The sequence below is a fragment of the Neolamprologus multifasciatus genome, chromosome 19 (assembly GCF_963576455.1).
Source record: "Neolamprologus multifasciatus chromosome 19, fNeoMul1.2, whole genome shotgun sequence".
NCBI classification, from domain to species: Eukaryota; Metazoa; Chordata; class Actinopteri; order Cichliformes; family Cichlidae; genus Neolamprologus; species Neolamprologus multifasciatus.
In genome coordinates, this window is record NC_140457.1 from 14,341,934 (window position 1) to 14,414,022 (window position 72,089).

At 40.0% G+C, this 72,089-nt stretch overlaps 1 protein-coding gene across 1 annotated transcript; it reads right to left on the reverse strand.

The window, feature by feature from the left end:
- Positions 1–3,341: 3,341 nt before the first annotated feature.
- Positions 3,342–58,568, reverse strand: dph6 (diphthamine biosynthesis 6). Its single transcript, XM_085143431.1, has 15 exons — positions 58,409–58,568; positions 57,975–58,066; positions 55,869–56,053; positions 43,732–43,805; positions 42,706–42,824; positions 35,070–35,131; positions 34,508–34,602; positions 34,319–34,412; positions 32,344–32,494; positions 31,839–31,964; positions 28,853–28,982; positions 28,552–28,726; positions 12,520–12,768; positions 7,619–8,006; positions 3,342–3,820 (listed from the first exon to the last, which is right to left on the reverse strand). The coding sequence occupies exons 1-15, from the start codon at positions 58,429–58,431 to the stop codon at positions 3,708–3,710; spliced, it is 2,076 nt and encodes a 691-aa protein (XP_084999557.1). The 5' UTR covers positions 58,432–58,568; the 3' UTR covers positions 3,342–3,707.
- Positions 58,569–72,089: the final 13,521 nt, after the last annotated feature.

The window sequence follows — 72,089 nt, forward strand, 5'->3', positions numbered from 1 at the left end:
ACTCCATATAGACGTCTGAAGCCCCAAAGACAAAAGCATTTACTTATTTATTTTTTAGCGTCTTAGCCTTCCTGCTAAAGATCTGAAAAGCGCAAGGACGCATGTTCACTCCTTAAAACATACCGTAGGAAACAAAGATTTTTCGTTCCTATCAGTCAGTCCGACTGGAGGATAACTCGTGGCTTGAGTGTTGTCAGTAATAATAATAATAATAATAATAATAATAATAATAATAATAATAATAATAATAATAATAATAATAATAATTTATTCTTTCTGGTTGTTTGGTATGTGTCAGCTGCTTTATTTTATTTGGCCATGGCTAAAGTTTGTTTAGTTATTAATACTTTTTCAGCCTAATTATGGCCTCCCTTACTTGAACTGGAATCTCTCTGGGTCTCATATTTAAAATTACAGTGGTAATTATGAAATACAAAGTCAATATTTATATTATAACTGCTTGATTTACCATGGAATAACAAGGGGACAGGCCTTGCCTAGCCATGAAACTACTTGTCAGTTAATTGTCCAATTATTTCTGAGCCACTAAAATCAATTTCTTAAATTCCTAAATAGTTAATATAATCTTTGCAAACAAACAAATCTTGAATTAAAGCTGGAATCCTGTGCTTCAGTGACATATTCTTCAATTTAAAATCCACTGTGGTGGTGTACAACTATGAAAACAGTGTCTCAAACAAATTATGGATCTAACATTCATCTTCAGTCTTCTAGTATTTTGTTTATCTAACAAAGAACTGATAAATATGACATATTTAAGACACGAATGAATATAATCAACAGGCATAGCCTTACTGACAGGCGTAACTAGATTGTTATTAACTGCATCCTGTTCAGGTGTTACAGCTTTGGTATGTTGTTTGATATTTTCAGGCTGGCTCATTATTACAATGACCAGAGTGAACCAGTTGTAAGCGCATTACTTTCACAAGTGCTTTTTCTGCTATTGTATATTGAAATACCTGTCGACTGGGCATGAGCGTAAATAAATTTCTGCAGAAGCTGGTGCACGAACAAAGAATATATAGGAAAATGTTCAATATTAACAAATTTACCTTCTTTTTTCAGAACATACAGTCAAATACTTTTTAAATAACATACAATCCCTTCATTGATTTTAGTCAATGAAAACACAAAAGTATGGAAAGAGCGATACTTCCGTACTGTTTAGATATGGATTCAGCATTTCAGTACCTTCATATGATGTGAATGTGAGGGGAAAGACAGAAATATTTCAGTGACCTTGCAAATAAGATGTAAATGTAAACAAATTCTGTCTGTATTCCTGCTTGGCTAAATTCACACATGATTTCACTGAGGATATAATAGGAAACGAGTGAAACTGGTTGCTCTTACTCGTTTAAATTGCAGTTTAAACGCTGACCACATGAGGGCAGCAAACACCACTTAATAACAAGTCTCAGCTTCCCAGTTCAGGAGCATGAGGAAAGTTTCATGAAGTCAGAGCTGTGACCATAAAGACATTCTTTCACAATGCGTCAGGGGACGAAAACAATGCATTACGAAAGGAAAAGGATTCAAACATGAAAACAAACAAAACCACAGTCACTGAGGCAAGCAGACCACAATACGAGGAGGAGGCGTCTCATGCAGAGAGGCCGCTCCCGAGCTGGGCTCTGTAGCCCACTGCTATGGGGAAAGAGAGTCAAACACATCAGCGGGGTTTGCCTAGAGGAAGAAACACACAGTTAAAATCCATGTGCAAGGCCACAATGACAAGGGCCCGAGGCTGGTACACTGCGCACAAAGGACAATATTAGCCACAACAGCCAGTTTGTTTGTAGAGTGGTTGCAGGTCAGCTTGGTAGAAAATGTACATTTGACAAAACACTCTTGAAAAATAAATGTCACCCTGTCTGTATTCATTTTGTGAGGCACCACAGTGGTAAGGACACAAAGAAGTGCGTCTGCCATAGGCCATCGCATTGGCTTGTGATGATATACTTGCCGCTTCGTCTGTGTCTCTGTGAGAACATTCCCACTGAAAGACGAAATGTAATGCTTGGCGCGTGATTGACAAGTTGTAGCAATGCAAAGAATTTCAGTGGCTCTGCTCCTCTGTATTTACTGAGAAGCTGACTCTTGAATTTTAACAGTTTGTTTCATGGGAATTCCTTGTACTGCTGCTGTTTCACAATCAAAAAGAGGATTCAAAGTACAATAAATTACATTTTTCAATATCCTCTGTAAAGCAATAAACAGAAAACTGCTGAGCATGCAAGTTTGTTTAGCACAGATTTGGTAGCATGTTGCTTGGAATTCACATATTTAAAAAAAGGAAAATGACATAGGAAAGACTGTTTTATTCAGATTTTTATATTTAAAGATTTATGGACAACATTAAAATACAGTCAAAAATTTATGGATGACATTTACGGCTATTTACTTGACTCACAAAAATCAGCGTACAAAAAAAACAACATTGATACACATTTGACAGGTAAAAAAATTCCCTGACGTTGGGCCCTTTAAAAACCAGGTGAAAGTTAAACGCTCTGTATTTATGGGGGATTGGCTCACTCGCTCTCATGAATAATTGCTTGTTTGTGTTTTTTCAACCTTCAATAAAATTCTTCAGGCTCTATTGGCCACCTCTGTTGTTCAATTTTTGATAACAACAATCAAAACAGCGCCGTGGCGGGTTGGGTGAAGATCGATAAGCCCACTCAACTCCACCGCCATCACATGTGCGATGAAGAGAATAGCTGGAGTGAAGATGTATTCCAACTCAAATTATCAATACAGTTCATGATCTTTGAGAAAAGAAAAGCTCCAGGAGCAATGGTTAATAGTGTTATTTTCTTTGCGCATTGTCACACTGTGTCCACTGGCAACCCCCTTGCACCCCAAATACACACACTTTTACGTTCACAGGACACACACATGCCCTGCAGCTGTGTGTGGTAGCGTCTTTCTCCTATTAACCAGGCAGCCTTAGAATCAATAGAAAACATAAAGAGGCCTAATCTTTTCAGGTGCTTGGTGCTGATTGCCTATTACACAATAATAACACACCTTGAATCTCACAGAGCACGAGAGACAGAGAAAAACTCTCACCTCATTCTAATGCACTTAAAACAGCCACAAGCCAGTCGCACAGTAAATCTATAGGTTTGCAGTGGAGCAGATGGTTTCAGCTGTGGCCTTTATGAGGGGTGTTAGCTAGCGTGCTTAAAGAAATTCTACCAGAAGCAATGACATATCAGAGGATACAGTTTATCTCTACATGGAATGAGACACTACCAGTGTCTCCTTTTGCAAACTCCAGTCTCTTGTTGTTTGGCTTTAGGTTGTGGAAGTTCCATAAGCTTTGTCTCAGAGGTAGAATAACAGCTGTTGCAGTCTATGTCTCCAGTGGAGGACAAAGGGGATTACCGGCCTTCATTCTGGGGTCTAAAGTGGACTAAACACATCCTCAAGACCACACTGTTAAAACCACTTGCAGGTGCATACGGCTTTGCTTTTCAACAACGAGCTGTAAAACAAAAACAAAAAAAACAGTCAAACATTAATGAGCAGTTACGCCGTTTTTCTTTTTCCACATTCACTGATGTCCTGTTGTAAGTCATTAGGTGTTAGTCTGTCAGTGTCTTCCTCCAGAAAAGCTCCACTAAATTCCAGAGCTGTGTATGGCTTCAGTCTGGCTGTTGACTCTGGCTGAGATTCTATAAACTGAGCCAGCAGGACAGGTGGAAGATCTGGGAGTCAGGCAAGTCCAGGACTGGAACCAGTGCTATGGATGGACTGGACTCTGAGCTTCTTAAAGTTTCCTCAAGTCCTGAAAAGTAGATTTTGGGAGATGGGTAAAAGGGTGAGGACAAGAAAAGCATTAGTTTCATTAGAACTTTCACAGCAGTTGAACATTATGTTCTCATATAGATGTCCCACTGGGGGTGTCCCAAGACAGAGGCTACATTTACCCTTCGACCAGGGAACACGGCCCATTTACAAATTATTGGCATTCTTAAATACTTGGCAGATTGCAGCTGCCCACCCCCACTTCATTCATCTTCCTGCAGTGCAAACATATGGTCAAGCAAGGACTGATCTCTAGGCTACCCCTCCCACATTTTGAGACACATATGACCAAACACATACACAGACACATGCAGCCTACAGGGGGCTAAAGGAGTCTCAATTTGCCCTTTTGGACAATTCAGCAGCTTGTTGGGGGTATCTAGTGGACTGCATCCTTTACTCTTGTTGAGTGGGGATATTAGGAAACTGTGTTGGGGCTGTCACTCAGCTTCGCTGGAGCTGAGACATGTTGTTAGAGCATGTGTATGTGCGCGCGCGTTTGTGTGTGGCTACAGATGAACAGTGGACATGTGAGAATTCTTTGAGTGTCTCAGAGGCTGTTCTTGATGACAGCCTGTCTATGTAGCAGTAGCCAGCTGGGATTTTGGTCCTTCCCTCATCTGCTCTGTGCACTAATTGATCACAAGTGTTCCTGTCTCATGGTTGACTGTCCTGCCTTATTTCTTCTGATTTAGCAGCACGTCGGATGAGTCTTGGGTGTGGTCACTACAATCCAGCAAGGTCGTAGAATTAAACATCTGGGAAACACGCAGTCGTAAGTGTAGCATCACAGACCTCACTTATGTTACATTAGCAATTATATTTGGCAAAAATAAATTCCTGATAATTTACCTTCAATCTGAGTGGTCAAAAACAAACTAGTGCTCTTTTAATAACATCTACTAGTACTATATAGTACTCTGTGACATCTGTATGAACTTCTAAAAAGAGAAATCAGGACACAGAGGTTACAAGAGTAGTTCTGCACTATTTAATAATCCCCATTCTCTTTCATTTGAAACACACACAGCATGTCAGACATCCTTACAAAGAGCCCACACACCCTAATTAGCTAATATGCACTACAGCTTAAAATGCCCCCACTGAACATAGGCCTTTTGTGTGGGGGGCATTAAAAGCCTAAATATGTGTTATCAGAGCATGTGGCACACCCTGGGAAGCGGGATCCTCTAGAGATGGCAAGCTGACAATTGAATGAGCTATGGCGATCACAGACAGGGGATGGTTTTATTAAGAGAAGAAACATACCCTTCATCACACCTTGTGCGCTAAGCCTGTTTTATGTCAGGATGTTTTAATCTTTGTACCAATGGATAGGAAATAATTGTGCTCTCTCTTTGAGAGTCACTTTCAGTGTCTGTGTGCACAGACATGCATGGATGGAAGGCAGGAGGGGGGTGAAGGTGACATGAATGACCACGCAATTTTTGTGGGGATTTTTTTTTTTGGTCTTTTTAGATAAAAAGTGAGCAAAGAGAGAGTGCCTCTTTCCCCCTGTCCCTATAAATGCTTCTGTAAAATTCACACAAAGTCCGATGAGTACTTCCCATCATATACCCAATCCCCTTCCCCTGGTCTCTTAGCCCCCCGCCCCCCTTTTGGGGGCTACATGGGGAGCCTCATTGTGAGGCTCAGTGGACAGAAGCTGTAAGATTCAAAAAGCCATCAAATTAGCATAAGATGAGACTAAACCATCTACCCAAGAGGACCAGTCATTATTCTGCTTCACGGCAAACACACAGGGAGCTGAAAAGGCTGTTTTCAAAACCAAAACATTACTAATGCCCACAACACCCTTTTATGCTAAACATTAACAGCCATTTTGTTTGAAGTGATTAATACATAAATATTGTAAGCCTAAGTGAATAGAAGGAGGGGTGTCAGTGAAGGCTGTGGTGGGGAGGAAAGAAAAGGGGTCTTCCTGTGTGGAATGGATAATGCCTGCTGGGGTTGTGGGGCTTTTAAGCCGTGGCTAAGGCCCAGAGCCAGTGGTTTTTAGTTGTGCTACACTGACTTCCAAACTGGTCAAATTAACCGGTAAACGAGGTGGTAATTAGCAAGTGTTGGCTCATGAAAATTGTTTATTTAGTCCGAAGAGAATAAAGAGAGAAGCCGAGGAACCGGAGGAGCACAAGGCTTGCACACCTCTCTTTAGCAATCTTTCTATGCTAACGCCAAACCACATGACTTCTTGTAATGTGAAAGTTTTCTTGTAAAAATGAACCCACAGAGAATTACTATGCCCAGCTGTAGCTCTTGTCAGTTCTGCTGAGGCTTATATTGTTAAATTACCTACATTTTATTTTATTCAATTTCTGTTACTCATTATGCAAAATAACGGATTTCTTTCAAATTATATATATTTTTCTTTTATTGTAAAATAAGACTATTTAGGTCCATCAAAAAAATGATTTATTTTCTTGAGTTGTGAGGTTCTATCTTTGAAGGAACCTTTCTATCGTAAGTAACAAGTTGAGACAAGATGTTTAAAGGTTTCATTCGAACCATATGTCATGTCTATCAACTGTGAATCCTAACGCAACCAAAGAAAGGAGGGGGTGTGCAGTCACATTTTGCTCTAGTGGTGTCTGTCTGCCCGCTGTCAGCGGCAGTTGCAGCACTGTGACTGCTTGCGCCAGAGGTGTTACTTTTCCTCCTTTGACTTTTTGGATTCATCACCCAATGAGCACAGGCTGTGACCCATAAAAAAGCCCACGGGTAAGCTTCCAGGGCTTAGTTGTGCATGTGCTGTACGGGAGCAAATTCTACCTCAATGATGAGTCAGTAAATGGTTTGAGGAAAGCAGTGTGTACGGTCCATAATCAAAGAAACAAACATGTCAAGGGTAAATATCTAGGTTGAGCTTGCTCCAGTTCACAAATGACCCGGTAACACGGCTAACAGTTTCTATTAAAACAACAAAATCTGGAAAAACAAGCTTTTCCTTTTGTTGTGGATGACACAAGAAACAAATGGAAAGACTTGTATATCATGAAACAATGTTCAGTAGCAATTATATAATTAGGTAAAAAAACAAACAGCACTGTTTGGCTGGCACACATATATCAAGACGTATTCTCAACAGAGCAACCTTTTTCTCATTCATGTCTGGCAACTGTAATTTCACATCCTCAAAGTGATGAGTTATGTCAAAGCTAAAAATGACAGTAAGATGGCTGGTTTGGCACAAACTCAAAAATGTTAATTAACTGCTTCAGAGATGACTTGACAACTGAGCCTATGTGATCGATGTGCTCATCGCCCTTTTTCCCTCCGAGAGAACATCTCTCAGGATAAAACAAATACCGCACCACGTTTGTCTTGACAAGAACCTAGAATCCTGGGACGACGATATGGCGGCGTATGAAAGTGTAATGATGACAAAAGACTGCCAGCTGCTTGGGTTACTGTACACAGTGCAGACACAACAAATGAGTTATAATAATTAAACACAGGAAGGAGTTGAGATCCTCAGGAGAGACTGTTTCCTTCAATACTTTATGTTGACTTAACCAGTGTCAGCTCAAACTTTCTTTGAAACAAGAGCGCAGAGAGAGAGAGAGAGACAGCGAGTCACTTTGTTTTCATTAATACAGTGATGTGCAGCTTAACTCAGAAGAGCAGTATATCTCACACGTGTTCCTTCTAACAAAGCAGCCTATTTAGGATAAATCCTCTTAATGGGCGCAAATATTGGATCACTTTAAATGCACATATGTGTGTGTGTGTAGTGTTACAAGTGAAGCCCGTGACATACCTTTAACAATCTGCTGTGCCAGTGAGTGGCTGCACTTGAAGAACACCCTAGCACACTGTGCCACCAGCTTAGCATCCATCTTCTTCGTGGCTTTCCTGAATGCAGTGCCAACTTCTTCTGTTACATGCTTTACATCGGTGGCCTCCAAGTTATCACCATGGACAGCCAGAGAAAGTGAAAGCGAAGCACTATGGCTGTCAGCAGACAGTAGAGTGTAACACTCTATAGATCCACAGGCTAGCTTTGTAGTCACGTGACAGGAAGTCCTTTGGGTGGGATCGTCACGAACTGCAGTTGCATGAAGCTCAACGGCTGCACCCTTGGGCAAGGCAGGTACCACAACGACCAATAACGCCACACGTCTGATCGCAGAGTCCCACAACAAGTCCTGCAATGTAGACAGATGGTACTGAAATGAATTGGGTGGCAAATTATATACTATGTTGTGTTACGCACTACAATCAAATGTATGGCCCTCCTGCTGAGTTTCATGCTGCGTCTTCGGAACAAAAACACTACTCCATCAGCATTATCCCAAATGCTACCACACGGCAGTAGGACAGGCTTTTTACTTGAAAGACTGACAGACTATCAATTAATGTGAGACTGGGAGGTGACTCTTGGTAATGATAGTGTACAAACAATTCAGAAAGAATCCATCGTGCTTGCAGCCACCATGAATAAAACACATAAATGCATTCATTTGAGCTTCATGCACTGACATGGCAGGTCCTATCAAAATGACTTCTCACCTTTCTAAGAAGATCATCCACAACATGTGACGGCAGTTTCACCGCACGCATTTAGAGAGAAATGGCCTCGAATTTAACTACAGAGCCAAAATTTCTCCTTTTTTTCCTCCTCTGGACTGAGGGCCATTAGCACTAACAAAATGTCTTGGAGCAGTGCTACAATGTGGCCCTCTAATAATACTTGGCTGTGGCTTCATCTGCTAATGGGAGAGAAATGAGTGTTTTATATAACCGTCATTTCAGTCAGAGTCGATAGGGCAAAAACACTTAACCCCCCCCCTTTCAATTTGCTGGATCAATTTTCATCCACTTACACCCCACTTCGTAAGTGCAGAATAATAACAGGTTACTTACATTTTATTTTGATATTCACTCACAAAAAGAAGAAATCATTGACAAGCCACATGGCGGCCTCTTTGTCCCTTCAGCAGACAAACCTGTCATGACCCAAACCGCCAGATTCACTGAAGCAGCACTTACCTTCAGATTAAACTTCAGCAAATGCTTAATTGTGTATCAACAGCTAACCTCTTGACTTGGAGAGTTAGAAAAAGAAGAAAAAAAACATGAAAAATGCAGGTGTCCACAATGAGTGTGTGTAAAGAGGTTAGGTTAAGATTTCGTTACTCTTTACTGATTTTGAAGAGCGCTAGCTTGCAGTGATCAACAATAACAATCTCAGAAGGAGAAGCAGAACAATTCCCATGTGATCTCAAGCCTCTTAGCATGTCAGACAAAGTGACAGCACACATACGTGTCCTATGCTTTGATAAATGTTATATTAGCACTTCTGGCTCAGGCTAGGTATTCTCCTAGAGGGAACTGGTTCTCCACTTGTCAATAGTGATTGAACATAGGACTCAGAGCTGAAACTGAAGAGAAGAATGACAGGACAGAGGGGTCTTGCTCAGCCAGGCTTAAAGGCCACCCTGCGGGGCCTTGAATGCTAAGATGCTATACCCCACCGACTGTCTACAAGGAGATCGGAGGGACTTCAGCGCAGTGCTGTAGCCTCTGGCAGGACATTATTGTCGCAGCAGAGTTGCTGACTTTCTGTTAGAGCTGTCTGTTAATGTTACATCTACTTCATTTTGCCTTTTTGTAATCGATGTACCACAATGTTATAATTCATGGGATGTTTATTCAGCGGTTCTCTAAATGTGTCTAAATCGCAAAATTGTGTATGTTTCTGCATTTGTGTATGATCTGTGGATGCAGAGCATGCTTCTCTTGCATTGGACTGAGAGGGGAAGAACTCACGTCTACCTGGGGAGAGGTTATTAATTACATTAAACTAATAAAAAAATCTAATTTGATATATGGTGGAGCTGAGTGCTGGAGAGGCAAGTGGGGCAGGCTGACAGGTGGCTGCGTGTAGATGGTTCAATTCTGCTATACGCAAGCCACTTAGCACGCTCATTACTTCATGCCAATTCATTTCCAGGGCAGGCAAACACTCCCCCTGTGCTCTCTCTGTAGGCAGCAGGTAAAAGCATATAGTCTGAATCTGCTGCGCTCAGCTCTCCACACTGATGGGCTGTGACCTGCTTCTCCTTATGTTTGTTTTCTTTCTCCCCACTTTCCTCCCTCTAACTCACGTCCATGCGCCTGGAGCGTGTGCAGGGTTGAAGGGCCAAGAGGCGTGAAAGCCGAACGGTAAACACGGTAATAAGGAAGTGGTGTAAAGGCGGGGAACAGCAGGGAGCTGATGGGACTTGCTCTGCTTAGCCAGTTCCCCTACATTTCCTGCCCAGCAGGATGCCTTCAGCATGTGGTTCTATGCCTCAGCACTTACTGTAGTGCTGTCAGTCTGCTATAATATCCCTTCCCATTCACTCCCTCATTCACTCTTCTTTTCTCAAGATTCCACTCTGAAGCTCATCAGACTGTTTTTGTAAATGAAACACACAGGGCCATGTCAGTGAGGCGAAAAGTGGAAGAATATGAGGGTATTTCAAAATCACAGCAGAGGCCACAGTTCCTTAAATCTCCCGTAGTAACCATGTTTACTGTGGTGTACAAAAAAGAAACTTTGTACACTGCAAATTCAGTGTTTTATTTCCAAATTTCAAAACGAAACATTTCTTTAAGAACGTCTCGTCTTTTGCAAAATAACTCGACGTTTGTGCATGTGCAAATAAAGTTCCATTTAAACCTTAATAGACAAAAAGAGAGAGAAAAAAACAACAATTGAAAGCTGCCATGCTTTCAGAAGCTATTGCTGCTAAACAAAGGGATGTCTGTTTAACATTTATTGACTTATCACATCAACATCTCCCTGTTCATCAACCCTTCTGCACACACATGCACACAGACAAACAGGCTCTTTGTGGTTTAATGCACCGTAAATACAATTTCACACTTGTAGCGACTCCAGTATGCTCCCAATTAACCCTGCAAGCTTCTTCATCCACCTGATTAGAGAAATTATCAACGCACAACAACAACATGGCCCTTTAGCTTCACAAACACACTCGGCACTGGTGTTTCTTAATATTATAAAATTGCACTTCACAGGTCTGCTGGGTCTTTATATCTTTGCATATAAAAGAATAAGACCACATAATCCAACACATGTTTTTCTAACTATTTTTAAGTGTAATATCTTAACATTCAGTATACAGTTTTTAACCTCACACAGCATGTTGTTATTATTTTTTTCCTAATGAGATGCATATATTTACATATCATCTGTATCTTTTTCCCCTAAAACTATTTTGAGCTTTGTTTTGAAAAGGCTTTATAAATTTGGTTTAATAAGTCACTAACTTATCGCTAACTTATAGTTACTCATAACTGAAGCACTTGTCTTTGTTCTTTTATGTGTGTTCCCTGTATTTCTTCTGCTGTGTGTTATAAATCTACAGCACAGAGAGCAAAGTGTCAAAAGCTAGACCAAAGACAAAAGGTGATAGAGCACATTTAGGCTAGTAACCCAGCACCCTGCTTATAGGTGAGGCACCCTGATCTGTCAAATACTGTTGTTTAATTTGGAGTCAGTTGAAATTAAATGTGGTCTCCTGGTAGTAATCCCAGGTCAGTTGAATGAATATTTTCATTGTTCTGACACATTGCTTGGAAGGAGACCAGATGGATGGAGTTGTACATCTTCAGTGACATCTGATATGAACCTAGTCCGGTTGCCCCCCAAAGCTTTGTCCTCAGTTAGCCCTGTTGTTATGTGAATGACTCACTCGGTACGTCAAATTTCCACTACACTGTCAATGCTTTTAAAATTTCTATTCCAATGTGAGTTACAAGGACAAGCAGAACAACACTAACCTAATCACTATACTAGACTTATCTATATGACATGTTTATATTTTAGAATTCAGAAATTTCTAGTTTTATATATACGACTGCAGGATTTAAATAATTATTTGGAATTTTATATTCTGGTATACTACTAAATACTGTTAACTGACATGATGTTGACATTCTCTATCCACTCTTTAACGCTGTTCGCCACTCCACCAAGCCACATGTTGGAGGTGGGCTCCTGCATTTCTCCCTAAGGCCCTATTCCCATGGCTAGAGAGATTACTGTGGGAGGAGAAGGGCTGCCAAGGGAGACTGGAGCCCCTATTAGATGTATGGAGCGGCGTTGTAAGCCTTGGCGGTAGAATGAAGGGAAGGATGGAGGGAGGTGGCAGGAAAGAGGGGTAAGGAGGGAGATAAGCTGCTCTGAGAGTTGAACGGAGCTCCAAAATGGTGTGTGGGGGCAAAGGATTAGGGAGGCTCTGAGGAAGACATCTGCTTCTGTGCCAAGCTCCACATTATCAAAGACACCAGCGTTTCCCACATCATCAACTTTTCATGAGTGCACTCACTGGTAAATATCAGTAGCAGCGGCTTGGGTCTCAAGGGGGCAAAGAGGGGTGAGAAATCTTGCCTTATTTCACAACTATAAACCACAATTCTGAAAGGCCTCTCTGAAAAACTTGGATACCAAATCAAGTTTCTCTTCTTTTACTTATTCATTGATGCATGGATCCCACTGTCTTGTAATCCATTAAACATGTGTTCATCTTATGTGGGTGTAACATTTTATAAGTATGATCAATATTTCCTCTGCATCCATGATAAAACAGTCAGACATTGCTCCGGCATAAATTTTACAAATAAAAATCTCACTCCAGAGTGACTGACCTTCTCTCCTTCTGTGGCTCTCAGCATGCTCTCCCAGACGGCACGGATGATCTGAATGTCTTGGTGCCTTGTAGTGTAGCAATGGGCCTGGACAACATGAGCCAGAGTCAAGCTGCCAATCACAGCTTCCAGAACCTTCTTCATATGGCTGAAGGACAAGCGAGCCTGGGTGTAGGTGGCAGCTTTTACCAACTCCACTTTACAGGGTACCAAAGCAATTTGGCCAGAACAGAACACCACGTCATTGATCTGGAGAAGAAATATGAGGAAACATGTTACAATGGTATGATAAAAACCCAGACTAAGCATTAACAACCCACTATGTTAGCTGGGCATATTGAAGGCTGTGTGTGGACAGATATTATCAATAGGTGGAGTGGTGCAGATAAATTTAAGCATACTGAGAAATCAGCAGGGTGCATGCTAGAATCTGATGGAACATTAGCCACAAAATGTGATATCCATGGATTAAAAAGAAAATAAATCTTAGTTTTCATTATGTTTCACATAAGGGATTGGTTCAATAGATACAGTTGCATTTTTAGATGTTTTAATAATTGTAGCATATTATCTTTCTGTGGGTTTAGTATCTTGATCTCACATATAAAAACTAAGAAGGAGCAGAGCATTTCTAGCACCAGCCACCTGACAGGAGTCACTGCTGAGCACCAGAAACAGTGGGGATATATGGTGTCAGAGTTTGCTTCAAATTAACTGATAACAATATCTATTTTATTAGCAAAATTGTAATAAAAGACAAAAAAATAAAAAAAACTTCTCTTGCTGCTTGGTAGGAGGAGCTAAAACTGCTCTTTTGAAGCTGAAGGTTGCCGATGCCTGCCATAGTCTAACCTAGCAATCCACTGGATCCATCTATCTTGTATAGTTAATCTGGGTCCAGGTAATGGAGGAGCAAACCAAGCAGAAATGCACTTTTCTCTGGTCCCTGCCTCCAGCTCCTCTGCTGAGATAATGTGGCATTCTTAAGTCAGCCAAGAAACATAATCTCAGAATATCCAGCGTGTCCTTGATCCATCGTCTGAGTCTCCTCTTGATTGAACATGCCCAAAACACCTCACCTAAATGCTGTCCAGGTAGCATCCTAGATGCCCGAACCCCCTTCATATGGAAGAACAGTGATAGACACCCTTTTAAGGAAGCCTTTTTTAACTATTAGCAGAGAGAATGAATGTAAAGTGACCAGTAAATTCCCTGCCTTAACATACAGACTCACTTCTCTTTTTCCAAAATGGTACAGCAATTGCAGAAATTGAGACATTTCATCCATCTCCCCATTCACTTTGTGGCCAAGACAATTGAACTCCACAACTTGAGGTTCATGCCAAAACTCAACAAGGCACTTTACCCTTTTCAGATGAGAACCATGTCCCTGTTAGTTCTCATTCAAACCACTTGGCAAACCCAGAGGTCATTGCTCGATGACACCTAAGGCAGTTAATGGGGTTAACTACATGCCCATTGGTGTGAATGAGAGTGTAAATGGTTGTCTGTCTCTGTATTAGCCCTGTGAGAGACTGGTAATCTGCACATGGTGTACCCTGCATGGATGGGTGGGCGGATGAAATCATCATCAACATGTATGGAGGAGGTCAGTAAAGAGGTACAACATCTGGAAAGCATCTAATTGGCAATTAGATCCACGCAATGAACATGGATAGAAAAACACAGAATGGAACAACATCAGTCATGGATTGACCTCCCCAGACCCCGAATCTAAACATTATCGAAGCAGTATGGGTTCATCCTAACAAGAATTCATGACTAGCGGACCCCAACGACTATAGAGGCCCCTGGGATGGATTTGAACCCACGATTGCTGTGAGGTGCTAGTGCAACCCACAGCACAACTATGTTCATGATCTCAAAATCAAAATCCCAGCAGAGACAATGGAAACATAAAAATAAGCACTGTTTAAGACCTGCAATCCGTCCAATTCAAAAAGTTGTTTTATTTCTCTAAAAAAGTACAATACTAAAAAAGGTGCTATAATCAGATTAACATTAATTATAAGCATGTTTGATTAGCAGTGAATTAATTAACAAGTTATGCCCCCCCATTTTCAGCATCTTATCACCAACCATTCTCATTTCACAGTTCTTAAACAAGCTGTTTTTTAGTGAGAGGTCTGCCAATATATCTCAGTGGCACCAGTGTTATTTATAAGCATAATTAACTTAATAAGCTCAATTTTTTTTTAATACCTCTGTTAGAAGTAAGCTCCTTGCATAATGAAACCTGAAAAAAAATCTATCTGTTTAATGCAGAGAGACGAACAGGGCTGAGGAGCGGCATTAAGGAGGTCAGGTCTTTAGAGACCTTGTAGCTCACCAGTGCTCGAGACTGGATGGCATTAGTGCTGGACACTGGCTGATGGTCAATGCAAATAAATGCCGATGATAAGATGAAAATAGCATTACTCTGAAGGATCCGGATCTCCAGGGAGTAGCAGCCCAAGACAAGGTATTCTACTAATTTGCAAAGGGTCATGTATTTAATTGCAAGATTACCAGGGTAAGCATGAACTAAAAGTCATATTTAAAGGCCTTCATTCACGCTTTCGGTGGCTGCTTTAGTGTGTTATGTTACTATCTTCCAAATGAAAACACTGTTGAACTGCTGGATTGGTGGCCGAGGCTTTTCCTCTGTTAGTTATCTACATCACATGTGCAGACGGTTGCCAGCTCACATGCTTTTGGGTAGTGAGACATGTTTTTACGGTTGGTCTCATGCTCTCACACCACCCAAACACATCTCAAATGAAGTCTCACAGGTCAATTTGATCAAACTCACAGACAAAGAAGCTTTTAGTTTGGGGTTTTAAAGAATAATCTGTGTTACTATTATGTTGAGGAACTGTTGAAGAATAGGCAGTTGCATTGCAGCCATCCGCAGCATAGGAGAGAGGTTTTTTTTTACGATGAAGCATGTAAATCAGCTATAGTGTAGTACAGTAGACATCCCTAATGAAAAACAAACCTGTAATTTGTCTACTAAGGGCTCTTTGAGACTGGACAACCCCTAAGGTTCTTCTCCTCCACACTCACTGCAATTCAAACGAAACTTTTTCTTGTAGGATTCAATTCTAATTGGTCCGCACAGATGGCACTTTATTTAATCTTGAAAACCTGAATGCAGGCCGTGTACCATTTAGAAATTCCATTTAAAACACTAACAGGACAACATGCTACATAGCCATTAAGAGGTCAGACACAATCATGGCTATTTTCATAATCAAATGTGCCTTCCATGAATCACAACTCCTGGCCTCACTTTTCAGCTCTGATGAATCTTTTGCTTCCATCTCTGCTGCTGCAAATTACTGGAACAGTGACAAGAGATGGAGAGAAGACAAATGCAAGCAATGTGAGCGAGTGAGGGGGCAAAGAGAGGGGAGATAAGGCCTCCAGTGCTTTCAAGCATTTGGATCAATCACCGGATTACTTACCTGCTACAATGATCGACCCAAGAGCCAGGGTTACTGTGACTGGCTAACATAAAAGCCAGATTCCCACACATCAACAACAAATTGTCATTGGCGTTCCATTTATGAGCCATCAAATGCCATCATATCCACTCCAACAAAGAAGAGCTCCATCAGGTTGGATGGGTGGCCAGAATCTTTTAACAAGCTCATCCCCTATGAAAAGACCTCACTTCTTTCTAAATTCATAAAGGCCAGCTACAATTTGTCAATTTGAATATCAAAAGGGTCTAGCATGGGGTCCCTTGGCTGTTAAAGGCAGACTCCCATAGCTGCTACCAAGCAGGTGTGTGATGATCAATTATTAAGGATCCCACTCTGGTTACTCTTAGTGGGAGGTGAAACTGGGGATCTGGGGGGTTTGTGGTGGGGGAACATATTTCTGTGTTGAACCTGGATGGGAAAGAGACAGCAGAGAAGGGAGAGCGAATACTATTTACATAAAATTAACAGTTCAAAAGAATGAGTTCACACACCAATCAAACTTGTTAATTGACTGTCAATGGTGTGTCCCTGAATATACAACACAACTACATTATTCATCTTAGGCCTTGACAGGAAGACAGTCCAATTTGCATGGGTGTTCTAAACGTGATCAACAACCACAATGCCACATGCATTTTTAATAGGCCAGAGATGGGATCCTTTAATATTCATAAGGGTCAAACAATTGCATATGACATTAAACTTTCTATAACAAGGTAAGTATTTTTCAAATGCTAGCCTTAGTGATCTAAATGGCCCGCAGAGAAAAGGAAGAAAGTGCTATCTTCCAGTCTTCACAGTGAATCAATGCTATATGTCCATGTTGGTTCATTTTATTTAAATATCAAATAATATTAGCTATGTATTGCCAAAATAAGGTTGACTGAAAGTTGATTTAATATTAGTCAGTTGGTTCTGAGCTGGTTTTATTTATTTCTTCATTTACCAATGTTTGAGAATAACACGCATCATTAGTTTAAACAACCATGTTGAGACATTTTTCATTATGTAACAATAACTGAGATTTACACAGCTATAATAACAAAACATCAAACTTTAAAAAAAAAAACCCTTCTTGAACGATCTCTAAGCCGTGCTTCCAATTTACCGAACAACTGAGAAGATAAAACATTTTCCAACTAATTTGTGTTTTTGTGCTGTACTTTATTGACCTTTATTCCACGGTAAAAACAATGTGATTCTTCTAATGAACCCAATGACACATCCAAAGGTCACCAAATTCAAAGACATTTTTTCCCTCTCTGAGAGGCGCAGACAGTAGAACGTATGTAAATGTACTCAGGAAGCGCCTGGCTGTGTCCACTCCCAGTCCTTAACAGTGTCTCGTTTCAGACTGGTGTGTCTGAGGTGTTTCTAATTGCAGTTTGTGTCAAAGGGTTTCCAGAGATGACCAGACAGTGCTAGACTATATTCACATCGGTGTCGAAGCCCTCTGGGCCCCCATCCCATTGAAGACATCTCCAAGTGTCATTAGCAGAGCCTTGGAATGGTATAGATGAACTAGGCAGGCCTGGATAAAATGACCTGGTATTGATGAACAGTCAGGCTTTTCTGCCTGGTTCCAAGGACAGAGAGGTGGAAAACTGCTCCACCACTCCTATCAGATATGCTAATGGTCACATTTCTCCCCATTGAGACCTCATGCATAATTTAACTAGGAAAATGATAATACAAAATGTGTAAAATAGGTTAGATTAATATGGTGTAACTTTTCCTTTATCCAAGGACATATAACAAAGCTAATGGGGCAATGGCAGTTCAATATCAGCTACACTGTCAGTAATTAAATGCAAAATCGAACTAATATTTGGGAAATTTAATTTGTTTAAATACTGTTGCATGTTTTTATATAGTGAAGACTAACCACGGAGTAAGAGTAAGTAAAAGGCAACAGCGTTACATTGCACAGGACTGATGACGATTTTTGAAAGCTGGAAAATGTAACAGAATAAAATGGGAAAAATTGTATGATGTGTAAGAAGCACTAGACTACATGTAAACCCACAATACTGCGATTAAATGTTATTTGAAACCCTAAATTGATGTATAAGTTATAAAAAACACTATTGGAAATTTCTTTGGTTTACTTTTAATCCCATATGGAGCATTTTTAATGTGACAAATTTTTCTTTGGTAATTTTCTTCTTTTCTTGAATACTTTAGGGTTGGCAAATAGCTCAAAATAGTTCAAAATCTGGGGATCAAAAACTGAGGTTGAAGTTTTGTTGAATGTATTTAAGTGCATATATTATTCCTGCTTGTTGGCGCGGATTTGATATGCAACAACCGTTTAATCCTTGTGTGGTGGATGGCAGTTTGTCAGGGATGTGTGCTGCGATTTCATCTCAAACTGGCTTCAAGTCAGTGGGGTTCTTTCAGCATTAGTGAATTCAAAGCAGATCACGTCTGGGAGTGGGAAATGATAAGAAATGGGCTCGTGTTGTGCCGCGCCCTGAGGAAATCCTGCCTCTTCTGACACCTCATTTCGAAAATACAAACCTTTCAGGAGAACCACAACCTTTCTCCCTTCTCCCAAATCTTTCACCATGTTAGTCTTCTCATTTAAGGCTTCATGGGAAGGGGAAAAGATATTTGCCTTTTTTTTAAAATTCCCTCCTCTTTTTTCCACTCTCTTTATTTTTGTCATCCTGTTTGTGTTCCAGTTTGAGCCTAACCCCTGTATGCTCAACTGTCAGACGACATCAGTGTTACTTAAACTGCGACATAAATAGCCATATAAACTGCACAAAGAAGAGGCATTTCTGAATGCGTTCTCTCAGGTCTAAAATGCAACATTTATTTTGAAAGCAATCCATAACCATATGTTGAAGACACAGTGACAATTTTAGCAAAATATGCAATATTACGCAAGTATAATGACCCATTGTTGAAGCAATGTGTGGTCAGTCTGAGGGGCACTGGCTATTCCCCAGCCCCCCACCCTCACTAAGCTCATCTGTATTTTTATTTTCTGTCTGTTATGTCTGCCCTCGACATGCCTACTCCATACACAATGAACCTTGTGGAAGAGTAACACTGCCATGCCAGCTCTAGTCAACTTAATGCTGGTCAGGAGCTGCCAGTCAGTACTATAACCAAGGTCAGAGGAGCTTGACTGCTGGATGCCAAGGGACACACACTGGAACGTCAACAGGCATAAACAAAAGACAAAACAAAAAAAGCATCTTTCCCCGTCATAAAAAATGTAAACTTAAAAAAATAAAATAAAATGTGTTGTGTTTTGCTGGACACATTTATTGCTGCTAAAATGATGTTAAATTTAAGAAATACGATCAAATAAACATAACAAATACCTCAAACTGATGTAATATAATTGTCTGCTGCTTCAGACTACTGTGCCACACCAGAGTTGGGTTGAAAATGAAGAGTGATGGAGGGGCATGGGTTTTCATTGCGTTAGGCAAAATGCCCTGCTGCCTTCAACTGTCCCGACCTCACATTTTTTGACAAATTGGTTGTGAGGCTTTTACGACTGATGCACATATCGCAAAAATCATTTCTGCCAAGCTTCCTCTATGACCTGCCCGTGGGACATGACAAGCCTCTCCATGCATCGCTCTATCAAGCCGAATCTTTCCAGGACAATGCAAATTATGACAAATTCCATCATCCTGCATTATGCGCTTTCCCGCTAATCTCCCTAATTCGAGAGAATCGGGGAGGGTCTCGCTGTTTCAGCTGAGGGGCATGTTGTCTGACTGAATGATGCTGAAACTACAACCCTCATCCCCCGTTCTTTCTCCCTCCCCAGCTGTGACCACCTCGTCTCTTCTGTCTTTTCATATTTTTCTTTTCCGTGAAGCAACATTTCTTAGTCTGGCTGGTAAGAGAAGCGTCAACTTAACCTGGCCACAGAAGAATTATGTCAAAATAAAATGCTATAGCCGTTAAAGTGTAACTGTCAGGAGTGGTGAAGTTAAACAAGTCGGTGTGTGAGTGTATATGAGGTATAACCAGAACAGGACCACGGTGTGAAATGTCTATTCTGCATGACACAGGCTGAATCAATCATTCTGTGTCGCAGCAACATGAATCTAATCGAGCGAGTAAAGGCCATACACATACACACATCCTGTCTTGTCTATCCTCTTGAAAATTATTTTTTTGCAGTGGACACAATGTGTAGCTTAGTGTGGAAAAATAAACAACAAATTAAACATTTAAAATAAGAAGACTAGCTGACAGAAATATGATGGAGAAACTGCAGCGCAGAGCAAATGAAATGTATTCCTTCTTCATCTCAACAGATGGCAGTATGACTGCATTAAAAAGGCAGCTGGCACATCAGCCATGGCGCAGATACTGTATAAAGTCCAGTCCAAGCATGGACATTCTGACCAGACAGCATCAGAGTCTCCGTGGATTTTCGTTTCATTTCTTTCTTTCTTTTTTTTGACCAAGTTAAAATATTCACAGAAACAAGCCACGAATACAACTGGTGAATTGCAGGATCGTGGATTTAAAACAAAAAACTATAAACAATAGGAGGAAAATATATTTTTAACATTCACTTGATTCCACTTTGTATTTTTTCATTTTATCAATGAAACGCCAACATAGCTGCAACGTGACATTAATAATATTAAGAGGAACAAATCAAAATCACAAAGATGAAAAAATATTTTAGTAAAAAAGGGCACAAGGATGGATAACGTCAAATAATAAACTATCATGTATTATTCCTACAGTATGAGTATTGTATAATAATATAACACTATAGGAAATTATAAAAATGCATGGTTCGTAAAATGCACCAAATCCTAGGTGAAAATTAACAGCTGTGTGAGTGCATCAAATTTAGCTCAATGCATTTTGCCATGCAGAAGACATTGTGCAGTCTATATTATATTAAATGAACATCTCAAATTCATTATATTACCGATACACACTCTTTCATAAAAGTTCTATAGGAAAAATTAGAAGAAAAAAAACATAATATAAGTAAACATGCTGACACATGCCAAAAAAAGAGGAGGCAGTATATTATTCATCTGCAGTACTTTTACCTCAGCAAAGCATACTTTGATGACAATGGCATTTTGAAAAATGAATAACCCAGGTTTGAAGCTACTACTTACAAGAACTGCTCTATGTGAAATTTATGATAGAGTGAGGGTGTAAAATTAAAAAGATGCAATACTCATTTCTAAGCTAGTCACTTACAGCCATGTTTAATATGTTGAACTTGTGGAATAGCTGAAACACAGGCATAACAAATATAGAAATAGCGTATAATGGCAGCTGTATTAAACTCTTTCCAATATTGAATTCAATCATCAGTGAGAGTTAGATTCAATTAATGTTTCTGAGCTGACTGTTTGGCTTTAAAGACTTTGGGTAAGAATAAATTGTTGACAAGGCGGTGGGTTACACCTAATGCTGTTACTTATTACTGTCTGCATGTCACCACACTAGCATGTATGCGTGTTGGTCACTGTATTGTTCTGTCTAGATTTGCCACACATGTAGATTTCACAAGAAAAGCGTCTTCCAGACCCTCCCTATCTGTGTGTTTGCATGTGCGAGTGTGTGTAGGCCCTGTCAGCTATGCCCTCTCGTCACTGCTGGGGGAAGAAACACACCCGGGCAGCTCTGAATATAGTGGCTAGTTACCATAGTAATGGGATGGTCATACGTCTCTCCTCTCTCAGACAGTGATGGAAGTGGACAGGACACGCTGCCATGCTTTTTATCTATGCATTTGGTATTCAGTTATTTCATTCCACAAATAAAAAGCTAAGCCATCCCACCTCTCCTTTTTCTGTATTCAAATAGATGGGTGAAATGCGAAGTAAATAGTTGGATATGGGGTAATAATTCACACATGGGACTACAAATAATTGATGTGTTTTGACTGAGTGTTTGTGATTGCAATTGTAATAGCGCGAGTGTCTTGGCAGATGTCTGCGGTGGTGGGATCTTTACATGACGCTTTTCAGATGCCTTCTTGATGTCTCTGAACCATTCACCCCTCCACTGCTCATCAGCAGTGACAAAGTGAGAAGCAAACAAGGATGCATTCACATACACACACAAACACATACAGAAATAGCAAAACGACAAACACACACACACACGTACCATGTGGCTCTCTCAAATTAAAAAGCAGAGACTACTATTTATCAAGTGTAATCATATTCATACACCACAACTGATTACATTAATCTACATATCATTAAATATTCTAGTGCATTCCCTACATACAAACCCCCAAATGTTATATATATATATATACACACACATGTATATATATATATGAATTTTTTTTTAACAAATGGAAGTTTACTTGTTTGTAAAACTGCAAAGATGACTGACTTTTGTAGATGCTATCCACTAGGGACATAACATAACTCAATTTCTTGAGGGAATCAAGGTCAAGTTTTAATATTTAATTGTGTGTAAAGACACACTTACACAATGTGTAAATACTTATATTAATATATTGGCATCCTTGTCTGTATACTATGTACATATATAAGGGGAAAAAAAGAGAGACGATAACTGTGGCAATGCTGTCCCTGCTTCCCATGGCTTGTTGACATGGACCAAGGCAGTCAGGCACCAATAATACATGAAGAGCTGTTCAAAGGCAATTAGGATCAGTTGTCATGGCTGGGCCCATTAATGAGTGGGAGTGTGGCAGGGGCCGAAGCAGAGGCACAGCGCCGGCAAATGCGACCGCATGAGAGCCAATGTATTCTGACAGATCCAGTCCTTCCCCTGTCCTCGCCTGGTACAAGCTGATACCAGCCTGTACCCACATAGTGCTGCAGCAGCAGCAGCATAGGATAATGTAGCAAAGAACGTCATGCCTTCTGGAAATGACTACTGCCGCGGTAGGTCAGCTTCCACACAATCACAGCAGGAGAGAAAGGGGGGACAAGGGCCAGGGAGGGTAGGGCTGGAAAGAATATAATTACCCTTGCTGCTGTGTAGCGCTTCACATAAAACTGCCTCTTCATCAGATTAAAAAGGTAATCTCCTTTGACCTGTCACATATAAGTGTAGACATTTAGAGGCAAAAATGTACATTTAGTAGCTCCAGCACGGTCCCTAGACAAAACTATGAACCATATTTCAAAGCGGATATATTTCTCAGGATTATATTTGGGGAGGCAAAGGAAGTCCTGTTTCTGTAATATAGGAGAGATTATGTGTATATGTTGTCTGTATGCAAGTAAATATTTGACAACATTTGTTAGGTGTACATTTACTGATGGTTTGAGATGATGCGTGTACGCTCGGGTGTTTATTTTGCTTGCCTTTGCATACATACATATATATACACACACACACACATACATATGTGTGTGTACACATATATACACATATATATGTGTATATATATATATACATATACATATATATTACAGGGTATATACGTATATATATACGTATATATATACATATATATACATATACATATATATATATACATATACATATATACATATACATATATACATATACATATATATATATACATATATATATATACATATATATATATATATACATACATACATATATATATACATACATATATATATATATACATACATATATATATATATATATATACATATATATATATATACATATACATATACATATATACATATACACATACACATATACATATACATATATATATATATATATGCATCTTGCTGAGTTTAGCATGACTGCTGTGTACCTATCCTGTCAATCATGAGTGTATTACATTGAGTCAGCTGTGACTTTTTTTAATGACCAAACCAGTTTACCTTGTCACTCAGACAGAGCCTATCGCAAAGAGCACACAGGTGTGTGTGTGTCTGTGTGTGTCCTTGTAAGACTCGGCCTCAGGGCATACAGCCGACATGCCACTGTGGTAAAGTCTTACCGGGTTTGATCATTGTGTTTTGTGTGTGTCCAATTCAAGTGGAGACAGTTGACCCTGGTGTTGGGGTAGGATAACTAAAGCCTACATAGACAGACTCGGGTGATGCATAGAGACAGGGACTGAATCAATGATTGTTTGGGAAACGCTCTGAGGTGAAGCTTGACTGTCAGTTAAAACCTTTCAGACTAGAAAGACAAAGGTTCAATTCATTGCACATAATTCAGGAAAGGAAACAAGCAGCCTATTCTCCCTGTGCTTTTTCTCAGTGAAATAAAAAGAAAAAAAAAAAATCTGTGTTAACATCCTCTTCTGCAACTTAGGAGCAAGTAACTACATGCGCTAAAGAACACCGCAGCTTCAACTAGCCTTCAATCTCACGACTGCTGAAACCAGTGAGCCTTCAAGACCTCATTTTTCATCGACTCAATTACTCGACAACTGTTCCCCTCCTGGCCCAACCCGTTTCCCCCCTCCCCGGTTCATCTTCCCTCCTCCTTAGTTGGAAGTGATCATTTGTTCTTTTATTAAAGTTGATAACATCCCTTGCATTGTCTGAGCATTCAAGCTGGAGAGCCGCCCCTACTGTTCTAGCCTCCAGCGTTTTCATATTATTGGTGCATTATTTCACGCATGCCCTCCTCTTTTATCAAGCGCTTTTGAAGTAATGTTAATAGACTAGAAAATTGAGACATTTATGAAGTATGGGCCATGTTTATGAAAAAATCCATAAAGTATGACAGGGGAGAGGTGAGATAAAAGCAAGGTTTTAATAGATTATGGCAAACAGGGGAGAAGCGTCAGATGCTGACAGGCACCTCCTCCGAGATCCCTCATTTTTTATGGGATTAATTTTGTTGTATTAGAAATGAAGTTAAATGTCCTAATTAATCTGTTCGTGCTGCATGAATACCTCCCTGAACGCAGATGCGTGCACACACACTGGTTTTTGGCTAATTACTCTTCTGTGGTAATTGAGGTAGATGTAGTCTCTGGATGTAGGCTGAGGAAGTTTTGGTAGGTGGGGGCATATTTGATGTGGTAGGGGCCTGCTGAATTTTACATGCCGGCTCCTTTACACGAGTGAAAAATTCAGAGTGAGACCCATAAAACATACCCACATTTTTTACCATTTGCCAGTCTTTATTTACTTATTTGTGTACATTTATCTACTGTTAAATTTCTGTTGAAGCTGCAAAGAACATACACGCATATTTTTGTTTATTGTGTGTCAGCAGTTTCAGCTGCTTACCGTGAAACCACAAAGTCTATTTTCAGTTGTGTTTGGAAATATTTGTCACATTTCATTCAGAGTTCTTTCATATTGTGTTTCCTCTCCATCTACAATGTCAATTATGTTAAACAGACTTAAAGCAATGTTTGTTATTTAACTTGTATTCAATGCAATTAAACTGAAGCTTTAAACAAGCAGAGCAATTTTCTCTTTTGTCCAGCTCGGGTGGCCCAGTCTGACTTTGACTCAGCCTGACCTCTTAGCTCTTCATCAAAAGGGCCAAACAAAGTTCAGCTCTTTGTTTTTAGACATTCATGCTCCTGTAAGAAGATTATTCAAATTCTACCGCCTGCCTCAACACACTCCTCCCTTTGATACTAATTGGCAGCGTCAGATTCACTTCCCTCCTGATGCCTCACGGTCCACTTTGACAATTTTCAAAATCCAATGCAAATCCTATCGTGGGCTTGTGCATGACAATCTTCTACAATATTGACTGTCACTCACAATTAGGGGAATGAGGCAAGGGGTTAGTGCTCACCAGCAACCTGAGGCTAGCGCAGTCAACTCCCCAAACGTACCTCGCCGAATCTGATCAGTGAGAATAATGTCCCAGCAAATATCCCAGGGGTGAGCCACTTACCTTAACTGGAAAGAAGAGATGTTTAACAACCATCCAGCTGATAGTTTGTCTGTTCAGACATGGTTTGGGTATCGTACGTGCCACAGTAAATGTTGCTCAGAAGTGAATGTGACTGAACGGGCAGCATTAATTTAAACAGATCTTGCAAGTAAGAGACCCCTGTTGCTAACTCTGACTTTAGTGAATGATAGACCAATTCGATCCATCTAGCAACTAATAAGCGTAATCTATTATTATTAGTAATACATTTCTGTGTAAAACATGGAACATAGCCAACTAAAAACAGACTTATGCTCCTTCCCCTGCCTCCTGCTTCTTTTATGTCACTCCAAAAGAATTGCCTAAAAGCTTTCATAAAAGCATTCCATTACTCGGCTTTCGTTGTAATGAGAAAATTTGTTTTGATATTTTCCAACTGAGAAACATCCTTTGTCTTAATGAATTGATTGCTGTAGTAAAAGACTGAAATTTCTTATATCTTAATTAGATGATGTAAATTGCGTCTAAAACAAATGACAGCTAAATTTTCATTAGATCCCTGACAAACAAGACAGCAAAACAAAACAATTAAAGAGAAGAACTTTGATACAGCTACACTCACTAATAACACGATAAGATTACTCTATAGTTCATATCACAGTTAAATAAACTTGTAAACACATGTCTGTCAGGTATGAAACAACATGAAACATTATTTAAAAAAAAAAAAGGGCATAAATTAAATTAGTGTTTTGTTTTTTTTTTCTTTATGGCTTGCGGCTTTAACCCAAACTGATGCCATATTATATATCAACATACAATACACCAACAGGCCCTCAAGAGGCCCCCAGCTTTGACATTATAAAGGTTAACTAATTCTTTAAATCAAGTCACATCTAAATCTGTCAGCTTACCAGGCCAAGCTGGCGTTCAGTCAGCCTGCCATTTCAGAAAGCTGAAGCAGAGAGACATGACAAGCTGAGCAGACAGATGAATAGACGAATAGAATTTGAAGGTCCAGCATCCATCAAATGCCAATCCATAATGCCATTCCCTATACCTCCACCAGTACCAAGCCTCAATGTGGAGACCTACTGTAATTAAGTCCTGCAGGGGCAGAGCATTCTGTCAGCAGCCATGTGCTGTCTTTCAAACCAGTGGACATTTGTCAAAAGAATAAACCGATCCCAGTACAGCTGGACATTGATTAGTTTAGAGCCCTGACTGACTACCCTAGGTTCACATGGTTAGCATTACTATATATATAGTATATATACATATATATACTTACTATAATTGTTAAACAAAGGTAACAGAAACATTTTTTATTTTTCCAATTGTTTCCATTTTTTCCCTAGGTTCAACTCATTAACATCATTATCTTAAAAATAGCTGAGCTTCCCATAGCTGACTGGATTCTCTGGTCATGATTATGATCTAATATTCTGATATTCATTCCCCCCAACTTCCAATCCCTTTGTATTGTTAAATCCCTCTTTTATTCACTAATTCATTTCCGTGGATTGGAATGTATGAGAAGGTTTCTCACACAAGAGCTCTTTGGTCGCTGTTCTCGCCCTGTCCTTGTTGCCAACACTCACCAAGAAAAAAAGTGTCATTAAGATGGCATCACCATGGTGCTGGTGAGAGGAGGGGTGGGACTGCATGCTTGCTCACAGCAAGGGGGTAATTGTATCAATATGTAAAACTCCCTATCTGTACTGAAGAGATGTTCATACATTTTTGATCAAATTAAGCCATTGTAGCGTGGAGGAGGAGTAGACATATTGAGAGACCACGCAGGGGTCGTACGAAGCTCCGCGCACAGCTCTGAACAAACTCCTCTCATTGTTTTCTCAAATTGCTTTGGATATGAACGATCATTAGAGGAATGAAAGATTAGATTGCTTTCCAGAGGCAACATCGCATGCACACAGCTGACTTCAATTTCATGTCTCGATGAGACTCCATTGAGGAAATCAAACACTGCTGGCATGTTAAAAGCAAACCTGACTCTGTAGGTTGCATCTCAGGACTCCAAACTGAACTTCAGTGACACACTGGAGAGATATGCCGTCAAGCTCTGAATGAATGGCTAATCCACACATGTTCTCACTCATAGACGGATTTGGCTGCAACATCAAGGACGGTGTGGAGGAGATGGACACTATCCTTGTTGACAGTACCTTGACAAGTGTAATCCTATATAATACACACTGGGTAAACACAACACCAAGCCAACCGTGCAACCACAGCCCACACTTCCTTTTCTCTCCCTTTGAATTCTAGATTCTTTTCTGGGTTTGAAACAATATGAAAGAAGTTTGAGTTTTAACTTTACAAACAAGTGCAAAAATGAATATGCACTCCCCACTATGAAAGAGATACATATTTACATGTATACACAACACAAGTCATACAGAACAATCACATGCATACGCACACGTGCATCTCTATATAAACAAAAGACAAAAGAGACGAACAAGCACAATTTTAATTGCCTTTCAAGAGCGCACAATTACAAAGCATACGAATCACCAGGAAGGTTTGTCAATCATCAGATTAATCCTTGATTATCCTTCTTTAATCTAATGCTTACTTTTATACAGTAATGTTTCCCATTTTTTGCTTGGTCCAAGCCAAAAACTTACTTTATCATTTGGAAACCAATAATTTCTGTGAATAACAGGGCTGAAATGTAAATACTTATTAATAAGTAAATAGAAGAAATAGTTTCCCTTTGGGGATATTTTTCTAGACTTACTCTGAGGGCCTGGCTGTAGGGTCCGATGTTGGCTGGGGCCCAGTGGGACAGGCTCTGGACGTGCAGAGCTTCTCTCTGATTGAAGCAGCCCTCTGCCAGGGGCTCGGTCCAGTCATGGAGGAGACAGTCCATCTGCAACAGCTGGCCAGCAGGTAGAGGCACCTGGACACACACCCTACACAAAAACAAGAAGAAAACTGGATGATTGCTGTACTAAAAAGAAATAAAATAAACACAGAATAAGAATGAGCTGTAAATGCAGGTTTGAGCAGCGTAAATACTGAAGATGTTTTACACTTACCTGGCTGGAGGGTTGATGTCAAAGTGTTTCTTATAGACTGCATTGAGTTCAACAAAATCTTCCATGTTTTTTACGTACAGGTGAACCAGAACAATGTCCTTCATCTTCCAGCCCCTGCTGTCCAACTCCCCTATAGACAGTAAATACATTGGAAGTGATAATAATATATTATAAATAAATTACACTAGCCTAACATTATTACTGCTTGGTTAAAATATGCATTTTTACAAAAGGCTTTTGTGTGCAACATACAATAAAACAACAGTACAGTACAGTCCAAATAAAATCCAAATGCAAAGGTCTGTGGCAAATGAAAGTGTCTCGCTAAGCACCATTACAGTGAGGTCATTAAGTTTCTGGACAGAATGAAAATGAGATTTTTTTTTTATTTTATGGATATTTTTAATGTTGTCTTATTACACCACCACAGTGAATTCTACAGCAAATGATAAATATGTTTCAGAAGTTTACCAAAACTTTTTCATTAACTGTTTGGGAATTTCAGCCATTTTTACACATAATCCATTATAGAAAGTATTTACACGATTGACTGACAAGCAGTTTCATGGTCATACGAGACCTGTTCTCTCCTTATTTCATGACAAATTAAGCTGATAAGAGATGTTGTGTTGATCAAATATTGAACATTTGGTATCTTTTTACTGGGATACTTAATATGAGGTCCAAAGAGATATCAACGCATGTGAAGCAGGTCATGATTAGGCTGAAAAACAAAAATAAACCTACAAGAAACACGATTTTTGTTTGCAAGAGCTCAGTCCCACTAGAGTAAAAATAGGACAATAGGAAACCACTTTTGGTCACCAGTTCACCTGGTGGGAGACAACCTGTCTCAGTCTAACTCAGACTGACTGCAATCATTCTCAAACAGAATGACAAAGGTTAAAGTCAGTCTGCGCTGATGAGTTCTGCTCCATCAAATAATGAAACACACAAACATGAGTTACTAAGGTTTGTGGCTGGTAGTTTACTGCAAATTGCACTAAATTTAACACATTATTTTGCCACTGATATGTTTGCAATAATTGCTGATAGGAGTGCTCATTTATTTGCAATCAGTGGGAGAGATGTTATCAGAACAAGTGTATAATTGGCACTTGTGGATGGCTCAAAGCTCTGAGTGCAACTTGTCTGTCCTGCTGATCTTTACTCAGTCCTCACTCTGTTTCAAGTTGCCTCCTTGTATATTCCTACTATAAGATAATAATAGGAGTTTACTGAAAGAGAGCAGAGCTGAACATAACTTAATGGTGCAACTTAACTTTAATATTTAATATGAAGTAAGTGTCAAAAGGCAACAGCCGAAAATCGCTTCAGTTTAAAGAATTAAAAAACTACAGTAGATTCCTAAGAAAACAGTGCGCTTTGATGATGGCTTTTTTTTGCTTTCCTGCAGCATGTCACTATTTTATTTATTTCTTTTTCTAAACACATCACAGGGCTTACAGGGAGTGAAGCATATATTTACTGAAATAAACAGCAGACTTTGAGAGTTAATAAATATGTGAAAATGAGTGGACTCTGTAACATGTTTATGGCATAATGAACCACAAGTTCTAACTGTCAACGAAGGAGTGAACGATGTCTGGTCTCCAACAACTGTTTTCCTAATTGTCACAAACTAGTCAGCAAGACTAGAAATTTCCTTTCAGACAATAAATAATAAACATGTCAGCCATATGAATGAGCATCCTAAACCATCCTATATAAAAAACACAACAACAACCTTACTAATTTGAACCTAGTGATAAATGTGTCACTTTCTACACAGCACAACCCTGAACTGCATCCACTAGTGTTAATGGACAGGTTTGGACAAGATTTGCAAGCCTGAGATTTTTTTGGTTTACTTTTCTGAATCTATTCAGCATAAAGCTATACCTACTGCATACTTACTCAATATTCATGTCATTTTAATTCTGTCACTTTAGTATTTAAAAGGTGGATAGATTAGAAATGTTTTCCGACATTGAAATCTATTGCTTTAAAGTGGTAATGGTGGACCTCTTCTGTAAAGTGCAGTCTAGCACAGTATGCACACATGATGTAGGCTTTGGATGCAAACGCAGGCACAAGGGCTCAAAGCAAAGCCTTTCTCGCTACAATCATTTGAAAGAGCTTCAAGTTTGTTTTTCTTTTGCCGACACTAGCGTCTCAGACTACTTCGCCCTCATACAAAGAGGTTGTTCATTAAATATTAACTTGTTTAATATTGTCTCTGCACTGTGAAGGCTGTTCAGCCAAGCACCACGATAAACATTAAATATGCTTTTCATCTTTCGCTCCTCTTTCCCCATCAAAAAAAAGAGAAGGAGAAAAAAAGACTGTGATACACTGTAAAAGCCTACACTTTCAAACTTCTGCAGGGAAAAAATAATATAACCCACCCAACACGCCTGCACAGTGTGTGTGTTTAAAAAGCTTTAGTTTTCGTTAATTTGCAATGCTTGTCCTTGCTTGGTGGCCAGCATGCTATCCTGTTCTTGTCATGGACAGAGTCTTTGACACATGCTTTGCCTGCTGCCTTGACGAGCACTTCTAAGTAAGAATGACTTGTCAAACTCTGCTACTTCTCCTGGTGTGTGTTTAGCTAACCCAGCGAGGAGAAAGAAAGACACTCAGGGGACAAAATTCTCTCCATGTGTTTCTTTTCATTGTTTTTTCTTTCTTTCATTTTTTTGTTTTGGTGGGTGGGTGTGGAGGGTGAGGGTAAAGTGATTTTAAAGTGATATTTTTTTTGTTTTTTACTGAACAGCTTACATTACCTCTGGACAAAAGAATTATATTCTACCCCCCTCGACCATATCAAAGATGTCATTTTTATTTGATTGAAGAACACATAACTCATTCAAGTATAGTTTACTTTTGTGTGTTATGTGCTTCTGCGATTTTAGGGAGGCAAAAAAGAATTTTCTAGCAGACCCTTGTGGTTTTCCAGAGAGCTCAACACTATACTTTCCCTTACTTTGCAGCTGGATGAAAGCTGCCGATGTCTGGCCCTGGATCCCAGAGTCTTGGCTCTGCAGGCCATTGATGCCACAGATCCACTGATAACCTCCGGAACTTCTCAAAGAGCAAGATGGAGAGACGTCTGCATGAAGAGATACGAGATGAAGAGAAAATGTTAGTTTACTTTTTAAAGTATTTTTTCTCTGTTCATAACTTTGAGAAACCCCAAAATGAGAGATCAATCTGTTTGTTTATTCATTTATAACTATTTTAAATATTGCTTAAGAGACAAACTGTGCATAAACGGTTTATGTCAGAGGAATTATTAATTCAGAGACTGCCACAAAATGACAGGTCTTGTCAAACAATCATTCAGAAATACTAGCATTAAGATGCTGGCCACATGACACAGATTCAGGCTGCATACACCACACAAAGATATCATGTGGCACACCAAGACATAAATATAGACTCATGCATGCATATCAGTGCATGCGATTCTCCCAATAAATGAATCTCACCGTGGCCCCACTGACAACTAAGGTCACAGTTTGTTGAAAATTCGTGCTGGTTGTCTTCGGCTTGATCAGCATATTCCACCTCCTCAGTCATCTTGTCAATGGCATTTTGGCAAGGACAACTACCATGGGGCAAAGCTCTCGCCACCACATCCTGCAATAAAGCACCACAGGGAATAAATCAGGCCAAATGCCCAGCAAAGAGCACAGAGCCTTCTGCAAAGATAGACAAAACGCTGTATAATTAGCCAATCTTTTCAAATACCCCACCAAGTGGGCTGCGTGTGTCAGTCTTTCATGACAAGGACCCAGACACGCATAACTTCAAGGTGAATGAATATGAAACAACATGCTAACATATTCGTGGTTCGGGCGAATAGGGAGTGGTGTTTTCTGATACTGTAGATTCAATCACGCTGGCTGTCAGTCAAAACTCATGACTGGATGGGTGAGACATGTTCTGGATTTCATCTGTTTACTTATACTTTCCCTCTGCACTCTGCTACTCCTTTAAATAACAAATCATTACCATTCTCTAAGGCATACATATTACCTGCCAAATCCTGCTGGGGCGTCACATATTTAAATACATATTTCATATCTTCACAACGCCCCCCTCACCATGCCCAACACTCATTCACCCCCCTCATCGGCTGTCAACCGCATTAGGCAATATGATAATCAAATTAATTATACTTCAGCCCCTCTCTCCTGGCCAGCATGAAAAATAGCTTGACTAGCATTAACGGAGGGCAAATGATGGTGGTCCATCCCCACCCCCTGAGCTTGGTGCGGTTTCCTCTAGTGCTGGTGTCACCGCAGATCTGTCACCCTGACGAGAAAAGCTTCAGAAGGCTGAACCAGGGCAGGTTCTCCCCTGGTTGCCCCCGCCCCCTCCGCTCCCACTCGTGCAGGCCCTAGTTCTCCGTGCTCTTCCCCCAGCAACCTAGGGGGGGCTAGAGGGGCTCTGAGAGGCTGTGAATGTGTCTGTGTGTTGGGGGTTGGAGTGTGGGGAGTTAAAAATTATATAGCTGTAGGGAGTGAGGCTGCAGGGTCACAGAAGATGTGGGACAGGGGTATGTTTTCTGTCCATAACAGTCCCATCCCCCCATCCAGCATCAAGATATACTTACATACATATATAAATACAAACACAAACGCACTCTATTGCACATAAAAACCCACAATGAAACTCACGTGGAAATCACATGCTCCACCCTGGAGACATGTTAATCCCACAGTGCAACTTTGAGCTCACAGCACCGTTGCACAAGGAGCATTTGCTTTCAGCAGGAACACCGATAAGCCAATAGGTTTCTTATTGAACTGCACAACTTAAAATAGCATAATTAAAATAAACATAAATGAAGGCAATGTCTCGATCAGAACTATCTGGGAATTATTTAAGGATTCTAAAGTTGTCCGCTCTTGCAGACAAAGTTAAATGTTTGCAAATCTTCAAGCCTGTGAGGCCCTCCGCAGCTTCTAATTTACCAAAAGCCAATTTCTACTCCCCCACCCCCCACCCCCATCCACAACCCTTGCTTATGTCCGCTTAGCCAGCTACCTGAATGCAAAGTGCCTTAATGTGAGCAGACATGTTTATTAAGCTGGGCCTAGTTTCAGGCTGCAGTGAATATTGCAGACGTCAAAGTAGGCCATGTGGGGCTAGAGGAGAGAGAGTGAGGGATGAAGGGAAAGACCGAGAGCAAGAGTGTGTAAGAGAGAGAGTGCCAGAGCAAGAGAGAGGCCCTCTGGAGGTCGATCTGAACCCTGCCCTGCAGTGCTGTGTTTCTCCTCAACAAAGTTATCAGACACCAAAGGGTTTTGTTCTTGTATTTGTTTTGCCCTGAGAGCAGTTTTAAAGCAATCAATCCCGAAGCGACTCAAACTTTTGCCTGTAAAATTATCGATTCGGCATCGAACGCCATTGATCTCATTTGTGAAACGAGTTATAACTCATGGAAGTTTGACTCACGGTGTCTTTGCTCTCCGTGTGCATTTTAGTGAAGTGCAGGTAGCCAACCGGTGCAAAGGCATCTGCTGAGTGGATCACCGTCTCCGCCGCATCACTGCACAAACGCACAATGAACGTCCATATATATTTGGGGAAAGAACACACATGCTGCAAAAGTGTCAGACACACAGTTTATAATGCTTTACTCACATAACAATCTTCTTTTTGAAGAGAGGACAATCAAGGGTGAAGGTTTCATATTCACCTCCTTCCCCACATATATGGACTCCATACTTCTGGGAGAGCTACTCAGGGAGAGAAAAACTTTCAGTTTATAATTTTTTAATCTCAATTCAATCCCAAATTTTCAATAGAACACTGGATTTTAAAATGTATAAATTGCTGAATGAAAAAATATATTTATATTAAATTATAAATCATATTATCATTAATAATAATAAAGGGATCTTTATAACAGCTGCTACTGGTACCACAGCCATTGCATGGAATGGTTAAAACATTTTTCCAGCTTCAGAGAAAGATGAAACTAATTGCAACAGTGGTGAAAACAGTAATTGTACAAGAATGTAAACAGGCTGACTATGACATTTTCTTGCAATAAATCACACAGTGCAAAGTGACAAGACTAAAAATCATCAAGACAATACATAATTTCAACTACATGATTTCATATTGTTTCAAAGCCAACTTTGAAAAACTGTCCTGGAGATAAGAGGCTGAAAGTGTGGTGGAGTATCTGCCATCCAATTACCTGTTTCAAGTAGGGCTCCATGTCAGCCAGAGGTTTTCCTAAGTGCTTCTCTGGATCCAGGCCTGGCACACATGTGGGAAGAGACACATATGAATGTACACAAAGCTATACACAAAGACAGAAATACAAACACAAACACCACTGCAAACAGACAAACGTATGCACAGACAGAGAACGAGAGAGAGAGCACGGTCGGATCAGGAACACAACACAGTGATTGAAGATGACAGGCAGGGAGGTTTACGGGCAGTCACACAAACACACATGTAAACCTGCGCCCTGGATCTATTTGTTTGACTTTGCAAGTAGTGTACACAGATCTCTCCGGGTAAGGGCAACAGTTTTCAGTTGCTGGCCACAGACCCCCCCTCCCCCAATCCTTCGCCCACAACCCCCACCCCAACAAGTTCCCTTTGAGAACATAAACTCTGGAAAGAGATCTTGTTTATTTGGCTTTCCCCTCCCCTTCCCCTGAAATGGTGCATGGAAGTGACTCACAGGAATGGGAGCGAAAAGAAGAAAGGGAAGAGAAGGGTGGTGGAGAGTTTTGTATGCATATCCAGTGGTGCCACACTTTCAAAATACAGGCTGACTGGCCCTCAGTCCCCAGACACAAAAACAAGTAAATCCAACCAGCAGCCCGCTTCCCCTTTTGATAACATATCCAAATCTAGACCTGAGCTTAAATGAAAGATTAGTGCGTTGATAGCTCTAATTTAGGAACAATCTACATATTAGTAGGAATAAAAGGCTGAAAACAGCGAGGAGTTTACTCAGCTTGTTGAGAATTGCAGGGTTTTACTACTTTGTGACACTGAGTCCTGATTTTGTGCTCTACAGGCTCTTTCCTGAGGGCACTAAGCAGAACTCCATCTCACCCTGTCACTCCTTTCACAAAGAAAGTGCAGCCAATGATTTCCTGCTGCACATTCTTTGCTGTTCCGACAAAACACAAAGCTTTGAGTACCAGGTGCTCTCTACAAAGAATAGAACAATAAAAACATAACAGGACACGAATGTGAAATGCTACATTTTAAGAAAGCCAAGTCATGCTGTTGCCTGCATGTTTAGAGTAAAACACCTGACTGTTTTACAGAAATACGATGACCACTAGCCCTTTCTGTGGTTGCCTATTAACTGATCGACATAATCATTATCAAGTAACTGATGAGTAACATGACAACGATGTCATCGCCATAAAAAAAAGCTGCTGACCCAAATTATTTCTCTCAAAATCTAATATAGCTCCACTACTCCTAGACATCAGGTGATTCTGTTCATTGGCATGTTCATGTGTTTAATTAAAGGAACTGAGTTAATCGTAATGTGAGAATCTCTCTTCTCTCATGGCCTGACAGCCTCAAAGGTTAACGTGTCATCAACGGGCCCCCATGGGGAGCAATGGATGGGAGACGTGAGGGTAGGCAGAGGTGATGTGAAGGAAGGACGTCGCATCCCATCCCAGTTCATCTTAATCCCAGCTGTGTTTCTCCTCCGGGCCCCGGTGGTCCGGCACTACAGGGAGAGATGGAGGGCCACAACAGTGGGAGGGATGGAGGGCCATAACAGTGAGAAGGCGGGAGGGAAGGAGGGTGGTGAAAGTGTGGAGAGAGAATGAGCAGACCCTTATTCTCTTCCCAGGGGATCTGTGGTCTTAATTAGTGTGAGAATATCTAATCTCAACATCCTCTCATCTTAACCCTGCCACAAAGGTAATAAGGAGAGACGAAAAAAAAAGCATTAAAATTCAATCCAATTTAAATATCCTCTTTAATTAGTCATGCCTTTTAACAAATTTTAATAATTGGCTCCAAATTGCTGAGGGGATGCCGCATTTTTTAATACGTTCATTAACCTCCTCACTCTTAAATAATATATCATACATGATTTGATATTTACAAGGAAAGAAGAGGATGACGGAAACCAGGAAGACAGGAGTGAGTGATAAAACGATACAAAGACGACACTAATGTGGAGGCATTTCTCCCAAGACCACTTAGCACTTGTATGAGTGTTCTCTTAATTGACGTTTCTGACTGACTTAAGGTTACTCAAACCAACTGGAAATGAGAGTAGATGCAGTGAGCTTGTACTTGGAACATACATTCTTTGCAAAGTGTTTGAGTAGCCGCCAGTGTGAGCCTTTAGCAATCTAACATCACTCATTTACATGATCTTCACATCTCTGTCTCCTCTGAACCTGTTTTACAACTTGACCTAAACCCAATTACCTAACCTCATTATGCCACATTAAACCCAAATAAGCCCACCAGAAGCTGCCATTAGTCTGTCGCCAGAGACAGCAAGATCGCACTTTGTAGAGAGAGGAGCTTTCCTAAGAGAGACTGAGAGGAATAGCTCTCCTTTAAAAGGGCTTTTTACCTCGTATTATCCTATAAAACTCCAATTAAATTCAGTGAACTTTAAAACCAGGGAGTCCAGTAATGAGGGAGAGCATTTCTTTTCAAGAACAGTGCCGACATTTAGGGTTTGAAATTAAGGAGGAAGAAAAAGTTTACCAGGAAACCAAGAGTCATTTACACAATTACGTTTTTATACCGAGGTTTAAAAAATAGTCTTTAAAAACAATCTAAAAATATAAAAACACATATAAAACACTAAAACTGCAAGCTGTAGGAGAAGTTAACCGATAAATAATAGTAAAAAATGTTTTAAAGTATAGACCGTGTTCTCGAAAACAATAAATCCATCTGATCTCTACAGAAAATCTTAGAAGTCACTGAATGAAATTATTTCTTTTAATGTTGTACTAATTCCTTTAAACGATCACGATTGGGTTTTCCCATCTCGAAAAGGTTGATTCATGTAAACCCACAGCAGTGAGTTACCTATTTAATTGAAAGTGACTGTGATTTTGCTTACTGAGCCTAATGCCAAATTAAAAACTGGGAGATTCTAGATACTGTCTGAGCTGAGCTGAGCTGAGCGCAGTATCGCAGACATCCGCAGGTTGTCTTAAGATCTGGCAGCTGACAGCTCAGCTTTAATCCTTGCCTTCAGAGAGAAAAGGCAGAGAAAATTGGATTCATGATGTGTAACATTTTAGCCTTTAAATGGATGAAATAAGCATCTCCTCCCTAGTAGGTGAGCTGCACCAGCCTTTAAACAACGCACTCAAAGACCCCCGCCAAAACAATAGCTGTTCACTATCACCTAATCTTCGCAAGACAGACAGAGGAATACAAAACAGAGAGGAAGAAAGGAGAAGAGGGAAGTAGCACGGTACAAAGGATGATAAGATTAAGGTTATATGTGAAATTTGTCAAGCTCTTATCTGAAATTCAGTGTCTGTTAGCAGAATAATGGGCAGCATGAACCGCGTAGCAATCACATCAAGATGAAATCTTTCCAGTCCAACAAATGATAGAGAAGAAACTGGGGACCAAAATGAACCTGTGGAAAATATTTTTCAGGTCTAGAGTGAAACTGAACAATGTGTAATTTAAAAAACAAGCAAAAAATGCAGCCCATCATTCTTAAACTATTTAAGGTAAACCTTGAGCCTTAACCCCAAAACAGCCCAAACCATCTGCAGTAGAGAACTTCTTTTTGTTTTGAACACGTGAATTTCATAATTTTCACTGAACAGAAGAACAACAGAATCTCCAGTGCATTTCATGTAATGGAAATTTAAAAAATAAATGTATTCTAATAACGGACAGTAAAGTAGAATTAGTACATCTTGGAATATTATAATGGATGAAATTAAAAGAGCTGGAAAAGTTAGTCTATTAAAGAATTCACCAATGAACTTATTCCTCATTTAGTCATTTTTTCCAGCACATTCTCTGATTGGTTGTACTAGTACACTCAGGATATTTTAATTACTATAATTGAACAGTGGATCTGAATATGCAACGTGACTGGAAACATAAGGTATACATACAGTATTTCCTCGATTAGGTCGAAAGGTAAAAATCCACAAAGTAGAAACCATATGTTTATTCCATTATTTTTAATAATTAATTAATTAGTGATTAATTTTGAGTCATAAAAACCCTCCCCACACTCTTATAAACCTTCCCACGGTCTTTGAAAACCCTGTTATAACTCCGTTATTAATTTTCTAGGTTAGAAAATGCTTATTTTACTGCAAAAATAATTGAAATGTAAAAAAGAATTAAATACTTATAGAAACATGCAATGAAATTCCTGCAATATAAATTTACAGATGATGTAGCGAGTCCATGAAAGGTGCACCGTGATGTGGCGTGGGAATACTGTGTATGTATTTTTTTTTTAAATAATCTGTTACCTATCTGTCTAACTAACTTCATCTTTGTTAGTTTCTAAACAGCCAAAGCAGAAAGCAGTTGAACCTGACGTGTGAGCAGTAAGCTAAACTTGCAACCTGAAATCACATGTCTGTTATTGACTATCTACGGAAGAGGATCAGGGCCACTGGGAAAAAAAAGAGAAAAAGTTAAATTCTGACTTTAAAGACATCCCCACTTGTTTTGTTTTTCTGTCCCAGACAAAAGATGACAATGTGAAAAAAATCATGGCGACATCTTTAGTCAGAGGCCCTCCATCGCACCATGAGTGAAGTTCAAAGTTGTCCATTATAACCACTCTGCAATCCAAGGCAAAATCCTGACAATGGCAGAAATTTAGGATGACCATCTCACAATGTGACTTGTATAACAACCCACAACTACAAAACAAAAAATAGGAATGCAGCATGAAAACACGTAACACCAGCATTGTGCCAAATGTAACAAAGCATGGAAAGCAATAGTGAAGGAATAACAACCATAGATCCTGGGCACTAATTCAGCAGGTAATGCCATCCTGCAATCTGCATCAAACCTGATCCTACAGTGTGGCTTTCTAAAGTCTCAATTTGTAATGGTGCCTTCATATATAGAAACAATACCAAGCAAAGACTCTTTTTATTTACACTATCAGATACCCTGTGGCGCCATGGTACTTCATGTCTACAAATGACATAAGTTTGCTTATAAAAACAAATGAAATTGGTCCGGGTTAGAGGACAGAACACTTAATTTCAGGAACAACCTGCATCTTGTCTTTTGACAGGGGTTGATAATCTCATATCTGATAACAGGCTCTGTTTGGTACTGTTTCTATATCTCGATGCTTTGCCAATGTAGTTCTAATATTCAAATCAAACATACAAACCATTGAGGTCTCTGATCACTAATTGTCCTTTAAATATACATTAAACTATGATAAAGTGACGAGGTGATCAGTGACAGCAAACACGTGACATAAGTTCCCTAATTCCGAGCTTAAAGGATGTGTTCGTATGAAGGGTAAAAGTTCATGCAGAGATAAAAGATTTTCCAACAGGCAGACCGTGATTTCACACATGCCAATTATCTCTGGAGCAGAGGACCAATTAACTGCTGAACCTGTGCCCTTATACGCACATGCACTAATCAATTGATTAACTAATTACATGAATATTTAATACTAGCTTTTAGGATTTCCAATTATCCACAGTTAGCTGTAGAGACACAGCACCAAAAACGGGAATGTGCCTCTACCTTTCAGACAAATGCTTTTTTTGCTCATTAGAAGCTTTAGCTGACATTCGTAGGCTTAGATCCAGTTGAACTTATTTCCCTGCCTGCAATTTGGGATCTTCAATGACTGAATTTTTTTTCCCCCCACCGTCAGCACACAAAGGAACACTTCCAGAGAATTCACTAAGAGGATCATCCTGCATTTGGACACCTGTCTTTTCATTACAGGGATTTATTACTAAGAAACATAAACTTCTTTAAAGAAAGACAGAAAGAAAAGAGAAAGAAAGAAAGAAAAAAGGCCCCAAAAAACTCAATTTCTTCCATCTACAGAATATTCTAAGTTGTAGCTATCTGTGCAACTGCAAACTTAACCCTTGCCCTGTGAAAGTATTTTTCCTCTCCTCCTGGGGTTTGCACACCTAAATCCCTCCAAATCTCTTTTTTCTTGCTTTCTCTCTCACACACACAAACACCAAAGGCCACCAGGTATGCCCCTCTGTCACCCAATCTCCCCCAAACAGCACACCTCACTGCACAGGCCTGCTTCCACCAAAGCTGCAATTATATGAGTGCTGCCTAAAATGCCTTGGGCTCTTGCACCCCTATTCAATTCTCTCCTTTCTAATTACCGCTGCCTTGGGACAGGTGAGAAGTCAGGGCTGATAAAATCGTTTCTTTTTACCTGTAGCCAACACACACATCCCTAAATACACACAAACACCTACAGTGGGAGGCCAAGATACACACTCATAGTCACCCGAGGTGATTTTCCTTTCTAATTATAATCTTCCAGAAAATGTTGAGAATTTGCTTTTAGAGTTAAGATGTGTTTAGAGTAAAAAGCTTGGCAGAAGCTGCAGGGTTAGAGGGTGATTGAGGTCTTTAAGGTAGGCTGTTTTGGTTACATGCTTGTCATTTCAGGAAGTTGATTGATAGCTAATATAAATGCAGACTTAGATTTTATCGAGTTACAAATGCAAATCAAGATAAGAAAAAAAATGTTGTCTGTAGTAAACACAATTATGATACTGTGAGAAAAAATGGATTCTGACATCATCTCCACCCTGATGGGCATCTGACAAGTTAATATTATTTATTACCAATATGTCCTTTATAAAAGCCATTAAAAATGAGAAATGGCTCCAGGAAATAAAGCACCAATGATGAATGGCTTGACAAGTGCATTCCATAAAAGGTTATTTGAGCAGTGTTGAAAGATATGCAGAATATCATGAACGCCTCACGCAGCTCTGTGGGTCATCAGTCAGCCATGGACCCCTTTTCGACTGATTGCTACCAAAGGTGACAACAACCACTTAACAGCACGTAAACAGTGTCTACATGATGATCTATCGCCACGAGTAGTTTGAGAGTAAAAAGAACCATTTGTAGCCATAATTATCGTTTATCACCGGCACAGTCAAAGGGGATCCAGCTGCACTGTCAAGTAGATACAGGTAGGGATCTTAACATCATATACCAGGGAAAGAAAAACTTTTTTTTCCCTTTGTCTCTCCTGTTATTCTGTAATCTGATCTTCCTGTCCTCGGGCTCCAAAACAGGCATGTAGAGAGCAGGTGACACCACATTAACCTGTTCCGTCAGTGCTGAAGCAGTTGAAAAACGTAAATGAGAGGTACCAGATTTTAATCTTCACTTCACGGACCATGTATTCTGAGCTATGCATAAGCACAGACAGCAGAGTTTCTCACATACAATGGGGACATGTGTCGCTTATTGACAGGTTGCATTCATGTACAGGGCAATCAACTGTGATTATTTCTCAACTGCCAACCTTTCCTCCACACACCCTCCTAATACCACCGCACACTTTTCCTCAACCCTCCTCCTTCTGTGCGTCTTATCTTTTCATATTGTTCTCTGCTTCTATACTTTTGCCGCTGGCACAAGTCTCAACACCGTGGCTAAGCTGCAGCTTAATGATTAGGGCATTACTCTGCTTGTCTCTCCCCCCGCCTCTGGTTACACCTTATTTTTACTTTCCTAAAGCTCACTTATGCAAATTCTTCCTTCGGTGCCCATTCCAACCACAGATTAACCAATATAGCACCTTGAGAGAACATAAAGAGAGCGTTCACCAGTGGGCTGAAACACAAACTCACCGAAAGCAGCAACTTTGATGAGGATCGCATGAAGGTCTGATGATATCATCTCAGAGAGCAAGGACTCTTGGTCTCGCCGCCACAGGTAGGCCAAGGGCTGCAAACCAAGCCGCAAACATCTGGGGAACAGGTGAAGGGATGCAAACTGGTTAATACTGAATATTAGCCAATGTTAGAACAACTTCAAAGCCCACTTGGCTGGGCAACTCTTCATTTACGGGAAAGCTGCCACCCTGATGGGCCCACAGTACATGCTGCCACCTGCCACTGCAGCCAGCGGTTTTATTCAAGGAGAAGACACACACACACACACACACACACACACAAAAATCCCCCCAAAAAACTTAATCTTAAGCTGTGGCTTGTCTTTCACATAAACTCAGGTGAAACACACATATCCACAGCAGGTAACTGGAGCCAAACTGTCTGCAGACAAACGTCTACTGCTCAAGAAATGCCTGAGCTGCTTACCTATATATTTGTGTGGGAAAACAATAGCTGACTGACAGCAGGATTTGTTAATGTGAAGAGAGCCTTTGTGTTCTGCTATGTCCAGTTTATGAAAATTAAAAAACAAGAAAGGTAGGATAAAAGAAGGGGGGAAAGATAAGAGTAAAAGTAATACTTGTAGGTGTTTCTCACACGAGGGAACAATTTTTTCCTTTCTCGAGTAAGAGCTGTGCGTCTACCCCAAAAGGAAAATGCACTTTTAAAATGATCAAAGTCACTTGGCAATTAGGTAACCATCAGTTTCAACTATCATTTCATTTAATTTTGCTCTATAAAAACAGAAACACTTCAAAGCTAGTCTAAATAACTTGACATAAATATAATGCAGTGCATGTATGTGTGTGTGTTTAAGCAAAACTCGCCCCCAAATTTGGAGCGAAAGGGAAGTAAGACAGCAGACGATGTGCTCTTTTCTTCAGTGGACATAACAGTGTGTCTCATATAAGTTCAGAGGTGCACGTGCACGTTGAACTAACAGTGTGTTCTGGATCGTGAGTGTGCACGTGGTCAACTTACACATTCTCCACCCGGACCCTCTGGTAATCAGAGAGAATGGCCCCTACTGACACCGCTTCGACGCCCTCCTTTTCCTGTGTGGAGCAAAAGATGGAGGAAACTTAACTACAAACATTTCTTGACTTTTCCATTATAAAGCATGTGCGATGTGCATAATGTAACAGCAATTTGATGTCACCAGTCTCTCGAGGCCAAATACCCCTTTCTCAAACTATAACGGTATCCCAAAGTGTTATCTGAACAAAACCACACAGACACACAGAGACTGAAAGACACAAAGAAAGCAGATTCCTGACAGCTCACTCCTTTCATTGGACCGCAATCCTGTGGGGATGTTTACACTCTGGTCGTATCAAGGCCTTTACGGTCCAGCCCATATCCCCTGGAGGTTTGCGCACATGGCTCTGTGAGTGAACTTGCATGTTTATGCTTACATTTGTGTGTGTGTGTGTGTGTGTGTGTACGTATGTGTGACTGGAGGCACCAGCACCACCAAAGGCAATTGCTGGACCTTATCAGTAGTCTAGTATAAGCAGGAGATGAGAGTGTCTGGCTGCAGCCTGCATCCTGTACACCCACAGCTGGAAGATGGAACCACAGTGACAACTTGAAGTATCAGCGGAACTTTGTGTCTGTGAGTGGCATGTATCTTTAATACTGCTAAAGGCTAATCTAATTGCTTTTCATATCATATTCATATTTCAGAAACAGTGAGACAACTATGCACTCGAGAGATACTGACACAGCCTTGAGATGCATTCAATCTTCTTACAGAAAAACAAGCTTGATCTGGAGTGACAAATACAAACACACACACACACGCACGCAAGCAAGGGCTACATGCTGACGTGCATACATACAACGAAATAAAGGCACAACCTCCGTCTCCACCTAAATGCCCCTCCCCTACTCAAACCCACCTGCAGATTCATTAGAACATTACATGGGCTGTAATTAGAATAAGAGGCAGGGGTAGAAGCAGTGGAGGGATGCACAAGTCTCCACTAAATTACCTTGTAGCCGTTATCAATTTCCCTGGCTACTGGTCCTTAAGATAACCCCCCACCACCACCACCACCACCACCACCACCACACACACACACAGACACACAGACACAAAAACACACACACAGACACACACCCCTCCTTCTCCCTGTGGTCCCTTCCTGCAATTTTTCTCTGCCTGATAAACATGCTGATTAAAGCGAACAGCGTGTAAACCTTTGATACTTTCCTAAATGAAATCCATGCCCTGCCTGGGGCCTGATGCTGAGCTGAAACGCACTGTACCTCACACACGCAAACACACACACAGCTCCACAAAGGCGTGCCAGCTAATCAGATAAAGGATGTGCTCTGTGTGTGTGTGGCTTCGCGAATGTGTTTAGCAGAGAATGCGAGGAATAAAAGTGATTCTAAACACATACCACAAATAATCCTTTGACCTAAAGTTAAACACAAAGCGATCTTAAGAAGGCATTCGGCACTCCAGTATTGTTTTCTTTTTTTATCTCGGCAATCTGTTCCGCACTGTAATGTACATTTATAGTCAATCCCACTGCCCGGTGACAGTAATTAAGTCAGACTGATAACATTTCAGCCCAGCACAGAACGAAGGGGGCTGCAGGCAGTGCCATGTAATTCTAGGTAAGCCTCAAGGCCAGCACTCTATTCTAATGCAATGATAACCTTTTCCCTAAATGCAACTGTCACTCCCTAAAGAGGCAAATTAGGAGGTACAGAGTGGGATAAGAAGAGACACAAAGAAAGACGAAAAGATATCCAAATGAGAGTGTTGAAGAAGTGTGCTACATCAACACCAATTTGGTCCCTTGACTTTAAACTTGCCAGGACCTGACAGACTATCAGAGCATCAGAGCAACAACAAACAGCTTCGTCTCGCATTTCTGTCTCTCTGTCTCCCTCTATCTTGTTTCTCTCAGGAGCAAACTGTTGTAGGTACTTGGACCTCTGAGGGTCAACCTGACTAATTAAATGGCTTCACTTTTCTTTTCCATTCAGCCTTACAACCAGGCACATTCTCCACTAATGACAACACAAAAAAAATTCTCACACATCCCCTTGTTTTCAGTGGAGATTCTAACTACTAGACCATTTGGCAACGGCTTTGGGAAATGATTATTTTTGGAAGTGGTAATGTTTTTGTCGCTATTATAGCCATCGCCAGGAGACAGGCAGGAATGAGGGGGCAGCTAATGCTGCTCTGGATGTGATTTTATAAATTCTAGACATATTTTCTCATCCTCTGTGGGAGGAGGTAGGATAAATTATTGTGAAGAGGGGGTATATGTACATATAAATCTAAACTGATGGATATTATGGGAATTGTTCTATGTCTATTCATGACGCCATAAAAAAATCCAAACTTTGATTTTATAGTAGCTGAAAAATTTATCAAAATGGTTTATAGTGGAAATATTTGACAAAGCGACTAGGTAGCTCATGAAGCACAGTATAATAATAAATAATAATAAAATCTTTATGAGAGCTATCTGGCTAAACGATGTTTTGACTGTATTAGAGGTGGGATCTGGGTAACATAATGATAAATCAAGGCAAAGGTCATGAAGAGGCCTGTGACCTACAAACCACTTCTCTTCCTCAGTGATTGTTGGCACAAGATCTAAAGAAAGAACTCCCTCGCTGCCCTGATTCAATGTCACTTTTCTTTTTCCAGCATTTAATGACCCCTGTTCATAAAAGGAAGCCTCACCTGATCCAGGACCTGAGGCCCTGTCTTATCTCATGCCCAGAGCAGGACTAATTCTCGCATGGTGCTGTGCAACAGTGCAACCCCTCAGCAGCTCCGTCAGAGGCAGACTAAACAAAAGCCTGGCCTGGCTTCCCCTGTCCTCTCCGGCAGGCAGAAAAGCTATTAATGAGGATCTATGGCCCAAAGCAGTGGAAGTTCTTAGTCCCCCCAGCCATGTCCATCAGGGTACTTAGCCCCATGCAGTCATTAACTTCTGTTACTAATTGTCAAATTCATTAAACTAATCCTTCCCCCACATCCGGATGTCTCCCGTGGAAATGGATGGAGAGGGCTGAGTTATTAAGATGTCAGCTGTGGAGAAGATTAAGGCCAGCAGACATGCTCCACAAAGAAACGATACGGCCATTAAACTCTATATCAAGGTAGTGTGCGTGATATACTTTGTAATTATATATACATTCATCTTAGTAAGGGAGTGAAAGACTGCTTCAAATGTATTCACAGTCACAGACATGCCTTCGGTAAAGATATGTATCTGCCTCAAAGACAAAAAAAAATCAACTACAGAATTCAGCTATGATCTCAGCTCTCAGCGTTAAAGGTACTAACCCATTCCACATTTTCATTCAGGGTAATATTCAACATTCAAAGCCATTAACAGCAACTAAAGCAATTAGAAAGCCATAAAATATTAAAAATTCAATAATCATATTCATATGGAATACATCAGAACCCTCATTAACTCGCTCTCAATGGCTGTCACAATGAGGTCTTAATTATACACCCTAACAATACAAAGCTCCATTTTGCAAAATGGTAGGTTTCCAAAATGCCCGATTGAGTCTGTTCTGACAGCCAGGAGTCCGGAGCTGGCAGATCTCAACTATTATTGACACCAGGCCACACGTTTCCTTAAAATATCCGCTTTTTATCAAGTCTAAACCTGTTGACACGCGCACTGTATAATATTACTGCCTGGTGTATGCAGCATTCCTGTCTGTGATAGCAGGGAGGTGGGGAAGTCGACAAAGTGGGGAAATTAATTAAAGTGGTTCGAATGACAGTTTGCTCAAGGGCACCAAGGTGCCATTACATGCTCTCCATTGCTGCAATCACACTGTCACATCGTCACTGTGCCTGACCCCAAGACCTCCAATCCCACCCCTCCTTCTCTTCAACATTCCTTTCCCCTCTCTGTGTCTTCTCTTCACCCCTCTCTTCCTGGATCCATCAAGTAAGTGACTGGATGCGACATGGTTTTAATGTTCTCTGCATTAGCTCTGGGCCTGTTCCAACGTAATGGGATTGTTCTCCCTTGTTCACCTGCATGGAAGGAACATGGGGAGGGGTTGGACCCTGTTGTAGTAGCTCAAGTAGATGTCATACAGGAGATGGGACTCGCTAGGGTCAAGCGGTTGTGTTTAATGTAATGTAGACACAGTCTTGGGGCGTGTTGGGCTGTCCTGACAGCGTAGACATGCCAAACTGACAGGAAGCTTAGTGTGAGCTTAGTAGGAGGAGACACTGCTTATTTGTTGTAAATCAGCTTCTTCATTGTCATTCCAACGAGACTGTTAAACTCCAAGGTGACTCCAAGAGTTGGTAAAGGAGAAATGGGATGCGGAATGGTGCACACAAGGCACAAGATATTCTTAACGATCGTTTAAATTAAGGTACACCCAACGTTCACAAAATCATATTCTGCTTATACAGTACATACTGAGTCTCAAACAACAGGTATGGTGTCTGATCCATCAAAACAAACAAAACGGACACGCAGGCTTAGCAAATGTTTTTGTAAAACAAACATCGCAAAATCTTGTTCTGAAAGGCTTTCAGAGACATTCCCTTCGGTAAACTGGCGGAGCTCTGCGTCTAAAACAGCTGTTGAAAGACAGGCTCTTCCTTTGTGCTTGAGGACGGTCTGGCAAGATGACTCAACACGTGTCAGTCTTCAACCATATAGAGTGGTGGAATAAGAAAAACAAAGTTCTCACAAAGCCAGCTGTTCGCAAAGCCAAATGCCCTGAACGGTTCCTGAGATGATGCAGGTCATAGTTACGAGAAGTGTGGAGAGGAAGCAGACGAGGGGAGAGTATTATCCTCTGCTGAGGCCACTGTGCAGGTGTGACCAGGCAACAGAGGATATGACATGAGGCATTGTCTATTTAGCACGATGAGTGAAGGACGCTTATCAGTCGAAAGCCAAAGAAATGTGATGAGTGACAGCGCAGTGTGCACTGATTAGGGTATGGGGAAGAATGAAAAAGAAGCTGTTTTTATCCACAGAGGTACTAATGCTGCTTTTTATGGCTGAGCATGAATTTTTTCAGTTTCCTAGCCTGAAGTTTACACATACCCACATGCACACACACACACACACACATGCACAGTCTTTAGTCTTGGATAGTGATTCATTTACAATGACAGAGCTGTTTTCAGCAATAGAGCCTGAGCATAAATATGCCATGCCGCACAGCTGGAAAATGTAGAAATTCATCAGGGTTAAAAAGTAGAGAGATTAACGTTTCACGAGTTTCCTCTAAGATATATACGGTTACGTAAACACAGGCCCCGCCAGTCATCAGGCAGGGAGGGAGAGGGCCTTCGCCAAAGCAAGCACAAAGCCCTGGTTTCAGCAGGCCAAGGACAAGGAGGCTTTCCATATCAACACACATGGAAAACTAAATGTCGGGAAGCACCAGTGAGACAGGTTGTTTATCGATGTACGGTATAACCATGAATACTTGCAATTCAAGAAAACAAGTTTAGTCGTTAGTACTTAAAATGCAATACTTTATTTTTTGTAGACCACATTAAATAAACTGTCAGCCTTTAACTTTAAGTTGATTCATGACTTTTTAGGATTTTTAAATAAAACCACTGTGATTTCCTGCAAAAATTAAATTGAACAAAACTAAATATTAAACAGATAAGATATTCTCACTTATATCATGAGTGAAGTCCATAAGGTGTATCCATACATATGTAATGTTGATGTATCCACACAGAAGACACTGGCCCACGGAGACAAGAAGACACACACACACACACACACACACACACACACACACACACACACACACACACACACACACACACACACACACACACACACACACACACACACACACACACACACACACACACACACACACACACACACAGCCTAAAATGTAAATGTTTTTCTGGTGAGGTCAGAATCCAGGCTCTTGGCATTTTGGCTCTTCTGCCCTCCGTCCTACATAGTTCCAACAGACGTCATGCTCCCCCAACACACGCACGCACGCACAAACACACATGCGCACACACACTCCCCAGAGAGAGACCAGAGAAAAATATTGCTGTGATGCTGGTTTAACCCACTCTCCAGACTCCAGACAGTGTTTTTCTACGGCTGGTTATGACTTTAGCTGCGGGAGGTGATGGGGCCTGCCACAAATATTACTTGGGGAATGGGTCACAAAACAAAACATAAAAGCCCTCTTAATTTCTGAGTAGATGAATGGCAGGGAGTTGAAAGACTTGACACAATTCCTCAGCTGTCAGTTCTGAGGCAGACAGAGTTGGGCCTGACTAACTGTTGATACTGATGCATTTAAAAGGTTTTATTGAAAGTCCAATCTCCTCCACAACTTGCGTTTTTCTTACAAGGTTGGATCCTTCATATTTTATGATATCTGGAGAGTAAAAACAACTCGACTGAGTCTGAGGAAGGATGTAAAGCTTAGATTATATTTTCAGACAAAGCAAAAAATTTGAGGTTTTTAAAGCAGAGAAGAAAGTGTTGAAGATGTAACAATAGATCTCTGATGATGAAGTAGAAATTGATTTGCAAAAGTCATTCAAAGGCATTTTGAAGAAGGCATGCCAAACAATCACAGTGACAAAAAAAAGAGATTAAAAAATTGTTTGCCAGGACTAGAAAATTATCACAACTTTTTTCTTAATAAAAAACTGAAACAAGGAACACACTTTGTATAATCCTTTACTTCAGCACATAACATTGAAGCAATAGCTCAAATGCAATAACCTTCCGATACATCTACAATTCATCCAGTATCAAAATAAAACGCCCCGCAAAAAAACCACGCACGTTTCTCATTGAACAATGTTCAACAATGTAGTGGTTTGTGCCCTCGGCAAGTTGAGATAAGGCTATCAGCTTCCATCATCGCTAAACAAGATTGAGCAAAGTACATTAAGCAGAAAAATACAAACAAATTACAAAGGCTTGAGGCTTGACTCTTTATCTAATGTTTGTGGGGACTGCAGTTGGTGGGAAATGGGCCTGCATCTAATAGATCCTGTCCCACCACTTCCACACGGCCCGCGAACAATACACAGTGCCATTATCTCAGAGCTAATGCTATCCTTCCTCATGTGCAAAACAAGTCTGCAATCTCAACCTCACTGCCACTGAGCCGACCAACACAAATACAAGCATCTCAGGACCAAAGGAAAAGATAACAATGGCTATTGCAAAAAGAGGCAACACCGAGAGACAGCTGCTTGAAATCTGTCTGAAATCTACACTCTAACATGCTGTGCTGCATCTTAAAGTTAGGAACTGCAAACTTTGCTGAAACGTAAGAAAACAAAACGGTCACCAAAGCGATTATCCTTTGGTTTGAGGCTGCTTGCGAGCTACTTCCAGTAACACCATTTAGAGGTCTCTCAGCACCACAAACAAGCTTCAACAAGCTTGCATTAGCTTTGTTATTGATCTGATCTCCTAAACCCTTGCTGTGACCCCAGAGGTCATGATTTATGTATTAAGCAGCTTTTTAAAGAAATCCATTTTCCTGTTGAGCCCCCAATGTACGTCTAATGCGGCACCATGCCGGTAATCAGAGAAGGGCTGTGTGTTTGATTTTGGGCCCCCCCCTTTCATAGTTCACACTCCTCCTGAACATCTTGTCTCACAACACCTCAGCTGCCTAATCAATACTACAAAGATACAGAGATTCCTCTGCCTGCCTACCAGCCAGTCTGCCCTCCTCTTCCTTTCTGCTCCATTCTTTCTATTATGTCTCAGTCCTTTTCCCTTCTTTCCTCACAGCAGGATGCACCTCCATCAGGGAACTTGCAACAAGGCAGTGCCAGGCTTCTGAAGGGTCCGGATGAAAGTGCGACGACAGCACAATGGAGACAGAGATGTAGAAGAGAGAAGGAAGGAGTGAAGAAGCGGGAAAGAGGAATGAGACAGATTGTTTGGACTTGTGGACGGGCTGTTTCTGCGATCCCAGAGGGCCCCACTCTTGTCTGCTGATGTCGATAATGGCGCGGCAGTAGTTACTGAGGACGAGGAGGGAATGTCTATGTAACAATGGTCAGGAGAAACGGGGAATAGGGGGAGAGTGTGTGCAAGTTTAGGAGAAAGATTAGCTCACTAAAAACAAGGTGTTCTAACACACACCAATGGAACAGAATGTTTCATCTACAAAGGCCAAAGGTCTCAGTGCACCTTCCCAGGACTTTTCTCAGACATCTAAAAAAAAAAAACAAACAAACAAAAAAAACAACTAAAAATACACACACACACACACACACACACACACACACACACATATATATACTGGCTTGTTAAAAAAAATAAAAGGGGGAAAGCTGGATCTTAACTGAACTGTCTTATAAAAATAATTAATTAATTAAAATCATGTTTCTGAAAAGTCGAATGCATTAGAGGACAGGAAATTGGATTTGAAAGTAACATTTCCATCGTTCTCAAAGCAGGGTCTCAGTATGACAGAGATGTCACAGCGCTGCTAATTAGAGCTGGCAGAATAGAACATGTGCATAGATATCATCTATTGTTCCTCATCACTCTAATGAGCTTAAATGTCTTTGTCTTTATTCATCAGCTCAAAGGTTGCAGAGTTGCTGCAATAGAGTCATTTTCTTTTTATAAAGTATCTATTACCATATCAAGTGACTGAAGCTACAATTACGCCTTTCCAAAACTCAGTGCCATATAGGTTGTCCTATTTCTGAAGGATCTTTGTGTTGTAAAATGGAATTAACTACTCATAATTCAAAACATCTACTTGTGCACAATAGTTCGTGGCTGAGGGTGACAAATAGAGTGCATATGGATTGTAGTGAAAGGACTACAGTGCTGAAAGAGAGGCAGAGGTGTGCACGGATGACAGCGATAGACCTGTTATCATGTAACACAGGCCTGTTTTGACCTGACCTTGAACACACAAGCGCACGCGCACACACACACAAGCTGGGTCACAGGGAATAAAGAGCCACTGTGTCAGGTCACAGAGCACAGAGAGAAGGATAAAGGAATTGAGGGATGTGATATGACTAATATGAGGGGTTTTGCAGGCCTTTGGGGGAACTGGCTTTACAGCCAGGGGTGACTGACACTGTTGATCTGTATCACACATGAGAGCGGATCACAGCAGAGGGGAGCAGAGCAGCCACACAATGAAGTATGGACACACTACCTATGAAATCCACAAAAAAGCACACTAATACAGGAGTTGGATTTTAATTCTTAGCAATAAATACAAATGTTGCGCTTACAGAAAACATCTTTATGTAAACTTCATATTCTAGTGTCGTTTGAAAGCATCGTTGAGAATGAAAAGATGTCATTTCTGTGAAAATGCATTCTTAGCTGTATATACGTAAAAGTGCTCCACCAAAACTTATTTCTCCCCCTCAAAGAGCAGGTTCAAAGATCAGCACCTAGCAGGATGGGCTTGCATGCATGTTGATCGGGTTACACACTTCAAAGAAGCACAGCTATACACAGCCAGCGATGAGAGCAAAGGGGGCCAAGGATAGGGCCACATTGTCATTCTGCTATTATCAGTACTGCCAGGGAATTTTTTTTCTATTACAATCGGGCTTTTTTCCCCCTCTGTCAACAAAGGTTCTGAAGAATATGATCTCTTCCTTTGAATCTTTCGAATGGCTTCAAACATTCTTAGAGGCCAGTCTGTATAGATTATGTTTGGTTTGTCAGCAAACGGGAACGATCCATAGATGGCACTGTTGGCTCATGCTACGAGTCAGACGCTAGCAGTGCAAAACGGGGAGGAGGAGGAAGTGAAGAGAATCCACTTAAAACTCATCAACTTTGGATCTGAGGAAAAAAAATCTTTCATCTATGCTCAAGTGTCATTTGCCAAATATAATCTTGTAACTTCTAATTAATTCAAACTGTGAGAAAGAATCTTTCAAAATATCACACTTTCCAAAACAGAACACATTTTTTCATGCTAAAACTGTTCTTTTCCAGCAATAGTGATTTAACAGCTCATTATCAAAAGCTGTTTTTTCCCCTTCCTTTTACTCCCCCCTCCATCAATTCCTTCACTAATCAACAACACTAAAAAGTTTATGGTCAAAGAAATATGTTTTTTTGTCTATTTTTTTTTAGAAATAAAGAAAAAAGAAACAAACTGAAGAATATCTACTCAACTTGATGGAACGTAACAGAATTTCTAAGACGATATTTGAGATGACACGAGAGAGTTTGGGAAGTTTAAAAATTTAAAAATACACTTCAAGTTAAATAACTTACTATTTCAATACAGTACATAATGTGGAACTGTGGTACAAGTTAGTCACTCGTTGAAAAATTAACTTTCGAGAGCAGTAACTTGAAATTTGAGATTAAAAGATTGTATTCTTATGGTTGCCATAACTTTACGGATGAGAGGAAACCTGTTGTTTATGGTCCAGGTCTGCTGATGACAGAGGAGTGTGAGCGGTGCGCTGGGTGACCAGTGGAGGTCTCCCAGCCTGGGAGGGCCTCATTGGAGTCAAACTGCCCTGATCTATGGCCTGTCTGACTGGCGAGGTCAGACCAAAAAACCCTGGAAATGGGAAATTAGCAGCCCTATGCAATTAGAGCCCTGACCACAGGCAGAGTGGGCATACTGCATCACATTCCACAAAGCTGTCCACTACTTGACTCACAAAAGTGGTAAATACTGAGCTGTGTGGATGTGGGTGTACTAATAAGATCAAAAATCAAGAACATGATTGTAGCTGCATGTGAAAAGATTTCTACTGAACACAGCAAAGGAAGTAAGGAAGTAAGGTGAAAATGCCTTCAGGCGGACTGACCCCTGCCACTAAGGCAGTGTAGGGCCTTAAAGGAGTCAGATGAACATGTCTCCACACATACCTGCACAACGATTCACGCATACCTCTGTCATATACACCACATAAAGCAGAATCCCATTTCAACAACAAAGTCCCATCCAACATCCCATAAGAAGTGCTTAAATGTTGATGCTGCCAGCTAAAATAAGAGGTTGTGTGGGGATAAAGTGTTACAGAGGATCAATCCCACACGGTGTTTGTGCTGACAGCAGGGAGAGCCTTTGCTCCTGTTGAAGCGTGCGTCCGTGTAGCCTCCTCATGGCTGCAGGCGGTCAGGTAGGCAAGCAGTGCCAGCAGTGTGCTAAACACACATGCAGTTATCTCAAACCTGTCAGTCAGCCACCCCGTACCTGGTTGGACCACCAAGGCCTCATACATAATTTGCCATCAAATGAATATTTTCTCAGAGTCCTGTCAAAAGTGTTATTTGATGAAATATTAATTTGGTGATTAATTTTTGCATCTGATCTTCTGTCAAGTGAGATAAAAAAAAGAATGGAATTTTTCCTGTGAAGCCATTGTTCAAGGGCACCTCTCTCCAACTTTGCCCATAAAACATTGATTAAGTGATCCAACAGCCACACTATTATTCCAGAGTAAAATAAAAGGAAAACATACCTTATTTTCAAAGGAAAAATTAAAATATGCTAAATCAGGCAGGCTAAAAGCACTATATGGGCTTTTTAGTCTCCCCGGCAGTTTGCAATAGGAACTAAGAACTGACTAGACAGTTCAACTTCAATTTCTCTTTGGGAATTAAGGAAGTGCAAAAGCAACACTATGTGGATTTTTATCAAAAAACAGCTGAAAAGTCAGCACTCATTACAGTATAGAGTGCTTTAGTGCACCTGGCATGAAAAGGAAACACTAAAAAAGCCTTTTTTAGGAAAAGGACTTTCATATTGTAGCAAGACAATAACAAACCACATAATCATCATGTATTACAACAATATGACTCCACTGTAAAAGAGTTTGGGTGCCTGCAGTGTAGACCTGTCATCCACTGAAAACACTCAGCAGATTATAAAACACTAAACTACAACCAAAACTGTCAAGCAGTAGAAATCTTACTTCAAGCAAGTAAGCATTTTACACAGTTACCTTAATGTCTTTGGAAGTTGCACTCTACAGATAAATCAAGAAAATGAAACAATATTTTTGGGCGTGGAAATAAAATGTCATGGGCTCCTAAAGTATTAAGGCCTCTTGGCCGGAGGATACGGATTGAAAATGCACATCTGGGGTAATAAACTCTCCTGGCACAGATGCCTACCTTCACAAGGTGCAGCAGCTGATAAAGGTCCTCTACCTCATCTCCCTCTGTCTCTCTGTAGTTTCTGCTAGTGTCCAGGCTGGATCCCTGGATGGTGCGTCTATATAGAGGTAAGTCCATGGCATCGGCATACAGTTCTATAGCCTGGTGGCCCACCGTCTGGTACATGTAGCTGTCCAATTCATCTAATGCACGAAGGAAAATGAGTTACATTGTGCCTGATGAGAGCCTTAATCGTGTCTGACAAAAGGGATTTCACTGGATTATGCACAAGAAGTGATGGTGCAATTCCCTGAGAAATAACTGACATTAAATATCTACCTCTACAGCTCTACAATTAATGAATACTATATTAAAAATGATCTGACTATATGTTTTTATTAATACAATACATTGTATATTCAAGATACCACAAGTTAAAGAAATGTTTTTTTTAAAATGAGTGTAATTTAAAACAAAAGTCTGAACAAACTTAACTGAAAGTTTCAAGTTTCATCATTTTTGCAGCAGTGACCTAAAAACTTGTCCCGGTGCCTCAGAGGTCACAGGTGCAATTTCCAGATGGACACAGTAAATTTGGATTGGTGAAGTGAAAGAGCAGCACTTGCACCTTCCTCATTAACACCACTTATATGCACTTCAAAAAGGCCCTTAAACCCTAACTGCTCCAGAGGAGCTGCTCAGCAGCCAATATAATCCTGTGCCACTCGGTCAGGCTTGTACTGGGCCGCTTCCAGGTGTTAATAAGAAACTATGAAAACATGCACTAGGGATGCATGAGACTGGAGGGTGAAAAGCAAAAACTAGAAATGCGCAAAATTCAGTAACCAAGCAACTGATTTTTAGCTCCGTGTTGCTACATATATACAAGTGTGGCTCCTCACACATGCACATAGGCAAGAGAGTGACACGTACTATAGTTTATAATCAAAGTTCAAGTTAGTTACAGTTATAACAAACTCTTCCATTTTAGCTTAAAAGGTGAAGCAGACTTGGATAGTTGGGAAATGGCACTATAGCTTAGTGTATGAATAAAACTGAACTGAACTAAACTGGTAAAAAATCCCAACAACTCAGGCCACTTATCATAGCTAGGCCAACATCTTAAATTATACCAGACAGACAGAAACCAAAGATTTCCTTTGGGAAAGCACTCAGTGTGAGTGTGGAGGAAAAACTCCTTTTTAACCTCAAGAGAACTCCAGCAAACTTAGGGAGACATCTATGCGAACCAACTACAAGATCTGGGCAACTCCAAACCATACAGAGCACCCACTCCAGTATTTCAATCACTAAAAATAGAGAATACTTTTCCACAGCCCCATTTAGTAATATTTGCAAATATCAATAAAAGTAAAGTTCAGTTGAAGTTGTTCTTCCTCATGAAGAGTTCTTCCTCGGTAAATTTTAATTCCTTAGGATTAACGTGTTCAAAAATACAGGAAGTATCAATTTTAGACAATAATGCTGTAGTGTAGGCTATACTGGACAAGGAAGAATAACTGTAAAACACAGGGGAGAAGTTTAATTAGAGATACATAATTTTAAGAAAGTTGACAACAATAAAAATTAAGTGCCATTATTGAGAAGAATTTTAGTTAAGTACTAGAGAGAGCTTTGCCGTTGCATTAGATAAATAGAACCTGTTAATCTACAATTGGACATGTTGTTTCTCTTCACATTTCTTTCAGTTATACAGATTAATGTGTTGGCATTAGACACAAAATACATATTATATGGGCATACAGTATAGTGTGAATAGGGAATTCTTGTAAACTTCTCCTAGTATATTGTGGGTAAATGTTTTAAATGTATTTAATCATTAACTTACTTTTGAAACTATTCAAATGTTTTTGGCCTACTTAGCATTCCATAAATGACTCTGGTTATTTTAAACACTAATATGTGAATATTCCATTTGTTAAAACATCAAATCAGATCAAATATATGTAAGGACACAGCACACAAACATGCAGTTCAAAAGTGAAATGATCAAATATTTAATTTATGTACAGTTATTGGGAACGGAAGTGCAGCTGGTTGGCCCATATAGCAAAGCCAGCTCCTGGGGCTTACAGGTAAATCCCAGGAGCACGTTTTACTCACCTGTGTGAGCAGGGCGCAGGTTGGCCAGAGCTACGATCCGGTGCCCAGCAGCAACACACTGCATCATGTTGTAGCAGCTGTCTTTGCCCCCACTGGAACACAACATAATAAACAGACACAGAGGCTAAGCTGACACACACATTATCATGGGTGCAAAGTTTAGCAATGTGGGAATGTGGTGCACCAGATTTAATATCCAGGGTTGGAACACAAGTTTGTGGATGTACCGGGTGAGTTCTGGTGCACTACTCTCACAGCATGTTACAGCCACTCTTTCATTCGTCTTCAAACCCTTAGGCAATAATTCTACACCTACATGGGTGTCATATTCTTGGTTTGAATTAACTACATCAGCATCTGTAGCTTACTGCTCTGCAAGCGCAAATCATCAGTGAAAGACCTGTGCGACGGTTAAAGCGGCAAGCTGCGATTACCTTATTAACGCAACCACTTTCATCCTGTTAGATTTCGTTTTTGAGCCTAAAAGCACCACAAGTATTGACTACAATGTGATAACACCGCTTAGCAACCGGCGAGCGTACACAAAAACATGTGGAAGCCAGACTTCCGGGTTGCCGAAGGACCCTCGTCATTCGACTAAGGTGCCCTTTAATGTGCCTGACAGAAAATCCGTAACACCGCTCTTTTTCTTACTTACAATATTGAAATGTAAGGTTTGTTAACAGTTGCTCCTTAATAATTCAAATCTTTTAAAAGAAAAAGAAAGTATAACGGTAGTTGTTCAACCAATAGTGGATAAAAGATATTACACTGAAAGACACCAAGAAAAGAAAAAATAAATAAATAAATAGATGTTATTTATTTGTGCTTAAAAGAGCGTAGTGCTGAGGGATATTACCAAGCCTGTTGGTCAAAGGTTTATACTCTGTATGTTCAGTTAGTGCTGCATATTCCCATCACAGTGCAAAGACATGCAGCAAAGACTTACTGTTTCACTGTGTTAGGTGTTTCCAGGGTGTTCATAAGTTACAAAAAAAGAGTGTGTGTGTTTTTTAAACATGTGAAATGGCATATTTCATATATAAAAAAAATGAGTTTGACATGTCTACTTTTTTAAAGATATAGCTGAAAAAACATTTTAAAAAATGGTTTATTTACATTGTTGCCACTGCTGGCTGTATTATAACGTAATCAAAGTGGATAGGCACTGCAACTCTATTGACACGCATCCTTTGCCTCTTGTGTCTCAAGAGAGGACCTAAAGTCCATGCACTGGTATTCACACACAGGTTGCGCTTTTCCTCTGAGGGAGCCCTATTTTGCTCAGAGGAAAGCCTTTGATGCTCCTTTTGCTCTCTGTTGTTGTGCCAGAGCAGAATAATTGCACTGCTTTTGTGTGCTTCCCTCACCTTCTACCCTTAAGCAGGCCAAAGGCAACTGATTCTGTCTGAGTGTACAAAATTGAGAGAGACGTCTCTTCATCCCCTTGCTTTTTTTTTTTTTTTACTAGGTTCCCTCTTTTGTTTTTGTTTTGGTTTGGCTGTATTCATCCTGAATATATAGCAAAATCTACAACCTGCAGATGAGCTTCGTTTATGTTGGGGTGCAGACAGTATAGGCTGAATAGAAGGATTTGTTTTCTAATGGAGTAATATTTTCTTATGATATGTTCATTCGATTGATTTGGATTTTTTCCCTTTTTATTACATAAGATGATAAATTATGTAATATTTGGTCACTTAATTTTTTGTAATTTCTTTCCTTGTCCTTTATTTATTTATAACAATAAAAAGAATTGAGTTCTATTATATTTCAATTTATTGTATTCAAGATATAATATAGCTGAGCAAGTTACTCAGTTCCCAGTCTAGTGTACCAAAAATATGCACAACAAACAAGTGCCTGTATATCTGTAGAATTAATATTTCAATATTTTGATCTTATAGGAAATTTCAGTTGAAAGGATGAGTGATATGGTTTTAAAAAATGTTCCTTTGACATGTTTGTTTGAAAAATGGCCTCCTCCTGGTCTCCTGGGTCCCTCTGGGTCTGGTTGTCCTTCAGTTTTGTAAACTCATTAATACATCGCCTGTGTTTTCCAATTGTGCAGGTTATACTTTATATTAAAAGTTCTCAGCCTGTGGTAATTTCCATTAAAGCCCATAACATAGGACTAATGCAAATTTTGTCGCTTATCACTTTTAATTTATGTCGTTTATTACCTAGACAAATAAAGAGGTGTGTTGTTCATGTTTTATTTGTGGCAGCATTTTGCTGACGTAAAAGAGCGTTTTATGTCCATATTGTTGGTGTGATGGGGATAAAAAGTGTTGATGGATGGCCCAACTGAGACACAGCCAATGGACGTGAATATGAGACGCATAAATATGAAAGCAAGGCAGCAGGAATCAAATGACACCCTTGGCCTTTTCTTAAAGGAGCATGTGCATATGACAGGTGATTTACACAGACACACAAACTAATTTTTGTCGCACAAGGACACAAAAACTTTGGGTGTAATGAGAAACTAAGGCCTCAAATCACAGGACAATAAATTGAGTGTCAGAACAGGCCAGCCAAGGTTGCAGGCTGAGTGGCCAGAATACAAACACACAAACACACTTGTGCACCACATCATGTATGGAAGCAGAGAATTGCTTCTTTTTTTTTAATAACAGTTGCTTGTAATGCTTACAGGATATTTATGCATTACATTAAAAATAAAGAAAATAAATAAATAACAGCGTGGTACATTTTATTTATCGATAAAATATTAAGTCGAAAGGTAAAAATGTAAGTAAATGTAATGTAAGATTAGATCTTACCAGTAAATGTTAACTCTAAAGAGAAAATTAGTTTTACTGTTGACAAAAAACACAAGGTTGTACAACTTGTGAATAAATGTGCAAGTAAGTGCCATCATAGCCAATAAAAGGAAACAATAAGATGCAATAAAATACCTAAAAAATAATAATAATTTATCACACAATATAACAGTTATTGTAATCATTTATACTCTGTATTTTTCAGATGTAGCGCAAAAATACTGAATTCACATGCTGTTGACATCTAAAATTAATTTTAAAATGACATATAAATTCTGTTATGTGAACAAGTATTTACAACACATCCAAAGTATGTTCATCTGAGGGCCATGTTTTGTTTTGTTTTGTTCAGTTGGTTTTATATCAGGGTTGACTCTTTTTAAAGAGAAATTAAATATTGGGACAATTAACAAAACCTGTACTAATGACCTTAAAACAGCCTTAATTTTAGATTCATTTTTTTTAGAGGCCTTTAATAAAATAAAACTGTGTGAGCAGTGTTTGGCATCGTTCTTCTCAAAGATTACTTTCTGTTTCAGCTCAAGAAAATTGACTTCTCTGTTCTGACTCTACACCAAACATAAATTGGATGTGAATGTTACTGTAATTTGGAATTAAGTTTCAACTAAGCCACAAACAAAGTAGGGCACAAATGAAGCTATTTGCTTGAAACATCCAGTTTCCTCACGTTATTCTAAACATTTGTGAATCAACAACTACCCAAATGTCAGAGATTTATTTAAGCCATTCTTCTCTATAGAAAACTCCCATTAATTATAGGTGAAGTTTAACAAGCACTGGTGGCCGCCAAACGTTTTAAAGTACTGGTAAATTTGCTCTCAAGTGAGCAATGGTTGAAAGCAGTCCTGTGTATTCTTAACTCTACACCACTCTGGTGTTGTCTCCATCAGGGGCTCATTTTCCAAAGAACTATCAACATAATGATACCTCTTTAGGGCCTAACCACATCCAAATCAGTTAGTAAACAACCCAAACGGGGATCTGTACACATTTTTACAGACAATTAACTGTTATCACGAGGGGCCCAAATGGATTAGTAGGCTCATTAATGTCTGAGGCTAATCGGTCCTTGATTGGAAATGTGAGAGAATGTGAAAAAAAAGTCACGGTTTGATCCAAATCGTGTTTGATCATGACATTGTCCTGAACAACCCCCCCTCCTCCAGTCTGCAAACACTAATTGAGTTTTTCCCCCAAGTCTCCCAATGAAAATTTAGCTGTTACCCCTGTTCCATTTGGCTTCTACATGACATAAAGCATTAAAATGGTTGAAAAATGTTTTGCCCAATAAGACGCTGCACTTTTGTGAGCGATCCAAGATCATTTTGCTTAGAGCTGTTATTTGGTTTTCAAAATAATCAACATCTTTGGGCAGAAAAGTGGCTTTCACAGGCGTTTAAAGTGGTGCTTTTATCTCATATCTCAACTCAACCTGAATGCAATAATATGTATATAATGCTTCACAGAACAAAAATAAATAAATAAAGAATAATGACAGTTATGCTCCTAAGAACCTTTACTGCGTATTTAAGGATCATTTAGCAGCAACAGAACTGCAAGTTCAGAAATTTGCTGTTATATCTTCACAGTTTATATTTTTATTATTATTATTAAACAAAAGACATGGCTAATGTGGCCTTTATTTGGGGCATAATGATGCTTTCAGTTAGATGGTAATGTTTTGTAATGGCATGGTGATTTTTAGTAATGTTTACCTTGTTCAGCATGTTAGTCTAGCTTCTTGAAACATGAATTCCTAATTAGCACTGAATACATACCAAAGGAGCATTGTTAAAGACTAATAAATAGTGAACCCTGAAATCGCAGCTCTCTTGTTAGGCCTCTACATTTATCATCATTATTGATCTGGGTAGGCTATTTAAAAATAGACATTATACTTAAGAATGAGCCTGGATGTATTTTTGTATTAATCAAGGGTTAAAAGTAGATGAAGAAAAAAAAAAATCACTATCCCCTGAACCATGCAGCCCTGTAGAAATGGAAACTTTCCAATAGCCAAACCAGCCGACCATCCCTAAGTACAAATGTAATTTCCTGAATATTTCTCCTTGATTTGAAATTGTCTTGCCCTACTTATAGCATCCTAGAGTCAAATTATGGCTTCAGTGGTTGAAACTTGTGAAGCTTCAGCCAAAAGGATGTGGCCCATTTAAGTATACCACCATTCAACTAATTTTGAAGCAGCCAAAGCAAACTGCACATGCTGCTATCACTTGACTCTAATGCTGCCAGGCAATGGTCTACATATGGGATCTTCAGCCTAATGGTTCACAGAAACTATCTCCTCCTAGAAATCAAAACCAGGGGACATCAAGCCTTAAAGCTGTGCAATACAAATCCAATATGGATATCCTGAAACAACAAACAAACAGATAAATATGCTGTTTTTCTGTCCTTGTGTTATATATTGAGGTGAGCAAAACATATAAATTCTGTTTTTGTTGCTGGCCGGTGTGTTACTTAAATACTAAACTGTGGATGGGATGCTATAATTAGCTAGTCTGCTCTCTGATATACAATCCTCAGACAGTTTCCATCTCAGTCGACAAACATAATCCTAATCCAGGAAATATCCTGCAATCAGAGTATTGGAGTTGACATCAGAGGTAGCCACAGAGGCGATTCCCACACACTCCTCCCATAGCTTCAAAGGTCTTCCTGGGCCTGTTATGGGTTTCCCTCGTGATGAAGTGTGACACTCCACAAACACAAAAGCCCCAGCCCTCTCGTGGGTCTGCTTTGCTTTTCTTGGATCACTCCAGTCAGACCAATGCCAAGTCAACTTGGCGGTTGTCAAAACTGGCCTCATATCTCTGTGGAGTGTGCGTGGTGCCTTGTGCTGTTTGCATGTATGCGTGTGGTTATGTGTTGAGTGTGAGTAGATAGCTTGTCACAGTGGCAGGGCCTAGTTTGCATGTCTGTGTGCGGTTATGCGTGTTTGCTTCCACCTTGAAATGATGTAATGCGCAATCAAAACCACCTCTAGGTTTGCAGTGGGAGTTGCTGGTTTTCCAAATGACTCCACAAGACTAGTCCTTGAAGGCAAATTTTCTTTTGGCTTTTCTTACATTAGAAAAAGCAAATATAACTACAAAAAATACACAGACAAAATATTAAGCTGTTCATTTTTATCTCAAAATATTATTCTATTGTTTAATGTTGGAAGAAAACATTTGGCATAGAATAAGAATGGTGTTAGTGAAAGGCATCATGGAGAAAACATCTTTAAAAAAATTGGGAAAAATTATAGAAATTAACAGGATACTCCAAATTATCTCTGAAAACTGTGGAATACTATCTAAGAATAAAAGGCACTGCACATCAACACCAAAACATCCCCACCTTGATGCATGGTGTAGGGAGCATCATAGTTTAGCTTGAGCTGCTTTGCTACCTCATGGCCTTAGGAATGATAGCTCTTATTTAATATGTGCTCAGGAATGATTTTACCTTTTACAAAAATGAGTGTACACTCAAAATCACCATCAAAGTTTTGACACCTGTACACTGGCCAAGTTTGTTCTTACTGCCACACATTTGTCTAAAATCTGCATAAAATCTGCATAAAATCTGCATAAAATCTGCGTACAGCCACACTGCCATTTCTTTATATGGAAATACCCTTTCTTGGAGGTGAGGTGCATAGAGTGGTGACAATAAAAAAAACCCTACACTGTTGAAGGCAGAAAGAAAGAAAGTCAGCCTGGAGAAACTTTAATAGTGTTGTCTGAGGAAGAAGCCAGAAAAAGTACAAAAAGTTTAAAATAAATAAAAGATAAAGTAAAAATGACTTGGGCTTAAATTACAGGGGTACTAAATGTTGTTTCCCCCTGATATATTCACTGTGGCTCCAATACTTACCTGACACTCAGGAGATGATGGGTGATGTAACATGACAATGACCTAAGGCACACAACTAAATCAACCACAAAGGGATTTAAAAAGGACAAAACTAATATTTTGCAAAGGCCACGTCAGAGTCCCGACCTCACCTAAACTCAAATGTTGTGGTGGGACTTCACGAGGGCTGTTCAGTCAATACATCCCAGAAATACAGATGAACCAAAACAGTTTCATTGGAATAGATGGTTTAATATTTCTGCACATTGTTGCTCAAGCACTCATAAAAAGCTACAAATGATGGAGGCTTTTACCTGTAAAGGAGTGTCTATATGTTATTAAATTCAAGTGTTCACTTAGCTTTTCTGCACTATGAAGAGTAGCTAAATGTATTCAATAAAGACATAAAAATATGAAAAATGTGTGTGTTTATAAATGAATGTGTTTAAAAACACCCCTCATGCTTGCCGGTTGCCTCTCCTTTACATTTTGTTTTCTTACCTTTCAGCAAATTTCTCTCTGCTCTCTTTCCATTTCCCTCTGTCCCACTCCCATTCTTTAAACTGTTCCCACATTTTCATTCATCCACCACCCACCTTTCTTCCTTGCAGTAAGATGTCATTCGTGCTGAATGGCTGGCCTCAGCTAAGTCAGACCGGGAAACTCACTGCCAGAACACAGCGAGCTCTGATCTGCCATTTGTCTTGTGGTTTTGAGTCTAGGATATTTGTCTAACCTGCTGTCCAATGTCAACACTCACTCTAAATACCCTCACTGCTGCATGAAGTGGACTTCCTTAGGGAGGATAAGGATTAATGTTTGGATGGAGATGAAATTGAGAGGGAAGAAGAAGAGGAAAGAAGACAGAGAGGACTACTACTGAGAAAAGAGGCTAATCAAAGCAAGGACTGAAATGTATGGCAGATGACAAGAAGAGCCATACCACTCAATCAATCTGTGGATAAAAAAGTTTCTGAATAAAAACAAAACCTGTTTTATAGTAGTAGCTTGAATTTTCTTTGCTTTTTCTCCATTTCTCAGACACCCTGTGTACACAGGGGGTTAACCAATTTAAAGCCATGACAGACTGAGTGTAAAAAATAGCCTCCGATCATTCAGAACCATTTCTAAACCTGTGACTAACCATAAATAATAAACAAAATCCAAGGCCTCCCTCCAGCATTAACGCCAGCATCACCAGATGAGAAACTGTCGGCTAGATAGGAGATGACCTCAAGTTTACAGCCTAAAACCTGTTGATCCTGAGCGATTGATTGTCACCCGTAAGCAAGAGCCAGCAACCACCATCTCAGCAGGAACAAGATGAATTCTAGCAGCGATTCTGCCATGAGAGGCACATCAGTGGCCTGTGCCTTTTCTTTTACGAGGAGAATTCCATACACTGGGCCCAATATTCCTGGTTACTGGAGTCTGGTGATTAAAGTGTATAAAAAAGGGGGCAGGCCCACTAAAAGGCAGTGATTTAGTGAGCTGTCACCCCAGTTCAGATGGGGCAACAAGTTCAAATCCTCGCAGGAGGGTTGTAATGAAAATGAAACAAGGAATGAGACAGTGTTAGAGGGGAGAGGTTGAATGGCTCGAGGGTTGAAGGGTTAAGGAGTCTGAGGTGCTGGTAGGAGACATGCGGCCATCTGGAGGCTACTCCTGAGCAACAATGAATACTTGCGTATGCAGGTTAACTTCAGTAACATAGATAAAGTTTACAATAGGATCAAATATATATATATATATATATATATATATTGCAACATTTTCACTGATTTACCAGCTCTATCTATTTTACTGTGGTATAAACATCAACGAACTAGTGTCATCATCCTATGAAACTATGGCAGCTGTTTTAAAGAAAGTAATGTTGACCAGTATTGTTGAGATATGACCACATTAGTTTATTTTCTTAGTTGGCTTACGTTTGTACTCAGTGTTGGATTTTTGGCACAATTTTGTATTAATGTAATTAGTGTATAGCTGAGATATGACACTGATAAACATTTTTGACTGAATACAAGTCTTTATTGAAGCCAATACATGTCTACAAAAATGTATTTTAAACCTTATGCTGTGATTTGGCATGCAATAAAGAATTGAATCTAAGGACCTTTAAAGGAAAAGCTCCGGGCACTGTATGATACAGTATTCATACAGCTGCAGCCAGCAGCCTTGGCGAGATAGTGAATAATAAAAAAAAAAGGTCTACCTCCATCTTTGTGTCATTTAGGCCTCAACCAGTGTTAATACACAATGTGGTATCTCACCCGTACAATGGTGTTAACACAATTCCAACATCGTAGACTGAAAAGAAGAGATTACTGAGTTTCTGACCCTTCGCTAACCTCATCCTGACCTTGTAAAAACCCTGACCCCATCATTTCCACCCTTACAGGATTCATCTGCTTGCTGGACTGCCTGCCTCTGGGAGTGACGTTTGATTCCTTCAAGTACCAGCCAGCTATAAAAGACACATCCTGATGGGCCTTCCTCTGTTGTGTTTAATAGCTGTCTCTCTCCCCCTCCTCCTCCATCCTGACCTCCGCCACCACACCCACCCTCAGCCTCTGCTCTGGCCCTTGGCTAACCTCTTATATTCAGGGTTCAGGGTCAGGGCAGCAGACTCCCAGCCAACTGGGCGGTTGCCCAGAGGAGCTGATGTAGCCGTGAGCAGCAAGAGAGACGTAAGAGACCCAGGGACCCCTCTGATGTTCCTGAGAGTTTCCAAGAGGGAGCGGCTACAGTGTGTTTACGACATCTTAAAGTTAGGGAGGGAAGGACCGCTGCACAGGCTTAGACAGAGAATGACGAAAGCGCCGCGCAGTGGATAAATAAATGTCATGTAAAAAGAAGAATGTGACTCTTGTTGCAGTCAGACATCTGAATGAAGGCAGACAGAAGAATGACACACAGTAATGGTTTCCTTGATGTAGTTCAGCAAAGGTTCTTTTGTGCGTGCATTGTCTTGCTCTTCATTGCTGTCACATCTTTATTTGGAGCTAAACGTCTAGAAATGGACACCAAAGATAAACAAAGAGGTGACTGTTCTTCAAAATTTCTGGCAAGGTGGGCAGATTATTTTCAGGAAGCAACTAAATCAGGGCATAGTTATTCTTATGAATCTAAGTGTTGTGCTAACTCCATAGCAGACTATGAACGCTCTGCTTTTACTCATTTCCACTTAAGGAAGTCTCTTCTGGCCTTGAGAGCACCAGCTTAGAAGTCTGGTTTCTGTTGCTTTCTAATGCAGGACAAAGGGAACACAAATACGCCCACTTAGTCATCTAACACTTTTAGCATTACGTGCGTGTGAATCTTTGACATTTTCAATTCATGTTTACATTTCTTTTGGTTCCTCTGGATATGAAATATAGCCCTGCTGTTGTTTGTACTTGTAACCCACTTATTTCCTAAGCAACTATTGCACAATGGACTACCGTAATAGATGTAAATCAGTTAAGGAATGTCTTCAAAAGTAAAGATGATGACAGTACAAACAATAACATCCACAAAGCCTTCTTGCCGAAATGAAATCTTTGGAATAACAAATGTTGGCTGCTTATGGCTCTCTGATGGCTTCATTTTTCACTCAGGATAACGTGCTAATTTTTACTGCTCAATGTCCTCCACTCAGCTTGTGTCACTAAGTCATAAGCCTGCTGCTCCTGGCTGATATATGGGTCCACAAGATGATGTCAGCGAAAAACACTTTCAATAATTGCTATGATTAATATTCTCAACCTTCCAACACCTTCCCTTTTCCATCCAGCCACATATCTCCACTAAGGTTCATCTATCAGTCTGCTCTCAATCTGTTTAAGTCCTCTGAGTGATGCATAGCATAGTGTAAATTCTATGTTCCAGTGCACCTCTGTTTACATTTATTCAAATTATGAATTGATGATGCTCTTGTGTGCAATATTGTCAATGGTTAAAGGTAGCAAAATAAAATATTTACCATTTAATTGTTTTTAAAAAACATTTGTAAAAGGAAAATTTCCCTTCTTCTCTTCAGGTTTCACATCCCCTATTATTCTTTTGCTTAAAAACGTGTAAATTGCATAGATAGGTGAACGTTTACCAACACTTACTTTGTCCGTATACTGGATACAGTTGCGTAACATCATGCAGCTGGTTGCACTAGCAAGAATAAGTGTGGAAAATAAACAGGACGGGTTTCCTTTTGGCCGGCTCACTAATTGTTTAGGAGGAAAAAGGTGAAAGAGATATGTATAAATAGTGTAGGGCTTCCAGGGAGTTGGGAGAGGCCTAGAGGGCCTGGGACAGTAGCTGACCTGTAATATTCACTATATACACTGAGGAGTCAGGTCTGCCCTATTCTGTCTGGTGGCGTCAGAAAAAAATAAACTTTTGCTTCCTCATTGGTGACGGACAAATTTGTACTCAACTGGGAAACACTTCCTGTAGATACTGACTTTGAACATCTCTGGTCGTCCAGAGAATACACTGTCAACTGCCAAATTAAAGGAAAGCCCGACTTAAAGTGTCTCAGTAAGATATACTAGCTGCCAGAAAACTGCTTCTATATACTTTGGCTTAGAGTCTATGAGCCTCAGAAATGATCATTACTACTTTTTGTTTGTTGTTTTGCGTTGACATGCTTTGTAGTACATTTATTCTTGTGCATTTTGCTCCCGTCAAAACAAAACATCTTGGCCTGAACTCCTCCATAAGTGTCAAATTGGTGATTTCCAGGGCCACATATGACACCCAACCAATGATTCACTGACCTCTCATTCCCCATAGATGGGAGGCATTGTCATTTTGGAAAAGACCACTTACATCAAGATATGTTTTATCGGGATAAAAGGCGATCCCCCAGGGCAACTTTGTATTGATTTGCAGTGAGCATCTCCTCTAAGGAGATAAGTGAACCCAAACCCCGCCAGTAAATTAGTCCCCACAGCACAACAAAGCCACCAGATCCCCTAACTGAGGATTTTTAATTTTAAAAATACAGTGTATGTGTGTATGTGCGTTCACTGTTTTATCCTTAAATTGTCTTGCATACTACTTGTTCATACGCTACTTCATTGTCTTTGTGAATCCCAAAAGTGATGATCATAAAAAAGTAATATGGTCATTGCTGGAAATGTGTCTGCTCCCAGTATGAATAGGATCTTTAGACAATGATGTTCATTGTAACAAATTGATATGAGTCAATTAAACATCTATTATTAACCTCCTATGGTTCACTGTCAATTATCTGTCCCATTAACTCTGTAATACTGTAAGCAGTATGTGTTTAATACTAAGGAGATCCAGTATGGCTCATCTCTAATCACTTATGAAAAAATAGCCTTAAATGATGACTTTTAATGTCAATTCAATTTAATTAGATTTAATGAAATAGTTAAGGTCTTTATAGCTCTGTTCCTGGTTCTTAGATCATTTATTTGAATAATAAGGTACACTCATATCGATTAGTCATAAATTTCCAACTTTTACTCTAGAGTGTTAAGAGTCTTTTTAAAGATAATATTATTGCCTACTTCAAAGATGACGGGGAATTTCTTTTAAAGGTATGAAAAAGACATTTTTTAAATCGATGAAGTTAATACAAAGGGAACTTGCTAAAAAGCACCACAATCACCGCCACATGGGAAAAAAGCGTTTTTATTGCAAGCGGCATGTGCAAAAATGCCTTGCAATTTCTTCCATGCTGCTTGCGTGTCTGTTGCATGATGCCAGTTCCTGTCATGTTCTTCTTGATGTTCATCAACAAACCACTGTGCTTGTAACAGGAAATCATTTTACAGCTCCACTCACAGAGTCCTATTTACACAAACTCCCCCGAAACACTTAAGGCAGGATATTTGATTGTGAGTAGACTTTTCCGTGCTGTTTTCCCAGACCTGCCCGTCACCATGGGTTAAGACCTAAACACTTAAAAAACACAACTTACAGAACTGCTTGCATAGTTCAATAAAAAATAATAAATTTAAATGTTAATCATAAAAACCTGCTAGTCATGAGAAACAGCTCTGTAGCATAATGCCATTGTTTGTTTTTTTTGTTTTGTTTTTTCAACAGTGTACTGAATCATGTGCTATACCTAGTGCATTAAGGCACATTGCATCGAGGTTCAGGAAACAGGCCACACCGTAAACTATTCACAACACAATGATATTCAAGGATATTATGTTAAGATTCAATTCTTTTGCTATTTGGAAATGAAACCATGCTAACTACAGAAATCCCAAATACTAGCTAGTTTGTTGCTGGCATAAAAGCCTTGGGCTGCCAGGGACATGCTGTCATCTGACTCTGGTGAATGGACTGCAACTTGTAATACTTGTGTCTATAGTTAGTGCCTGGACATCCTCTGTGTGGGAATAGACTGGCAATGTCCCTGTGGCAAAGTCCCTGCCAGCCATTTTCTTCCTAATGGCCCTTCCCTGAAAGATTTATGATCCACAGATAAAGAACAATTAGAGAAAAGGAAATACAAACATTTGTAGCTCTCCAAAGAAAGGTTTACACTTACAGAAATATTATTTTTGAAACTGAAAGTCTGATTTGAAACTGCTGATGGTCTTATTCATTAGATGACTCGGTTGTACGTACAATGCCAGGTTCATTCAGGTGTCATTTAACAGGTTGCCTCATTACATCTTTTCCTAGTCTGTGGTTGTATGCTGTGACTGACATGTCCTTTTTGTTTGCTCACCATTGTTTATCTGCCATTAACACTGACATATCTAATAATTGTGTCACTTTGAGATATATGACATTATGGCAGAACATGTTTGTTACAGAGGTTACCACCCCACAAACAGTTCAACTGGGGCCTCCGCATGTCTGTCCACTCAGGAAGTGAAACAGGATATACTTGTAGTCATCCTCCAAGACACCAGGAACCTGAAGTCCTGAAACACAGAGAAGGGACATAAGACCACATAACAGGGAAGGTCTGAAGTGAAGGGTAAAAAAGAGGTAATGAAAGAAGTTTTTGTGAATAAAATTATAGATTCAAGATTAAATCCACAGTATGTTGTGCTTTTTGGTAGACAACATCAAAGAGCATGTATTAGTCATTGCTTATGCTCCTAGACTGTAGACATGCCACTAGAACATTGGGAATAGCATTTATGTAGCATTGTTGGCTACAAGCCACATTTAACAATATTCATACAATGCTTTATTCTATATACCGTATATATCACATACCAAAGGGCAATTTACCAATGGTTGAACTGATGCCAACTAGTGAAAGCCTGCTAAAGTCGATGAGCTTCCTGTTGTGCAAAGTAGAAAAAGGCCACATAAAATTCAGCAAGTCGTCCAGCAGTATCATACAAGACATGATGTCAAGAACTTATGGACAGTAGCAGCCTTTGGCCTTGTGATTTTAGTTGAGACTGGTTGGATTTCAGTCATATTTTATTTAGTGACCTCTTACAATGTATTTGTAAAG

What these genes read in the sequence shown, in the direction of transcription:
- dph6 (XM_085143431.1), bottom strand. Translation starts at nt 58,431, where the DNA reads ATGAAAGTGGTTGCGTTAATAAG. An exon ending in AGCTTTCATCCAGCTGCAAA is followed by an intron (nt 28,983 to 31,838) that starts GTAAGGGAAAGT and finishes TACTGTCTATAG; the next exon opens with GGGAGTTGGACAGCAGGGGC. An exon ending in GAGCCACAGAAGGAGAGAAG is followed by an intron (nt 8,007 to 12,519) that starts GTCAGTCACTCT and finishes TCTACATTGCAG; the next exon opens with GACTTGTTGTGGGACTCTGC.